The 72,089-nt window shown below is 44.4% G+C and overlaps 1 long non-coding RNA gene across 1 annotated transcript; it reads right to left on the bottom strand.

Moving 5' to 3' along the window:
- Positions 1–32,094: 32,094 nt before the first annotated feature.
- LOC102379269 lies at positions 32,095–59,527 on the bottom strand. Its single transcript, XR_323529.1, has 3 exons — positions 59,475–59,527; positions 32,414–32,503; positions 32,095–32,280 (listed from the first exon to the last, which is right to left on the bottom strand). It is a non-coding gene; the product is annotated as an uncharacterized LOC102379269 (long non-coding RNA).
- Between the last annotated feature and the right edge of the window lie 12,562 nt (positions 59,528–72,089).

Genomic DNA, 72,089 nt, shown 5'->3' with positions numbered 1-72,089 from the left:
GCAGGCAAAGCTGCTGGAGTGGGAAAGGAGAAGGAAAAGTTTCAAGGGCAGGGTGAGAGGCATGTTCAGTGCTAATGGAGAAACAGGTGGGAATGGAAGGGTTGCCCTGTGCTGAGAATACTGGTGGTAAGGTGCTGGTGTTTCTCCCAGAACAGGGAGAAACTGCCAAGTGATAGTAACCTTAATTATGGGTCATTCAGATTAGATGTGCTGGAATTTGTGTACATCTCATATATGACTAGAACAGTAATCACATGTGTAGTATAGGGTAGAGGAAGTAGAGGATTTTGACTGGAAATAGTATGAATATCATGGTATTGGCAATGCTGTTAACACAATAGGGAGGATTCCAACAATATCTCTGACTCAGCCTTAGCTGGAAACAGATATGGAGCAGCCCTTGAGCAGTCCATGAGAATATTCAGACTCTAGATCAATAATTGAGCCTAGTTATGTCAACTTGCCGTTATCAGGGAGCTGTATATAGCTATGAAGAAACATGCTGCCTTGTGCTTTTACCTTCAACTACATCATTTTGTATGAGAAGTATGCTTGAAGACAGGACAATGATATACAAAATCACCATGGTATTCACACCCCAAAGGTCAGACCAATTTGCAGCTCTCTTGATGCACACTTTGGTGACAGCTGTACAATTATTCTGGGCAGACAGAAAGACACCAATTTAGCCCCTTTAGCAACATGCCTCACTTCCTAATACCAGCTAGGAACATATTTAGAGCAATTGAATGACAGCTTTGGATGCTATTCTTGCAGCTTCTATAGGCTTGCTATGCACCTCTGGTCAGATAAGCAGATCTTCAAAATAGCTCAGCCCTCATGTAGGCACTTCCAAGGCTGCAGACAGATTTCTAATACTAAGGACCCAGCAGCTCCCGTTTTCCCCAATTTATTGAAGACAATAGCAGCTCTGGGGTGTTCTCCACTTTGGAATACTAGGCCACTTACTAAAATTTCTTAGAGCTCCCAACACAGTTCTTCAAGATGCATTTTTTAAAAATCTTGCCATCCCATTGTAGAATCAAGGCCCAAACACAAAATGTTACAGCCCCCAAACTCTGAAAACATGCTTTCAAAACACCATGATTCAGGTTTTTTCTTTGGAAGGGAAAAAAGTACTGTTTGCCTCATGTATGCGCTGTCACTAATTGCTGGTCCGAAGAACAATGAGAAAGAGAGACAGAAAGGTGAGAAAATCATCAGTACTGAATCGATTTTAAATATTTTGTTGGTTTGAACATGTTTCTTTTCATTTCTTTTCAGCCAGATCACAAGCAAGTGCTTGCATTATACAGCAGCCAAGAGAAATGATGCTCTTGCCACCAAGGTTCAGGTCTGGGGGTCAGAAGAATTGGTTTCTCCATCTTGTTCTGCCTTGGGCCTCAGTGGCCTTGGGCAGGTCATTTTTTGTCTGTGCCTGAGCTGCCCATCTTTCCAAGAAAAAATGAGGCTTTCTTTGCATATTCATATTCCCAGGATCCAGGATATTAAGATCATCACTTCAAGTGCAAAATATTATTATATATCAAAATATTATCATCATCACACCTAGGTGCCTAAATCCTTATTTAACTGATATAAATGGCCTGCTGAGCACTTCACAAGTCCCACTGATCCCAAGTCAACCCTTGGGAATACAGACTACATGTACCAGTGTCCAAGTTTGAAAATGCCAGTCCTGGGGTAAAATTATGAAAAGCATCCTAGTGACTCAGGAACCCAATTCATATTTTCAAAAATGAATTAAGCACATGGGAGCTTCAGAATCACTGAAAGACAAAAGAGACCTGGGCTCCCAGCCATTTATACACATGGTCTGGGTGGTGGGGGAGTGGAGGGGAATGCTTTAATTAGAGTGGCTCCAAGAGCTACTCTAATTAAAGCACCCAGAGTATCACGTATATCAGCAGACCCACACTAAAAAATGGCAGCAGGGGCACTTTGACTAAAGCTTATCAAATGAGCTTTAGTTAAAGAGCCCCTGCTGCCATTTTTCAACATGAGGACACTGATACACATGACACTCAAGTCTGCTGGAGCACAGTAATTACCACACTCCAACAGACTCAATTATTACAGCCTGTTGGAGCAGCCTCGATGCACATGTATAGGCACCCCCAAAGTCTATATCACTTTTGAAAAGAGAATTAGGCTACTGAATCATTTAGGTGTTGTTGTAAAATTTACTCAGCCTTTGTCAGACAATTGGAAGGCAGAGCCCAGCTGCCCTGTGGCCAAAACACAGGCATATTTGGAAGTGACTGGGTTGGATCAGGAATAGCACAAGCTCTACTTACTCTGTAAATATCCCATGTAAATCAATAAAACAACTCATGCAGCAAGATACTACTTAGCACATTGCACACTGGCCCACAGAAGTGGTGCCAAATGTTGGATTTAGGGCCTATATATAACCTTTTTGGCCTCATTGGTTCATACCTCTAAGTAGTTAATACACCAAAAACTTTCAGCTTGATTCAGGAACATACTCAAGTCCCTCTCTATTGAGGGCAGTATTTATGCACCTGTTTACGTGCTTTCCCAAGTCAGACTTATATCCTGCATCAGAGCCTCGAGAGCTGCTACGGGCAGTTTTATTTACTAATTCTTATAAATTTGAAGCAGTAGCATAAAATTTAGCCAATTTTTTTCATGGTTTCCACTTAGACCACACTACAAAGTTCAACTTTACAAAACACTTGCAGAACTCAGCAACCTTTACCTAAGGTTTTCAAAATGATTTATCTTGTAGAGGAAAAAAACCTCACATAAAATTATTCAGACAAGATTTTTGACATACAAACTATTTTAAAATACATTTTAAAGAGCCTCTCCACAAATCACTAGACAGACAGAAAGGAAAGAGAATTAAACATCTAGAAGTTGATTAGTAAAAGATATATGAGGGATGATGTATATGGTAAAAATCTGCATTTTAAGCATAAAAGCATCACTTTAATTTCAGGTGATTTATTTTAATATCTAGCAGCAGTTCAAGCTGCAGCTTGAATCATCTTTACTATTTTAAAAACCATTTGGATTTTTTTATTGCCTTGTATAAATTATTTGCATCAGAATATCTACATCAGCACAGACCTACACTTTGACTAGTATAAGCAACCGCCACTTGTGTTGTGCATATAGAGGAAAATATAATTCTTTGAAACCTTGTTCATCTCTCTGAAAATAATTTCTTTGCCAATGTAACTGGATTAAGCACAGAGATGATGATGATGACGACGATGAATTCTCAAAAATCATAGCAGGTATGGAGTTTATTTTATCTTTAGGAGGAGGCAGTTTAGCAAGAAATAGAATATAGACCTTAAAAATTCACTTGATGGATCAATGACTTCTTTCTCTGAGCTTCAATAACTTGTTAGAGACAGAAATATAGACTAGATAAGTTTTAGTCAAACAGAAGTTACTGAGCTCAATACAGGGGTAACTGTCTGAAATTTCATGGCCTGTAATAATTAGAAAATCAAACTAGGTGATCTGGTGATCCCTTTTTGTCTCACTCCCTATGGATCTTTTTGTTCATCGAAAGAAAGTATTTCCCTTTCTTTGCCAAGGTGCTATCAGAACTCTCTCTGACCCATACTGATACAAATCTTTCTAGTATTACAGTAAGAGTTAATTACATGCTATTTCCTTGGAATCTGATTTTAACTGTGAAGACAAAAGAGCTATTATATCTAAAAGGGAATGTTCAAATGTCTGAGTTAAAAATCAATAGGATATTACAGTATCTTTAAAAAATATTCTTTTCAGAAATCTCTGGGAAACCCAGCCCCCTCAACACTACTCAAGAGGTAGAGGAGGGTGGGAAACCCCAAATAAAACAAAGATAAAGTGGGGAGCAGGGATGAAAAGGAAAGGGGGAAGAGAGAGAGAGAGATGGGCTGTTAACAGAATTCCCTAATATTCTATTTTTTTCTGAAAGCTTTTAATAAGTGTTCTGCATTTTTTCCTTGAATCCATAAAACTTGCATACATTATCTTTAGATCAATTTTTGTTTATTTATTAAATGTATATGCCACCCTTCTCCCAGAAAGGCTCAGGACAGCTCACAATAGAAGACAACATAATGTATAATAGTGTTGGAATCCAAATGGTTGATATTTCTAGTAGCAAAGTTTGCATTTAACTGTGTCGTCTGTTTCCAAAGGACCTAATCACAAGCAACTACATATAGATGTCTTCTTTAGTTAATCATCAGGGATCCGAATTTTCTGTTTAAAGGAGGATTTTCTCGTTTAAAGGAGAAAAACACAGGAAACCACAGGTTTCCCCTTGCAGGTTGGCAGAGTTCAAGCCTACAAGGGGCTGCTTGGTGTTGGGGGGAGCAGAAGGTGGGCAATCACAGGCCCATGGCAGCCAGGCAGCGTGGTGAAGAGCAGCACCCACAGGTCCCCACAGGTAATTCGGGGGGGCACAGTCAAGGTGTGGGGGATTGGGACAGGGCAGCATAGACAATGCAGTGGGAGGGTATGGAGGGAATGTGATACCCCAGATTCGTGTGCCTACAAGGGGAAGGGGCTGCAGCTTGGCTAGACCAGCAGGGGGTGGGGGCCCTCACCTCCTCCCACTGCCAACCACTCACATGCCAGGCTGCAGCTTTACCGCGGAGGGGAGGCATGTGGGGCAGTGTGGACAATCTAAGGGGAACAGCAGTGGCAGCCGGGCCATGGCAGCATGAGGAAGTGAGGGCAGTGTGGGGGTCTCAGCCGCAGCAGCAGCAATGAGTCTTGCTGCCCCACTCTGCCCTCCCATGCTGGTCCTACTCACTGGGCCATGAAGACAGCTCCTACCCCTGCTGGTCTGGCCAGGCTGCAGCTCTGTGCCCTGCGGTAAGTGCACAAATTTGGGGTGGGCATGTGGTCCCCCCACCAATGCATTGCCTATAGTGAGGAACCCCCTTGCCCCACACATCCCTGCCCTGCCCCACACACTGTGGGGGCTGGGGCTTGGGGGTGAAGAGTGAGGGACAGTGGTGGGAATAGAGGGTAGCAGGTCGGAAGTGAGGGGTACCAGCAGGGCTGGCAGGGGGTGGAGGGCTGTGGTTCAGGAATGAGGGGCAATAGCTTGGGCAGAGGCAGGGCACCAACATAGCAGTGCTGCTCAGCACCATAAAGCAGCAGGGGAACCCAAGTCCTAGTGAACAAAGGAGACAGAGGGATCTCTGATTTTCCATGATAAACAAAATCAAAATCAAATGCCAAAATATATAGGTATTTAGAATTTATTTTTTAATCATAATGATTGGAAGACTTCCAAATTGTTTTAAAATTGTAAAAATATCAATAAAATATTGTGTTCAATTGAAATTTATATTTATAAATCTAAAGAGAGAGAGAGGCATTTCATTTTAATTGTGGAAAAGTGCAGATTTTGAGGTTTTAAAATCAGAGAATTGTGGATTTTTGAACAGAGAAAACCAGGATCCCGATCATATATTGCTACTTCCATCTTTTCCCAGCTGTACTCTGTAGTCAACATTCTCCTCCATACTTCAGCATAAACCTAATGAATTCAGTGGCATTTATATTGTGCATCTCTCTCTCTCTCTCTCTCTCTCATTTTTTACCAATATCCCTTAGTTCCTATTTAAGTTCTATGGACTTCTCTTACCCAAATATGCTCTTCTTTATTTAACAGTTGCTCTCGTTAGACTGGTTGCTTTCTGTTTTGTTGTTAAAATGTTCCATGTCATTAAAAAATATCAAAGACATTCTGTTTTGATAGATTAAAAAAGGACCATTTTCCCCAAAAATTAATACATAAAACTTTTGCATAATACTTTTCTCTCTGCACAGTGACTGAATCATCCAAACAATTCATTGTCAGTGAATAAATGTTGTTGACAGTTTCAACATGTTCAGCAAAAGGTCACAATTTGTTTCATTTTAAAATCAACAATTTTAAAAGAAAACTTGTTGGAAAATGTTTGCCAACTCTAGTCTCTGTTTAAATAGGGTTTTATAAAAACTGACTGCTCCTCAGTGGGAAGAAGTGGATATGCCCTTTCAGAGATCATTTTCCTGCTCTCTGCTTAACAGGAATAGGATCTCAGTAATACAAGTGTCACATACTTGTTATGTTCCTCTCTACCCACTCAGGACTTTCCAGTCAATGGCAACATTAAAAGTATGCCTACGCTGCACATTTAGCCTGATGATTAGCTCCATAATCCACTCAAATTAATCTAACCTTACTATGAATATTGCCACAGCAAAGCCCAGATGTATTACTGCATCCTGCAGGGGTTTAGGTTGTAGCCGTGTTGGTCTAAGGATATAGGCAGACAAGGTTCCTTGGGGGAATTTGATATCTTTTATTAGACCAACCCAAATGGTTGGAGAATAGTTATTAAGCAAGCTTTCGGGTTCAAAAACCCTTCGTCAGGCTAAGGAAGCTGCAGCAGTTGGTGTGTGCTCTTCCTGGATGGAATGAAAAGTAAAGAAGCCAGGGGCTGGGCTGGGGAGTCAGTTGCCAGGCAGATTATAATGTATCAAAAATCCAATGTCTATGTTTAGTCCATGATCTCTAGTATCCAGCAGGTTGATGGAATGGAGTTCATAGGCTCATCTCTGGGAAGTGTTGTGTAAATTTCCCTTGAGGATCAGGACTGAGAGATTGGAGAGAGAGTGGCCCTCCTGTGAGAAATGTGCCCCCACCAGTAATTGGGTGTTTCTGTCTTTGATGGATTTCCAGTGTGAGTTCATTCTGGTGCGCAGTTGTTGTCTGGTCTCTCCTACATATCTCCCATCAGGGCATTTGGTGCATTGGATGAGGTATACTACATTCCTGGAGGTGCAGCTGTAAGATCCTGGGATGCTGATGGCTCTGTTGTGGGGTGTAGTAATTGTGGGGGTGGTGGAGATGTGGGGGCAGGTTTTGCATTTCTTGTCATGGCACAGTCTGGATCCTTTTGGTGTGTTCTGGGCTTGAGGAAGTTTGCTTCTGGTGATGAGGTTGGCGAGGTTCGGTGCTTGTCTGAAGGCTAGGATGGGTGGCTCTGGGAAGATCTTTTTAAGAATAGGGTCTTTTTCTAATATGGGTTGCAATTTTTTGAGGATTTTCCGTACAGGTTCAAGGGATGGGTGATAGGTCATAACCAGCGGTGTGCGATTTGTGGGTGTTTTTCTTCTGTACTGCAGCAGTTCTTCACGTGGTATCCAGGTGGCTCTTTCAAACGTGCGATCTACCTCTCTGGAGGAGTGTCCTTGCTGGGTGAAAGCCTTTTTAAGATTGGTGAGGTGGCAATCCCGGGTGTTCTCTTCAGTACAGATGCGGTGGTATCTGAGGGCTTGGCTGTATATCACTGCTTTTTTGGTGTGTTTCGGGTGATTGCTGGTTCTGTGCAGATATGTATGTTGGTCTGTGGGTTTCTTGTATACTGTGGTCTGTGTTTTACCCTTCTGGATACTGATCCTTGTGTCTAAAAAGGGGATGTTGGTGTTGGAGTATTCTAAAGAAAGTCGGATGGAGGGATGGTGACTGTTGAATTTCTGGTGGAACTCAATCAGAGATTGCAGGTTCTCACTCCAAATGATGAAGATGTCATCGATATATCGTAAGTACAGCAAGGGTTTGATGGTGCAGTTCTTGAGGAAGTCTTCTTCCAGGTGGCTCATAAAAAGGTTGGCATACTGTGGGGCCATTTTAGTGCCCATAGCTGTTCCCATCATCTGGAGGAAGTGTTGATTATTAAAAGTGAAATTGTTGTGTGTGAGGATGAAGTGTATAAGCTCAGTGATATCTTTGGGTCTGTATTCTGGGTTGTAATCTTGTTTCTGTAGATATGTAAGGCAGGCATGGATGCCATCCTGGTGTGGGATGTCGGTGTATAGGCTGGTAACATCCATGGTGGCTAGGAGTGTGTTGTTGGGAAGGTGGTCTATGTTTTTAAGTTTCTGTAGCAAGTCTGTGGTGTCTTGGACAAAACTTGCTCTGTGGGTGACAAGCGGTTTTAGGATGGATTCAACAAAACCTGATATTTCCTCAGTTAGGGTCCCATGGTTGGATATGATAGGTCTGCCAGGGTTCCCTTGTTTGTGGATTTTAGGGAGCATGTAAAAAGTCCCTGGGTTAGGTAGCAGGGGGATCAAGGCTGGGGTCAAGTAACCCCAGCCAGGTGCTTGTCTAATCTCCCTTTAAACAACTCCAAGGTATGGGAGAGCACCACCTCCCTTGGAAGCCCATTCCATATTTTGGCAACCCTCACCGAAAAGAATTTCTTCTTGATGTCCATTCTAAATCTACTCTCCTTCAGTTTATGGCCACTGTTTCTAGTAACCCTGAGGAGCGCCCTGGTAAACAGAGTCTCCCCTATTGCCTGCTGGCCCCCCAACGAGTGTGCAGACAGCCACAAGATCACCTCTCAGCCTTCTCTTGCGGAGGCTGAAGAGAATTGTTTGCAACTATTTAGTTGGTAGAGTTGGGTGGAGGTGACATCTAATAAAAGATCTCACCTGTGCCCAAAGAGTCGCCTCTATCACCTTAACCCATACTTCCCCAGGGCAGCAGAGGCTACAAAAAAGGGAAAATGAGGCAGGGAACATGTGAAAACCCCACAATGAACCCCACAGATATTATAACCAACCCCTATTCTGGTCCCAGGCCCAGAGACCCAGGGATGTTTAACAGATTTCATAGACATTAGGGCTGGAACAGACCTCAAAGATCATCAAGTCTAGGCCCCTGCTCCAGGGGCAGGAAGCCAGCTATGTTACCTCTGCTTGGCACAGCAGGACCTTTCTGCCCACATGCTTCTTGAGCCCAGGTGCATATCACCTTCCCTACATCAGTCTGGTGCAATCTTGGGGCCCTTCCCCAGGAGCCGAGCTGCCCCCACTTTTAAACCGGAAAGCAGACGGTGCACAGGGACCTGGGCGCTGCACCAGGAGCTGGCATTGTGGGCACTGGGGAGCAAGGGACAGGCAGCAGTGCTCTGGGGACCCCAAAGCAGGTCAGCTGCTCCCACACAGCTTGGATACCCCCCTGCTCCCCACCTGGTGCCTCATGGACACACCCAGCCCAGACTCACCTAGTGGTAGTGGCTCCTGGCCCCTCCTGAGCCAGGATCGTGACCCCAGCCAGGCCTGCTCCTGGCTCGAAAAGAGCCAGAGGTCACAGAGTTTCTGCCAAAACCATGTGGCACCCGGGCAGCGCCAGGAAGTGATGCCCTGCAAGAGGCACTGGGAAGCTGTACCTCGGTGGGGTGTCAGGACCCTCTCCCGGGGCTCCTCCCCACCCTGCACCCACCGTCCCAGTATGCCTCTACTTCGCACCCCATGACCCTGCTGGTGCCCCTCACTCCTGATGCACCCCTATGGTGCCCTCATTACCAACCCGCAGCTCGCCTCCCACCCCCCAGCCCTGCTGGTGCCCCTCAGTCCCATTCCACAGCCCAGTAGCTCTGCCAGTGCCCCTGCACTCCCAACCCACAGTGCCCTGCACCCTGCCCCCCTCACTCCAGACCCACAGCCCCCTGCCCCCACCAGCCCTGCAGCCTTCCCTGTCCTGACCAGGCCAGAGCACGGTGCCTCCGAGTCATGCAGGAGGTGGTGGGGTGTGTGTCTGACCCCAGCGCGGGCTGGAGGGAAAAGGAGGGGAGGCTTGCGACATCCCCCACTTCCTCCCCTACTCCCGCAGGGTCCCCTGGCTGCTCGGCCCTGCGAGCACAGAGCACAGGCACCGGCCCCTGTGCAACACAGCAAGCAGTCCCCATCTCCTCCCCTGACCTCTATCCCAGCCCCATCCCCCGTTCCCCCTGGCCCTACCAAATGTCCAGGATTTAGCTTGGCAGCAGGAGGAGCTGGGATCTATGGAGAGGACTGGGATGAAGCTGGAGGGGCGGGGGGGCACAGCTGGGGTGGAGGCACAACCCCCAAACCCTGCCAGGCCCTGCACAGCTGGGGGGAGGCCCGGCCTGCAGCCTGCCACCTCCACCACAGCTGCAGCAGTGCAGCCCCCTCCTCCCAGGGACACTGAGCCCAACCTGGACCCCCAGCCTGGGCACAGCACTGGCTGCAACCACTAGGCCATGCAACCCCCAGGAAGGGGTTGGGGGCAGGAGCCCCAAAACCTGCATCCCTCCCTGCCTGTGGGGTGCAGGAGCCTAGACACGGGTTCTCTCCTGAAAGCAGGGGGATAAATTCCCCAGTTCTTTGTATGGAAATCCTTTCAGAAAGCCTTTCTCAGCCAGTTTTGTCAAAATGAATCAGCTCCCTCGAATGGGAATTATGGGAAGGCCACTGGAGGACTGTCAATACTCAAGGGAATTTGCCTTCAGCCTCACGCTAAAGTGGGTAGATTCCAACCTGAAGTACAGCATAGTGCAGGCATTAGCTTTAACTGGTGCCTCCAGCTGAATAGGCAAACTGATTCAAAGTGTAAGAAAGCTATGCTCAAGGTTTCAGGTGAGGTGTGACCTAAGAATACATCATAAACACACTTTAAGTGAAAGAGACTGTCACTAAATATTTGAGAAAGCATGGGCACTGACAGATGTTCAGGCCTCCACTCTAAATAATGGCACTTTCCACATAGCGCCATGAGTTACAGCACCCCTCCTTCCTCCCCCAACCCAACACACGTTCGTCTGTTGGGGCGGGGGGGAATGAATCTGCCTGCAGGTGAGGAGCGAGCCAAGCAGCCACCCTTCTTCCCAGCCAAGGAGCTCTCCCTCTCCCCATCCCCATCCCCATCCCCCCCTCCCAGCTGTGGGGCTGTCAGCAGTGAGGGAGAGGGGAGGAGGGAGAAAGAAGCCAGCAGCAGCAAGCTGCCAGTTGGATTTTGCCCAGCCTGAGTTAGATAGGGAGGGGTGGATCAGAGACCCCCTGCCTCCACATCTGGGATACTGGGGGGGAAGCCAAGCCAGGCTCCTGGGGCAAGGGTAGGGGGGACTCCTATCTATCCCTCCCTACCCTAGCTCAGACTGGGTGAAGCAGAGAGGGAGAAAGGGGTGGAGCAGGATGGGAAGCCCAGCCCCCAATGTACAAAAAATGGAAACACAAGTTTCCTAAGGCACTGTAAAGCAGAGCACCTTCATCTAATATCTCATTTGAGGAGAGTTAATTTTTTACATGATTGGCCCCTTTAAAAATGCTCTGCAGCTGCACACATGTGTCATGACATGGCTGTGGAGTGCTTTCAGGGGCCCAACCACAGGAAAAATGTAACTTCCATCGTGCCTGAGGTTTACAAAGTCATACAAAGTCATACAAAGTATAAACTTTATTTATAAAAGGTTATTTAGAGAGACAGATACCATACCTTTTTGCCTCGCTCTCCAGAACTGATTAACTATTTGATGGCTTAAGGGAAGAAAATACGAAAATGAAGAAGTCATCTCTGGTGGGATCTGAATTCTTGTTATTGATGGTGCCAAGCCTTAGACTTTGGGATACCTCCAGTCTATTTTGCCAATACTGGTCGAGTAGTCAGTGGGGGTGTGCTTGCTATTCTTTAGAATTTTTAAAGTTAGAGAAGGAGGATTTTCCTCAGATTCACAATTTCATATTTAGTTAAAATCTCAAGCACAGGTTTTTCTGTGTAAAACACAAGTTTAAAAGAGGTTTTGGTACAGTTCTAATTGTCAGAGACTAAATGCCCTCTTACTATGAGAGAAGTCCTCATCTTCACAATTCAAGTCCAAGTATAAACCAGGAAAGCCATCATTAGGGAGCACTATCTGTGTTACCATTCTTGCATCAAATAAATACAATATTTCTCTTTTCCAGTATTATTCAGCATTTCTTACAAAGAATCTGTGAAGGGATGACATGCAAAAAATACAAGCATAAAAGTCCCTGAACTCTTTTACTACAGAAAGAACAGAGAAAGAATAGTTCATCTACTCAAAAGAGAAGGTTTCAGCTATAGAAGAGCAGTGCCGGTCTTCAAAGCACAGAGACTCCAACACTCCCTAGCTGCATCCAAACCCAAGGGTGAGGATGACAGGGCATCTCCTCTTGCATTTTCCTCTTCACAGGGCTGAAGTGGGCCCTTGCAAGTTGTCTCCTTTTCAAAATATTGGCTCTTTAACTAGAAGTTTAAAATTCCTCTTGCCAAAGAAGGTAGAGCTAATAAGTTGTATTTGAGGATTTCTGCTGGGAGGGTGGGGAAATTTCCTTCAGTAAAAGGAACATGCTGTAACAAAATACATGGCTCCCAATTGTACTGATTGGATTTATTTAGTCCTGGCTCCTGACATTAAGGAAAGCCAGCCACAAGTCATTATCTGCTGTTAATACTATCACATAGTCAGTCTATAACAGCTGCCTCGCTGTGCTCCCACACCTGCGCTGTGATTTTGTAGTGCTCACAGGGAAGAAGTTCCAGTCTTGAACCCAATCTAATTCCCACTGGAATCAATGGAAAGGCTCCTGTTGACTCCAGTGAACATGGATTGAGTCCCTGGCAAGGAGCAGAAAGGGACGTTGCAGCAGCTATGTTACTCCTTCTCTACTTGTAAAAGGCCCATAAAGTATGTATTACATTTTTATAACTATTTCAGGAGGGGTACTTAAAACAATTCCTTTAAAATCATTAATCACTTTTCCAACACAGATGTTGTAGGGGTACTACATCAAATGCCACAAAGCAGGTATATGTAATAGTCAGAAACTTACTAAAGGTAGAAAAAAAAAATCAAAGTGCACAATTCAAATAGGAATCATTTTCTTCTGCCAAGGAGTCGTATTGATCTTTTAAACAAAAAGCATTAGTGTGACCTTTCAGTAGTGTGGAAGCTAGTTCCGCCCCTATAAACTCACAATGATAAAGTCATTATTCAGGAATCATCTTTAAATGGGAACTTAATGCAGCCCAGAACAGATGGTTCACAGTTAATGCTTCCTGTATCTAAAATAATTTATTCAACATCACAAAACAGCAACTTTCAACAGCTGCTGAAAACAAATACTAATTATAGCATGAAGACATTACCATTCATTGTGTCCCAAAATCATTAATAAGTCAACATGAACATTTAGAGGATGCTAGCAGCAGACACAGTAAATGATGCCCTGTTTTGTGTGTGCTTTTAAACCTGGCAGACTTCATCATCTGTACTTAATTGTTCTCAGATAGCTGCCATTATTTTATTCAAGTTTTGTTATCTGGTTTTAATAAATTAATGAGGTGTTAAGACTTATTTGAAAGAATAATGAACATTTAGAGGATGCTAGCAGCAGACACAGTAAATGATGCCCTGTTTTGTGTGTGCTTTTAAACCTGGCAGACTTCATCATCTGTACTTAATTGTTCTCAGATAGCTGCCATTATTTTATTCAAGTTTTGTTATCTGGTTTTAATAAATTAATGAGGTGTTAAGACTTATTTGAAAGAAAAGAATATATGCACTACTGTTTCTACAGCTATGCAATAATCATGCTATTCTTCCCTGTAAACTATTGTTCTTCTCTTTAGGATGTTTTATGTTATATCCACTAATTGAAAAAATAGAGGGAGTCAGATTTTCAAAGATATTTAGACTCCTAAAGATTTCACTTATTTCACTTAAACTTATGCACCCAATACGCTAGGGTGCTTTTAAAAATCCCACTAAACCCTATCTGCAGGTTTAGTCACCTAAATACCTTTGAGAATCTGATTCGTAGGTATTTTTTACCATAACATTTCCCCACAGTGCAGTTACCTTCAATAACAGTGAAAGAACTAATTGAGACAAGTCCAAATTTACTTCCCAGTTATAAGGATTTTCTTCTTTTTTTTTTTTTCTTTTCTGAAGGCTAATACTCTTCTCTTTTTAAGAAGTTTGCAAATTATGGTTATGGCCTGTGTAATCCATGATGAAAGAGAATGAACTGTTTGCCACTTTGAATAATAATTTGAGGTCTCAGAGGCTATTTACTTAGTTCTTTCACATTAGAATTAATGTATTTATTTTTGTGCAAACTGCAAAAAAGAATAAGTGCCTCAAATTTATCTTCTGTTCAGGCCTTGCATTGAAAAAATGGGTGATAAACTTTACAATTTAGTTATTAGCTGCCCAAAGCCTTTTGCAGTCTTATGTCTGGGGTGAGGGGGTGTGATTTTCATTTAGAGAAAACACAGTGCATGGTTTGTATTTGTCAGTGCAACTTTTTCAGACCAAATTCTGCTTGTTTAAGTTATGCAAATGGTAGGGTTAGAGTCCTGTTGTAGCAATAATGATCATGGTAATGTTGAGAGGTATTGAAAGTAGTCAAACTGAAGATACAGTGCCCTGAGCAGTCACCTATTTCACCCACCCCTAAGTCTGGCTCTGGCTGAGAGTATCCATGACAGAAAAAGTATAACTGAAGTTCATGGCTGGAGGCGGACAGCTCAGTTGTTCTATGGGGATGGCACATGTGCAATCTGGTTCTTCTGCAAAATAAGTGTGCAATCACATAATTAAGGACAACTGTAATGCATGCAAACAAGGGGGACAAATTATTGCTGTGGAGGAAACCTGAATTTGGACTCTCCTAAGTTTAAGGGCTATACCTTACAAGCTTAATTGTGTTATTTTTATGTAGTTTTCCATGTATAAATATACACTATTTATACATAAGGTAAACATAGAGACAATCTACCTTCCCATGAAAATTTAAGCAGTAATGATTGCAACCAGTGGCACTTCCTGGAGTTTAATGGCTGGCTGGGAGTTGTTGATGGCCCAAGGCAAAGCCAAGGGCTATTAACATTAGTGAAGCATTAATTACTGGAGAAATGCCATGGGATGAGGTTGTCATCTCTGTGGTAGAAAAATGTATGAACTGTTAATGGCTGATTTTGCTGTCATGAGGTACGTTGCCTGAACAGAGAAAAAATAGACTGACTCAGTTCATTTTAATATTTTACCTAGATGTGAATAAGCCTTGAGCACAAAGTAAAAAAAAAAAAAAAAAAGTAGCAACAAAAATGAGATGTTTTTGTCTAGAAATGATTAGTTAGGCATTCAGTTGAATGAGATAAATAATCACTAAGCAAAGCTGAGCATCCTTATTGAAGTGCCTGTTCAAAAACCTTGACTCAGGCTGTCTTAATTTGATATAATCCCCTGAATGTATTAAGTCAAGAGCAGCTGTCAGACATTTTTCACTGTTTTCTTTTCTCTGCTTGTTGTTTTCAAGTCTGCATCTAAACAGTAAAGCTCTTTGGTTTCAAGATTTTTTTTTCTCCTACATTAAATGTATCTGAGATGCAAATGCAAAACTAATTCAAATGTTTTGTTTAGAAATCATGGAGTTTTTCTTCATTTGCACTATAGAAATCATTTTTCCAAACTTAGCATTTAAGAGTTAACCTAAATTCATATTATAGGTTTTATGACTCCTGATTAATGAAACAGTTAATACAAAGCTCTGAGGGTAAGCACTGCATTCCATGCGTAGTAGGGTTGGAGTGTTGTTGTAGCCATGATGATCCATGCAACATCTAGAGGCAAGGCTTTTCTGTGATATCTTTTATTGGAATAGCTGTATAGTTGGGAGAGCTGTTGGACAAGCTTTTGGGCATCTAGTGCCCTTTTTCAAGTCTCTGAAGAAGAACATGTGATGCCAAAAGCTTGGCTAACAGCTTTCCCAACTGTACAGCTGGACCAATAAAAAGATACCGCAATAAATCATATTCTATATAAAGAAACACGACAGTCACAAAAGATAAGTAAGAATCAGAAATAGCAGACCTTTTTTATATACATATAATGCAAGTGCTTCTGAGGTAGAGCGATGACATGAGCTGTGGGTATGCACCATCCATTTTTCCTTTCAAACAGATAGTAGGGGTGAAATGTTGACTCCACTGAAGTCCATGGGAGTTTTAACACTGAATTTGCTGTGGTCAGGATGCTATCCAAAACAAGAGCCACACAGAAATGTGAGAAGGGCTGGTATTCCCATTATGTCTCAGTATGGGCAAAGACAAATTAATAATCTGCACCTGACACTAAACTCTTCTGCTGGCTTTATGTGTTCTCACAAGTGCCCCACACACCTAATTAGTATTACAAAAGGAACAATAACACATACTGCAACTCTGATGAGAGGGTCCTTGGGTTCCCCATCCCAGTCCTTTGGCTCATCACAAGGAAAATATGCAATGTTGTGATTCCTATATTATTCTCTAGCAACATCTCTCAAGATGTTTACACTCTTTGCTTCTTCACAGCAGCAGTGCTGTGACCAGTTTTGTGATCCCAGAACAGACACTGTTGTTAAAAAGGAAAGCCCTATTTTATACTCCCAGGATCTTTACAGACAGCATGCTGAATGCCAGGCCTGTTACTGTTCTATCCAAAACTATCACTCATTCCAATATTACGTTCTCTCCATTAAGAAAGTGTAGGTGGCTTAAGTGACAAATTGCTTGCTTCTGCAACAGGCATTTTTTTTCTTTCAATAAACAAATATAAAATCCACTTCAAAATTTCTTGCAAATTCAATCATACTAAACAAGGAAGCAGGCAGAAATAGGTTGTAGTTCAATAGATTGTAGTTCATCTCCTTTTTCCCTTTAAAATCACATCTTATATAAAAGTTAACTAATTCCACAAAATTGCTGAGATAGATAACTAACTCTCCCTTATTCTTACTCATAAGTACATGTACAAAAACACTTACATACCCCGATGGCAGAGAAGACATATTATTTCTCTTGTAGTGACAGAACCAGAATCCAGAAATTAGTGCCTGAGATGTGACAGCAAATTATGGCTTCAATCTATGGCTAGGGATAGACATTTAAAAAGACTGAGCCTGAGTTGATTCAATCTATGCAGGTTAGTCTAACCTGCAAAACTTGAACCAATTTAGAGATAGATAGACATTCCATTTTCATTCCAGAAATGCAGCCACATGCCTGCAGTGGCTCAGGCACTCTAGAGCAGCCCTCCCTTCACTTCCAGAGTGCTGACCTGAGGGGGCATGGCCATGCCCCAGCAGGACACTCTGATTAGGGAGGGGTGTAAATCCAAACCCTGCCTGCACAGTACCAGGCTTTTCCCTGCTCACTTTTCAAAGTGCAAGCGATGTTGCTAGACCCTGCATCTGTTAATGATACCGAGCTTTTCAATCTCCCTTTCCCTGCTTCTTCATACTGTCTGCAAACCAGGTCATTTCTAACACCTTTCTCTGTCTCCTCTTGAAGACTGACAGATTGCAGCCAGCAGGTTCCTTATCAGCCCATCAGCCCATCAAGCCCTACAAAAGAAAACATCTCTCACATTAGTTTCAAGCTTTTCTTATCTGCAGGATGCATTTTCATTTGCAAGCCACTAGCTGTTTACCCTTTTTTCCAGTGAGATTGCAGACCCACACAGATACCTCTCAGCACTAGCTAGCATGGGGAGGCATGACCAGATACCAGGTCCCTGTGCTGGGGTCCCTGCCATGGGAGAGGGGCAGGAGGGGGGATCCCTGCTTGAGCAGCCGAGGAAGGGGTGGGGCAGGGGGAAGCCTGGCAGCCACTGCAGTCCCTCATCCAGCCGGAGCAGTGATAGCACTCTGACTAGAAAGAAGAGGAGCAGGGCCAACCCTGCTCTGCTCCAGCAGACAGCACAGCCCAGGGCTTCAAAGCATCTGGGATGCCGGAGGACTCCGATTTAACTTCAACCAGAAAAGGGCCTGGACAGACATTGCATATACTGGTTTGACCCAAATCAATTAAATCTGACACTACATTCAACCAGATTTATCTTAAACCAGTTTCAGCCATTTTGAAACTGGTTTATGTGAGCTGATCTTATGTTCTGTTACAGGGTTAAACCAGTTTCTGATCACTTAAAATGGTTTATGTGTGATTTCTGTCTCTTGCCTATGAGCCTATTTACAAGCTTAAACTTTGATAGATTCATAGACATTAGGACTGGATGGGACCTCAGAAGATCATAAGAGTCCAGCCCCCTTCCCCAGGGGCAGGAAGTCAACAGGGGTCATAGGATCCAAGCAAGATAAACATCCAAATTTCTCTTGAAGGTGTTCAAAGTAGGTGCTTGAACCACCTCCGCCGGCAGTTTATTCCAGACCTTGGGGGCTCGGACAGTAAAGAAGTTCTTCCTTATGTCCAGCCTGAAGTGGTCATGGAGGAGTTTGTGACCATTCAACCTTGTCATCCCTTGGGGCGCTCTGATGAACAGACGTTCCCCCAGATACTGGTGGTCACCCCTGATAAACTTATAGGCAGCCACCAGATCACCTCTGAGCCAGTGCTTTTCCAAGCTAAAGAGTCCCATGGCTCTCAGCCTCTCATCATAAGGTCTGTTTTCCTGACCGCTGATCATGCGCATGGCTCTTCTCTGGACTCTCTCAAGCTTCTCCACATCCTTTTTGAATTGTGGAGCCCAAAACTGGACTCACTACTCCAGCTGCAGCCTCACCAAGGCCAAGTACAGCAGGAGAAAGACGTCCTGGGATTTGCTTGAGAGTCATCTATGGATGCAAGCCAGTGTTTTCCTTGCTTTCCTAGCCAAGCATCACATTGAAAGCTCATGTTCATCATGTGGTCAATCATGACCCCCAAGTCCTTTTCGTCCGTAGTGCTAGCCAGCGTAGCACTGCCAAGCCTATAAGCATGCTGCGGGTTTTTCTTCCCAAGGTGGAGAACCTTGCATTTTTCGGTGTTAAACACCATCAGGTTCTCATCCACCCATTTCCTGAGCCTGTCAAGGTCAGCCTGGATCGCCCTCCTGTCCTCAGATGTGGATACTTTACCCCAAAGTTTGGTGTCATCCGTGAACTTGGCCAGTCCACTTCTAATACCAATGTCCACATCATTAATGAAGATGTTGAAAAGTGGTGGCCCAAGGACAGAGCCTTGAGGGACCCCACTGGTCACAGGGCACCAAGACGATTGACTTCCATCTACCACCACCCTCTGGGTCTGACCACGGAGCCAGTTCCCCAGCCAGTAGATCGTGGTGAAGCCGAGGCTGCAGTTAGCCAGTTTTGCCAAGAGGTGATCATGGGATAGCAGACCGAAGGCTTTTTTAAAGTCAAGATATACGACATCAATCTCTTCTCCCTTGTCCAGGTGATAGGTCACCTGGTCATAAAAGGAAATAAGATTGGTCAAGCAAGATCCTGGATGCTGCAATCCCTCAGGATGCTGCCATCAGCCAGTCTGTTAAGAATGGTCTCTTTGATAATCTTTTCTAAGACCTTCCCTGGGATAGAGGTCAGGCTGATGGGCTCACAATTTGCCAGATCCACTTTCCTCCCTTTCTTGAAGATGGGCACCACATTGGCCTTCTTCCAATCTTCGGGCACTTCACCAGAGCGCCAGGAGTTCTCGAAGATCCATGCCAGGGCTGAGCTATGGTGCTTGTCAGCTCCTTGAGTACCCTGAGGTGTAAACTGTCAGGGACTTGAAGGTCCAGCCTTTCAAGGTGTTCCTTCACGAAGTCAGCATTGTTGGAGGGTAAGAAATATCCCTCACCCAGGAGTTCCCATCCTGTAATGGGCAGAGGCATCCCTTGGGACTGGTGAAAAACTGACACAAAGTACCTATTTAGCAAGTTGGCTTTTTCCTGGGCATTGGTTGTCAATTGTCCCATGTGGTTTAGCAGGGGTCCAATGTTACCCTTGCTTTTTCTTCAACTCCCCACATATCTAAAAAAAAATGACTTTTTATTGTCCTTGATATTTATAGCTAGTTGGAGTTCAGTCACAGACTTGGCTTTCCTGGTTTGCTCCCTGCAGGTCTGGACCAGTGCAGAATATTCCTCCTTGGAGGTGGATCCAGCCCTCCATCCTTTGTAGGTCTTTCTTTTTAGATGCAGGAGGTCTGCTAGTTCCCTGCAGAGCCAAGGGGGCTGCTGTGCCCTTTTGCTGCCTCTCCTCCAAGATGGAATAGACTTTACTTGTGCATCCACAAGGAGCAACCACTCATCCTGAACTCCCCTCCCCTTTGGGTCATGGTCCCTTAGGTCCTCACCTACAAGCCTCCTGTGCTTGTCGAAGTCAGCTTTCCTGAAGTCTAGGACTTCTGTATTGCTGACTGACTTGCCAGCTTTACAGCGGATGGTGAAGGTGATCAGCTCGTTGTCACTGTCACCCAGCTTCCCCACTGTTACGTTGGTTCAAATGTACATGGGCTTAAACATGCATCTGCACATATTAAATAATTAATTATATGTCTATTGGCTATTTGAAAAAGAATAGTTTATAGGAACCGAAAAGGAATGAAAAAGAGACCTAAGAAGCAAATAAAGCTATGTTTCATAAGTCAAGAGCTGGAGGGATAGAACAAGATCTGCCAAAAATTAAGCTGAGTGAGACATTATGTAGGAAATTAAACAGTTCCTTAGCTGTAACTAAAAAGATAACAAGAAAAAAAAGTGTGAGGCCATTATTCAGTGAGGATGGACTATTCAAGACGGCCTAGGTACAGCCCAAAAACGTAGTGAATACTTTGTCTCATTTTTCACAAAGGATGGTGTTGAACACAGGCAAAGGCAGAATGGTTAATGGGAATCAGGCAATAAATAAAGGAAGTGGGAAAGTCTATGCCAAACCTGGAAACAAAACTCAAATAGTTCACTGAGCTCAAGATGGGAGAAGCAGAAAACATCCAGCCCAGAATGCTGAAAAAAACTGGAATGGTAAAAACAAGCAGTCTGGTAACAAAGATTTTCAAGAAGTGTGGTATAATATGACTGGAGAATAGGAAATTTAGTAACTCTATTTAAGAGAGCAGGGGAGGGGATGTGTGACCTAGGCGATACCAGACCTGTTTGTCTGACCTCAAGAGTACACAAGGCTTTGGAGCACATTTTGAAGGGAGTAATGATCAAATACAGAGGAAATTGGAAAAATCAGATAAAATGCACCATGGCTTTACCACAAGTAAATCATGACAAACTGACCAGATCACTCAATTTCTTGACAAAGGAAATGCCAGAGATCTCATCTATCTCCATTTCAGTAATTGATATGGTGTCACATGGAAAATGATTTCTATACCTCATAGTTAAGATGGAGAAGACAAGGATTAATTAAGGAATTGGAAGGTTTATAAGGAACTGGCTAAAGATAAAGGAACTAGAAGATGACAGCCAGCCATGCCTAAAGGGGAACCATCTCCCTGAAGGAGCTCCTAGCAGAATTCCTTAGGGATCAGACTTGGAACTTATCTCTTTTTTATGAATAATCTTGGCACAAAAAGCAGATATTTGCCAATGAAATTTGTTGTTGACACACACATTGTCTTGCTTAGACATTATCAATATAAAGGAGAAGTGGATATCCTACAGGGAGAACTGAATAATTTGAACGGAAGAATTTTTGGAATATACTTTTCTCTTTAAGTTGAAGGAGCTCATTGCTGACATTAATCTCCTCCATGCACAGAGACGAGACAGTGGCCCAGATTTATTCCATTGTGTCCACAGGAGCAGCTACATCACAGCTGCATTCATCTCAGATAGCTGCCCCTGGTCTCCCATGGTTGCTCTGTCTGGAGAGAGCAGATACAAAATCTATCCATTCTCAGTAGCAAAGTGAGTCCACTCTTTGGCTGCTTTATATTACCAGAGCATCAAAAAACAGTCAAGGTGTAAATCATCAATAGTTTACTGATTCTTTCCACATAAGTGGCAGTGTTTCCTTTACTGTATTTTCTTTTTGTCCTGGGTCTGACATCAAGGACACTACCACCAATCAATAACAAGGAAATCCCATAACCAGGCATCTACAGAACTTTATATGTATTGTTTTTTTTTCTGAAAGTAATATTGAGTCGTCTTTTCTGCATTTCTATTCATGGTGAGATTTCCATTACAAGAAGACTGAAGTTCTGATAGGGTAATATACACTGCATCAGGGGTTGGCAACAGTTTTGGGCAGTGTCAAAAACACGTGCAGCCTCAACTTGTAAGTTGTTGGCGTGCCAAGGGCAGTCAGCAGGGGAGCCACAAGGGGCCCAATCCTTGTTGTGGCAGTGCAGTTCCAGCCCCTTCCCACCCATCTGCCTCGAAGCACGTGTGCCAAGGAAATGCCTTCTCATGCCATGCTCTGGCACCCATGCCAGAGGTTGTCTACCCCTGCACTATATGTTAGGGCTGTTTAGAAAAGTCAAGGAGGAGTAGCACTCTAAAAGTAGTCTTTTCATGTGAATCTCAATGGAAATAGCTGGCATCTTTCACAAAAAAAAAAGTAACTTCTCTCTAACTATACTGAAATGTCTTAATCCTTTTCAATTCCCTTAATGGACTTGCTTGCTTCTTTTTTCTTCTCTTCTTGTTTGTGAAGCATAATACATGCAAATTGACCTATTGTTCTCAAAAATATCTAAACATTGGCTGAAACCCAAGGGATTTAATTAAACTGAATTGACGCCTAGGAACTAGAATACTTGGATAGGCCATCTGCCTGTGCAGTATTGTTTCTTCAGATCTGCTTCCTGTATAGTTCTATCAACTGTCTTTCATAATTTCTTTGTTTTTCATGATATCTGAAATCACCATTTTTAAATTAGAGAAGCTAAAGAACAATAGCTACAGTCACAGACACAAACATGTTTCCAAATAGCTCACCTTCCAGTTTTGTCTCCTTTTGTTGGCAGCCTGCCTGGAACTCTGTGGAACACAGAAACTTCAGCCAAGGTAGATATTTCAAATAAACTTTATATTGTTTAAAAGACCATTGGGAAACATATTTAATACTGTCTAACTCTAGGCCCACCTACACCAACATGCTTCCTCCAGCTTAATTTAATGTTTTCAAGGAAATGCACTCAACCAATTTTTAAAAAATCATCTTTTCAATAAAAAAAATCCTCCTAAGAATAAGAGAGGTTATTTTGCTTCCAAGATAAAATGCCCAGTATTGCTTATTCTACAGGTTACTCTCACTCCAGACTGTGGCACTGATGCCTGCACAGTTGGATGGGTAAAAAATTGGCTGATGGGGTGCACCCAGAGGGTAGTGGTGGATGGGTTGTACTTAACCTGGCGAGATGTGAGCAGTGGGGTACCCTAGGGCTCAGTCCTCGGGCCCGCACTGTTTAACATCTTCATCAACAACTTGGACGAGGGGGTGGAAAGCACACTGTCCAAGTTTGCAGATGATACTAAGATGTGGGGTGAGGTGGACACACTTGAAGGGAAAGAAAGTTTGTCTAAATCTATTTGCAGCCTACAAAAGTGTGCAGATGAAAATAGGATGGGGTTCAACGTAGATAAATGCAGGGTGCTGCAACTTGGGAGAAGGAATCCACAGCATACATACAGGCTGGGGAGTTCCCCTCTTGAAAGCACAGAGGCTCAACGGGATCTTGGTGGAGTACTGCATCCAGTACTGGGCGCTGCACTTCAAAAGGGATGTGGCCAGCCTGGAGAGGGTTCAGAGGAGGGACACCCACTTGGTGAGAGGGCAGCAGGACAGGCCCTACGAGGAGAGACTGAGGGACCTGAACATGTTCAGCCTCAGCAAGAGGAGGCTGAGGGGGGACCTGGTGGCTGCCTACAAACTCATCAGGGGAGATCAACAGCAAATAGGTAGAGCCCTTTTCTCCCCAGCACCACCTGGGGTGACGAGGAACAATGGTAATAAGCCGATGGAGAATAGATTTAGGTTAGAGATCAGAAGGCAATATTTTACAGTTAGGGTGGCCAAAATCTGGAACCAACTTCCCAGGGAAGTGGTCCTTGCCCCTACCTTGGGCAAATTCAAGAGGAGGTTGGACAATCACCTGTCTGGGGTCTTGTGAACCCAGCATTCATTCCTGCCTGTGGCAGGGGGTCAGGCTAGATGATCTGTTCAGGTCCCTCCTGAGCCTAGCTACTATGAAACTATGTCATGCCACTGCAGCAGTTCATTAGCACCTGCTCTCTGCAGGTTGGGCGGGGCACAGAAAGTGATGTCACACAGCTGCAACCTGGGACCACTAGAAAAGCAGAAGAGGAACAGGCTGGGAGCGAAAGGAGCATACTGGGCAGTGCAACCTCAGGAATACCAGAGCCAAACCAGAGAAGGATTGTCTCCGCAGCCTGGAGGCCCAGAGGGGTCACCAGCCAACCTCCAGCCCCAGATTATGGGAGTAGGAATTCTCCATGGACCATAGCACCCAAGCCCCAGGAAGAGAGATTGTAAAGGGGTAGCAGCCAAAACCTGGGGACTAGGTTAGGAAAAAGGGGCCCTTCAATTTTTTTTTCTTCTCCTTTTTTTTTTTTTTTCTTCTCAGTGTTTCTTTTCTTTGTTTTTCCTGAGAGTTGGCTCAAGGGAAATTACCCCGGCCAAGGGGAATTGAATTTGTGCCTCGGACACTAGTAATACCCCTTATAATCACCAGAAGAGGGGAATAAATTGATGCTTTTGTTGCTTTATTGTGACTGATCAACTGATTATGAATTATTTAAATGTGGCATGAATTGAAGTCCACTCCACTCTGGGAGGGGAAAGACATCAATTTAACTTAACTGGAAAACTTATTCTCCTTTAGTGTGAGGCATACTAGAATCTCACGGCTGTGGCCCTAGTCAACCCAACAACACAGCAGTGACACCTGGGCTGTGATTCGAAGCCATCAGAAACTGGTCTTGGAGCTCCAGGCAGCCAAGCATAGCAGTCACAGTTCCAGCCTGACATCATCCTTATACCGTTGGATGGTGTATCAATGAGGTGTAGGGGAGAAGGAACCCCAAGGAGAACCCACCGCAACATGAGTACACTCATGGAGGTACCAGTGCCGTCATTGGACCCTCCTTTCCTTTTTTTTAAACCTAAGTGTGGAAGGAAAGTTGAGGGTGGTGCCCCAGGCACTCGTTGCATCAGCATCTACCCCATCCAGTTGAAGATGTGACAATGAGGAAGCAGGATCATCAAGAGTTCAGGCTGTTAAATCTCGACTTGGGAAACCCTAGTTCAATTCATTGTTCTGTCACTTTAGGCAAGTCTCTTGGGGTATCATCTACACCAGTAGGAGCCAACAGCTTTGATAGTTGTACTGGAAATTAGCGCCCCACCTTCTGAGTGAACTTCCAGTCCCATTTTCCTATGTAATCTTCTGTTCTGTTTCTTGCCCTGTACTTCCTGCTTGATCTGCTGATGTGCTTTCTGCTTCCCACCCTGTCTGTTGCTGTGCAGCCTGTCATAGGATCATAAGAAAGTAGGGCAGGAAAAGACTTCACAAAGTCATGTAGTCCAATCCCCTGCTCAAGGCAGGATTATCCCTGACTAAATCATCCTAGCCAAGTGTCTATCCAACCTACTCTTGAAGATTTCCAGGCATGGTACCCTGTTCCAACGCTTGACTACCTTCATAGTGACAAAGTTCTTCCTAATGTCCAGCCTAAATTTCCCGTGCTTCAACTTCAAGTCATTGCTACTAGTCCTATCCTTATGGACACAGAGAAAAGCCCATCTCCATCTTCTCTATAATCACTCTGTAGGTATCTGAAGCCTTATCAAATCCCCCTCTCAGTTTTCTCTTCTCCATATTAAAAATTCTTAACTTTTCCAGCCCTTCCTTGCAAGTCATGCTTCCCAGGCCTCCAGTCATTTTTGTTGCTCTCCGCTGGACTCCTTCCAGCCTATACACATACTTCTTAAAGTGTGGGGCCCAAAACTGGACAGAGTACTAGAGGGTAGGCCAATCAGTGCTGAATAGAGTGAAAGAATCATTTCCTTTGATTTCCAAGTGACACCTGTTAGTACAACCCAGTATACTGTTGGCCTTTTTTTGCAACAAAAGCACACTGTTGGCTCAAATTCAGCTTATGGTCCACTGCAACCCCCAGGTCCTTCTGTACAATCCTGAAGCCCAGCCAATCATTCCTCAGTCTGTATTTGCACACACAATTATTCCATCTCAAGTGCGAGACTGCATTGTCTGGGTTGATTCATTCATCTGGTGAATTGCAGACCATTTTTTCAGTCTGTCCAGGCCATTTGGGATCCTAGCTCTACCCTCCAGAATGTCTGCAACTCCACCCCACTGGGTATCATCCAAAAATTTGTAAAGAGTGAACTCAATCACATTTTCAAAGTCATTAATGAAGACATTAAACAATACCAGACCCAGGGAAGACCTTAAGGAATCCACTTGTTACCTCTTCCCAACTAGACACTGAGTCACTGACTACTCATTGATGTCCGGGATGTGTCTGCTCCTGGCCAGGCATCTACCCTCGATTGGAAGTATTGATGAGAACACAACCTGCACCCAGAGCCATGTAGTCGCACTTGATCTGTTCAAGCTCACCTCTGTCAGTGTCATTAGCGCTCACATTAATGAGCAGCATGGAATAGCAGTTAGAGGGTCAGAAAGGTTGCCAAGACCCATCTGTGATGTCCCCGAACTGCCACGTGCCACACACAGAGGCTGCCCGTGCCACTTTTCACATGTGTGTCACAGGCTGTCCACCCCTGGTCAATGCCATGTCCCTACCTCTGCTCTCAATTCTGCCCTACCCTTTCCCCCCTAGCCTGAAAATGCAGGCCACTCAGGTGTCTGTCCTTCAACTACCATAGAACATGCCAGAAAAACAGAGGTCCTAAGAATAATCCACAAGGGATTGCCCCCAAAGCAGCCTCACTGCCACATTTCCAGAGTTTGTGCAAATGGGCAGAGCATGAATCCCCAGTGATAGGGATGCATTACAGACACACCACAGTTTCCTGCTGGTAAAATAAAGATAGAAGTACTTTCTACCTTTAGGAGCATTGGAAAGATTAATGTATTATACATGGAGGAGGGGAAAAAAACTGCAGTACATAGGTATTATTGTTCATTAAGAACAGTAGTATCTGCATGTCTATTCATACTGCTGCAGTAAGAGTGTTAAAGAAGCAAATAGCCTGATCTGTCTGAATAAAACTGCTCTTAGCTGAGCTCTCCTCTATACCTTCTACCATAACATTACCTCTTCTGATTTACAATACAGAGTATTCAATTATCATTAGCTGCAGCCTCATAGCACTATGTCTTCCCTTGTCTGTAGTGGCCCATTTAAAAAAAAAAAAAAAAGCACTTGCACATAAAATCTCTCTTCTTCCAAGTATTCTTCTAGTCTACCAATAATCTGTCATTTGACTATTTGTTCTCATGCTATTATTCTATATTCTGAAATAAAATGTATTTGAAATTGATTACCCTAGTGACCTACAGTACCTGTCAGTATGGCATCTCCTCAGAGCTGAACTCTAATTCTCTTTCATAAACAAATGAAAAACTGGTAGAATTAGTAAAATTAGGCACATTGGGAACACAGTCATTAAAAGGCTTCAGAATTAATATCCAGCTGAAAATTATCTATGACTTAAATGCCGTATATAGAATAGTAATCCTAATGGTACATTAGAGTCTGTAGTGTTCCAGCATTTTAAATTAATTGAAGGCAAACAAAAGCATCCAACTGATAGTAATGCACAGAATCGTACTTTCTTTTCTGTGGCTTTGATCTTACAAATCCTTAAGTAATGTAATTAATTTCATTTAGATGAGTAATTCTGTTGATGTTAATGGAGATAGAGTTAATCAAGTCTTGCAAGATCAGGGTCCATATCAGCCCTCAGAACCACTAAAAATAGCCCTCAGCAGCAGAATCTGTGTTAAACCCTTAGTTTTACTCTACCAAAGCGAGAGAGAGAGAGAAACAAACACTCTCTAGTAGAAAGGATCACAATAGATGCCAGCGCTTCAGAGCTCCCAGGGGCTCACAGAAATGTAAATTTCAAGAATGTTCTTACATGTCCTACTTTGAAAAGTGATCCCATTAAAAAAAAGAGGCATTGATTATGGGTTTGTCTTCCTTTTCTCTCTGCAGCTCCCTCAGATTTGCTCAGCTTAAATAAAGATAATTCTTCTCTTCCTCCATGAGCCCTGCAGTCAATGGATTCATTTCTTACATCCAACCTACCTTAAAAATTCCCTTTAGAGCTTCCATTCATTGTAATATTTTTCTTCGTTTCCCATAATAAATCAAAGCATAATGTGTCTGTTGAATATTAACAGCTGCTCTGTACTACCCTAGATGCATGTGTACATGGAAAGTACTTAGTCCCGTGTGTGCAGTTCCAATGAAGTCAAACAGAAGTTAAAGACTCTGCTTATGAGTTTAAAGTTGCATATGTGCTTAACAGAATGAAGAACACTGGCTGTAAAGTGCTTTGGGATCATTTTAGTGTGAAAGAAACATAGGCATTTTATTATAATAAAATGCTTTAAATAAAACAACAAATGTAGTAAAATTAACCATAGGAAGTAGGCTTACACATATATTATTTAAACCAAATGATTTACCCATTAGATCTAAAGCCTTTAATTGTCTTAAGAGTAGATATGTTAAGTGCTTATGTTGGCTGTTTTCTGATAATTAACCTGTCAAGAATTGAGTCATTTCCAAACCTACACATGTATTTGTTCTCCTAAGAAAACCATTATTTTGATTTTGTAAACTATTGTTTTGAGATTACTGATCAATGGGAATTGGATGGAAAAAAAACAGAAGCTTCGGAGATGGTTTGCTAAGATACCACATGAGATTTGAATGTTGAAATGAACAGGCTAGCCTGGCTTCCATTTAGGCTAAAATATTTGTAATTGATTGTATAATAAAGAATGCAGGAAACTTCAGGGATTCTCACATTTTCTTGCACCTGTTCTACCTACTCTTCAGCAAAAGGTGTATATAGTACAAAGTCTATATTGGTATCTTTAGCCATTACAGGAGATCATCAGTTAAGATTAAGTATCCTTACTGATTCATCATAGGAAACAGGGCTGGAAGGAGCCTTGTGGGCCAGCGGATCCAGTTTCCTGCATTTGCAGGTACCTGTTTCTCCAAAGATTCCCCCAAATTGCAGTTCAGATAGTCAGACATAGCTACAAGGCGCTATCTGCCTGATGACTGCAACTTCTGTGTAGCAATTTTCTGCCTGTGTTCTAAGACCTCACTTGCTTCCATTTTTGGTCCGGGCGCCACATACAGATTTCAAGAAAATACAGGCCTTTAACTGTGAGAAGTGGGGGGGATAAGATATCAAGAGATGCCATACTTCACTTTGAGGTATCATGAAAAGCAGGTCAGAGAGCAACAGGATGAAACAGTGATCCAAACCAAGTCAATGGCAAAATTCCCATTATGATGCAATCATTAACAACATGATGAAGCACATACTGTTTTTCATCACAGAACTTTTGCCTCATTAAGGGGACAAGATGGAAAATGATCACTTATGAGCAACTATTTAACATACTGTTTTTTCATGGAACAGTGTGCGCCCTATGCCTTATTTACTTGACACTATTCACACTAGCTCACAAAACAGAACTATTAGCTTCATTCTAGCTTTTGTACAGCATTCATCACTACAGTATCTAAATGCTTCTGAAGCATCAACGAATTTATTTTTAAAACACCCATGAGAGGGTGTATTGTCCCCATTCTACCATTAGGTTGGTGACCCACAGAGAGGTAAAAGTCAGAAGCATCTGTTAATTCTCAATGCCCAACCTGAGATGCTCACAACACTTTCAGAGTATTCAGCATTTAGTTCTTTACATGTTGAAAGCATGACTCCTATAGACACAAACTATGGGTACTTGGGACTTGTATAAAACAGACTCCAGTGTCTCAAGTCAAGCATTCAGAAAAGGAGACATGCTTAATTGGAGATCGCTGGCAAAATATTTAATACAAGTTATTTGCTTTCAATCACACAGTATCTCTGGCCACAGGTAGAATGGAATCCAGTTCTCCCTGGCGACATTCCAGTGCTTTAATCCAAAACTTTTTTTCCTTTTTATCCCTGAAGCACCACCCTCTTTCACTACACACCTTTCATCGCCAACGCCTGCAACCAACGAAGTACAGTTCTTACCAACCACAGTGGCCCTTGCTCCTACTCAGGCAGCATGGAGGAAGTAAAGAAAAATGGATGACAAGAATGCAGAGGGAATGAAGCCAGACCAGGATGAGGATGGCATAAATCTGTATAATGATTCTGGACTACTTGTCAGAGTCTTCTGCAGCCATGCTTATTACAGGCCTTCAACAGCTGCAACAGATAAAACAAGAGTCCTCTAGGGCGTGTGTAGATGACACAGGTGTTAATGTAGGGTGCCTGAAAATTTTAACATGGATTTTTGGGGGGGCAGTGCATTTTTGTTTGTACAACACAGCATTCGTGTTCACACAAACAGCGCTTTCGAGCGAGTTAAGCCTCACATGTCATTCCCCGCAGATTTCAGTAGGGGGAGTCAAATACCAACTTACCCCCTAGAATGTCTTTCCTAATGTATTACAGCAGGAGGCGCACGTAAACCACCCGGCCTCCCCAGTCCCCACCCCCCAGACTCTCACTGGGCAGTCCTGACCTTCACTGGGAGTCTCCCCTGGGCATGGTCACCCCAAAATCCTTGTCACTTACACCCGCCTACGCTCAGTTGGTCTGGTCTCTCTCCATCAGTACGTGACCCCAAAGACCCCATCCCAATCCCAATAACAAGCCACATGAATCCTCCCCTCCTTTTCCTTTCCCTTCCCATCCCACCATGTTACAAATATATGTGGGTTCTTTTTCCATTTACTATAGCTGCTATATCTGCTATGATATCCTAGAGTAGCAGGTGGGTGAGTAGGTGGGTGGGTGTTTGTTGCCACTGTTGATGTTGGTGGTGGTGATGTTGGTGGTGGGCTTTTTTTTTTTTTTTGGACTTGAGTTTCCCAGCATTCCCGAGCTCATTGATCTTCGTAGTTTCCAATGGGAGCTCCCACTGGAACCCTCCCATTCCCTGCCTAGGTACACCATCAATCTGTTTGTGTAGTGCCACATACGGCTTTTGGAGCCGTGTTGTGAATTGTTTTACAAATGTTTTTGGAATGTTTTTCAAAATGTGGGTTGCTGTTTGGCTTGGTCCCCGACCTGTCTAGCCCACCAAGAGCTATAATATAGTTATCCTTCCTTCTCACTCATGTGCAGGGGGGGCTCATTCAGATGTGGGCGACAGTGTGAAATGCCCCCTTCCCCCAAACCACTCACAGTCTGAAAGCAGCAAACCCCTAGCCCAGTCCAGATTTCCTCCCCCTTCCCCTGACCATCCTCCCTTCCACCTCCTGTCCACAACACCGCATGCCCTTGTAGACAGACACAGATTTAAAGTGTAAAAAAAAATGAATTTATTTTACAACAAAGCACTAGGTGGTGTTGTCAGCAATATATCCTGCTAGACAATCACACACAAGGGCCACCAACCAGCCTCTCCTTGATATCTCCTCAGTCTCTGTGCTGCTGCTGCTGCCCCACGTCTCTGTTGTCTGGCCACTGCCTGCTGTGCTTCTTCTTCCCATGACTCCTTGAAAACCTCTGTGGCTCTCACATATATTGTATTGGAGGGAGTACCCTCCATCATCCTTTCAGTCAGCCAAATGCACATTCCATGGCCATCCTGCAACTGCTCAGGCGGTAGTTAAAAACCAGCTTCTGCAGGTTGATGATACTCCCTCCATAAGGCTTTATGAGCCAGGGCTTTAGGGGGTAGGTAGCATCCGCTAATATAACTGTGGGGAATGGTGATACTGAGGATCACTGTTTGCTCCGTGCTAAAAGGTGTTACATGAAGGATAAAGAAACCATTGCATTGCAAAGAAAGCATTAAAAAAATCATTTTTGCATCACACCTCCCATAACAGTACAGCCTGCAAAGGAAAAAAAAAGCTGTTTTGAAGTTGCGGCAGCAGGCGTTAACTCAAACCCCCCTCCCCTCGGCGACCATGCATATGAAATGCATTATAATGCAGACTTACTGAAGTCCTTAAAGACTTGCTAAAGGCTAAGGGCCCTGGGAGGTCCATGCATGGAGAAGTTTTGCTGACTGCCTGCTTGCCGCTGGGGGGTGGGTGGGCTTGAATAGTCTTTTTTCTTACAAGACGTGCTGGCTGCACCACACCCTAGCTAGCACTCATCAAGCATTCCACCTCCCTCCTTCTAATAACAGTTCACCCTGCAACTCTGCAATTCTTTCCAGTAATGCCATGACTCCATAAACCCCCCAAGCACAGCATCCCTACCATGCTGAGGCGGGCGCGGTCTCTGAAAACCAACCCAGCCACCCACCTACACCAAAGAGCAAAAATATATAGAGCAAAAATAAAACTTTACTGAAAATGCTGCAGCTCAGAAGCTTAACTTAACAATATAAAACATATATACAAATGTAAAAAAAAAAAAGGGGGGTAGGTATTTTCAGTGCACTTCTCTATTCCTCATCACTGGGCTGTGGGCTGGTTGCTGTCCCTAGCGAGTTCCGTCCGCAGAAGTTTTCTGTGAGGAGGGGGGAAAAAGGAAGCAGAGGAAGAGGAGGGGGGTTAGCGCACAGTCAAAAAATGGACTTTTGCCCTCCCCCCCACCCCATCCACACAAAACACATGCACACAAAGTCAGTGGGACATATTACCTAAATATCACCCAGGACACTGCATATTCTGTCATTGTTGTCATGTCTGGCAGGCAGTGTCCTGCAGCCCTTGGACTTTTGGTCATGGCTCTGAAATGGAATGCGATGAAGTTCAGAAGGTTTGCAATATTGCAGTATTGAAGGAAGTCATGTAACCACTCACTCCAAAGTTTCAAACTACTTGCAAAAAACTTACCATTATGGGGATGCTGCAGCTGTTGCTGGGAGCTATGACCACTGCAGTGGCAGCATACGATGTGGGGCACAGGGGTCGCAGGTGGAGGGTACATGCAGGGGGGAAGGAGGACAAGAGGTACATAGGTGGGGGGGGAGGACATACACTATAGGTGGTGGGGGCACCAAATAATTAAGGTGTGTTAGAAAATTAAAGGATTACTTCTCTCCCTTACTTTAAAATACTAATAATAAGTCTAAGCAGACCCATCACGACCTGCCTGAATTGCGTGCTGTGAGGGAGGAGGGAGGAATGAAGGAGGCTAAAAAAGAACACACAGTGGCACCTACTGGCTAGAGGCCGGAGCACAGCGCCCCCTCGTGGCAAAGGGGATTAATTGGGAGTCTTTGGAGTCTGGCTGTTTGCACAAACAAAATCCACAGTTGGAGCGGTGTACCTGGAAAGCTACGCAAATTAAAACATCTCCAAGTAGTGTTAGTTTAAGGCACTAAATGGACTTTAAAGCCGTGGGAGACCCCAGGTTGTGCAAACACAAATGCAGTTGCATTGATGTAAACGGGAAAATTTGTTTTGTCTACACACACCCCGAGACACCAGCTGCATTTTCTACACAACCCTAATTCATCCCTAAAGCAGGTTTATCCCATGCACTAAATGAAGCACATGTGATCAAGTAATTAAAGGACATATCAAAATGGAAGCAATCCACAGAGTTCTGCCATTTGAGTGCAGAGAATAATTTATAGTAGTAGTGAGATTAAAACCCTTGACATGGGCCAGCAGTAGAGGAGAAGTCACCTTATATTTGCGTTAGGTATCACCAGGGGCTGAACCCAGGGGTGCAGCAGCTCAGCACTCCATGTATACCGCGAGGTCTCTGAGCTCACTAGCAAAGCACAGCAGCTCCTGCCAGAGTTTTATGTGTTGTGACCTCTGAGCTCAACAGCAGACTGGAGATCAGGCCAGAGTTTGTTTTCACACAACTCTGGCGCACAGGGGTTGAACACCACTGTCATTTGCTCTCCCTGCTTCCACCTCATCCTCTCCCAACTTCTCCACTGAAGTCAGCAGCAGGAGAGGAGTGGATGAGCAGCAGAGCTCAGCTCTTGGGATCCAAAGCTATGTGAAAACACAGGGCTGGAACTGCTCACCTCCTCTCTCTTCCTGGCTTCTAATGGTCCCATTCTCAATGCCTACCCAATCTCCATCTCTTAGCCTTATCATCCCAAGCCCTTGTTCCTTGCCCAGGCAGTCCTAGTCTCCCCATCCAGCATGCTATTTGGAGGTCAAATTTTCCATCCATGCACCCTCAGTTTCCCAGCCTCATTCTCAGAAACAACTGGACTGTTTTGCTCATCTTTTCCCACAAAATAACACACCAAGACAACATCCAGCATGTAAGATTTCAGCCCAGGATTAACATTTAGCAACAGTATAAGCAGCTGAAAACAATGTATAAGGGGAAGTATCAGGCAATCGTAATATTTATTTTACTGTCAGAGAATGGGGGGGAAACAGACTTCCTGTCTTCCCCCAACCATATAGGGGATTCTTTTTCTTTCCTATTATTTTTCCATACTCCTATTTCACTCTGCCTTCAGTTCTTTTTGTTTCTTCCTGTTCTTTTGGTCTTTTGTGTTCCTAACCAGCGTTTTACTATTGGTTTTGGGTGCATTTTACAAACATGTCATGCTTCAAAACAGCAAAAAACTAAGAGTCTGACACTTCTCCTCAGCAGAGAAGAAAGTCTTTGTGGCATTGTAAGAGTAAGTTCAATTATTCATGCAATATCTATTACTTGTGGTGTGTAATGGCAGTGATCCTATTTATTATTATTTTAAGGAAATAAATTAGCTTATGTTTTGACAGCTAAAATTAGCAGATACCCAAAGATTGTCAGAGACTATTTACTTTATCAGTAATATAGACTCCAGGGATATCTGGGGCCACTGCTTAAATTAATCTGCAGGCAACCTTAGAACCGGGAATATTTAAGTGACTAGAAATCCAGTTGCTTTTGAGGCTGGGAGGTTGCCACTGGGAAGGGATATTGGTCAGACAGGATTAGCAGAGGAGGCAATGGGTAGCCAGTTTTATTGCTACTGATAAGAACCGTAACATCCTGAGTTCAGAGCAAGAAAGGAAGGTAAAGGAACTTAAAAACATAGAAAAATAGGGCTTGAGGTGACCTCAGGAGGTCATCTAATCTAGCCTGCTCTCCCTCTCTCTAACTGCTCTTAAAAACTTCCACAACCTCTGTGGGTCACTGTTCCAACGCTTAAACACCCTCATAGGGAGAAAGTTCTTCCCAATATTCATCCTAGATTTTCCTTCCTGCAATTTGACACTATTACTCCTTGCCTCATCCCCTGAAGTCACAGAGAAGAGAATTGCTATTCTCTTGAAAACCACCCTTCAGGTATTTAATGACTGTTTATCCCACCCCTCATCCACCCCAGCCTTCTCTTTTCCAGCCTTTCCTTGTAAGTCATGTTTCCCAGGCCTCTAATCATTTTTACTGCTCTTTCCTAGATTCTAATGTATCTACAATCGTTCTCAAATTGCATGGCCCAAAAACTGGACACAGTACTCCAAGCGAAGCCTCACTACTGCTAAACAGAGGAGAGAATCACTTCCTTTAACTTGCAATTGACACTCCCATGAATACAAACCAATGTTACTGGCTTTTTTGTTTTTGCACAATAAGAGCATACTGTTGGCTCTCATTCAGCTTATAGTCCACTATAACCCCAGGTCCTTTTCTACAGTACTGCAGCCTAGCTAGTCATCAGAGATCTGGGGCAGAACATTTTCCAGTGCTTTATTTTTCCATGGGAAATTCTTCATTTCTAAAAATTCATTGTTTCATAAAATTCATTAGTAACAACAGATGCCAATACAATATTAGGCAAGCTTGGCAGTTTCAAAGTTGTAATTAATGTTTTTCAGGTGATTATCCCTAGGAAGTGTGTGAGAAAGTACATATATATGTTTTATTGATTTCTGAACAGGAGGGTAAATACACTCACATAATAATCCAAACCAAAAATCAAGTTATGAACTCACCTAATTGGCAATGCAGGTCAAATCAAAACCAAAGCTAAGATTCTTATTTCATCTCAGTGCCTTCATTTTTTTTCCTTAAATTTAAACAATGTAAGGGAAGTACATGCTATTGGGTATTATCTTTACATCTTTACAAGTGTTCCAATGAAAATAATTTCTTTCCACATAAAGCTTTGAATTTGTTTGAATATAACATTTAAACCACATTGTGTTGTATTTAATATTTTTCCTAATCAAATATTTCAGCTCAAATATTTGTGGCTATTGGGACACAGAATTAACATGGGGTACTTTTTCATTTTGTTTACTAAAGAAGTTAAATAAACATGCTAAATCAGATCGCGCTCTATTTAGGGCATTGGAAAATTTTCCAATTCAAAATTTTCTGAAAAACTCATATCTCTGCCAGTCGTTCCATCTTAAATGCAGGACTTTGAACTTATCCTTGTTGATTTCATTTGATTAATTTTGGTCTGTTTTTCCAGTTTATCCTAGTCATTCAGAGTTCTGAACTGTCTAGTATGTCAGTTCTACCCAAATCCATGTCATCTGCAAATTTCCTAAGTGTTCATTCAATTCCATCTTCCAAATCATTAATGAAACTATTAAACAATAACAGACCCAGGATAGATCTCTAGAGAACTCCACTCAGTACCTCATCCCAGATAGACGCTAAGCTATTGATGACTAGTCTTGATCTAACCAGTTTTTTATCCAATTCACTGTATTTCTATCTAGACGGTTCTTCTTTAGTTTACAAATGAAAATGTCAGAGGAGACAGTATCCAAAGCCTTGCTAAAGTCAAGATGTTATGAGGACTGTAGCCTTGAACACAGGGCCTTGACCTAAACAGCATAGCCATCCAACCCAATGCATCACCATGATGGTGCTCCCAAATGTTGGAGGCAGCCTGCCTAAAGCCTCCATCAGTACCTGAATCTCCACAGCTACTTCCTGTCACATGACCCTATACTTCTCTTACAAGTCCAGGGAGAGAAACAGGACGCATCTACTCATGCACTTTATTGAAGAGTAGACGGTCCACAGTAAAGTGTCACCATCTATATGTGCACCAATAGTAGGGCACAGTAAATTAACTAACTCCACTGTAAAACAGTGCTAGTGGGGACAGTACTATCTTACAGTGGAGTATTTACATGTGCTGAAATGCATGTGTAGATAGTGACAGAGGGTGGCTGAGGTGCTAAAGTACAAGGGGCTGCCTGCTGCCTAGTGCCACAGTTTAGCATCCTCATGCCTCAGCTACCCTCTCCACCACCCGACACACCACCCAGAGCCCGGGGCTGGCTGCTCCCTGAACCGCCTGCCAGCCCAGGCTGCTCCACCCCAGTTCAAAGTGCTGCAGTCCTGGGTGCACGTGTGGATGCTACAATCAGGAGCAATTGACTCTGGTACAAATGGTGCCAGAGTTTATGGCTCTGCCTTAATTGCACATGCAGATACACCCGGGAAGTGTCTGAGTAACAGAGCTTTTCCTGACCTCAAACTATGCCTCTGGTGACTTTGCCTGATGCCCTGGTTTTCTGACTCAGCTTGCTTGTGGACTCTGGGCTCAGACAGAAGAGCATTTCCCTGCTGTAACTCATAGCACTTTTCAGGAAGTGTTCCGAATTACAACAATCCCCCGGACCAAACAAAAAGTTCAAGATTAGGTCTAGGGAGGAGAGAGGGTTGGGAAATCCAGCTGCTGGCTGCAAGCCTGCAGCCAGTTTCTCCCATCAATGGCCCCTCCTTCTTCCCAGTCCAGACATTGTTTTCAGAATGGGAGGGGGGAAAGGGAGCAGAGGGAGCTCATTCTAGGAGTTCCCCAGTTGGTGCTGGACTGTGGAGCAGGTGGATGGTGCCCCTCCCACCTTAGGCAGGGCTCCAATCCACCCACCCCATCCTCTAGCACCAGGTAAAAAATCCCCAGACCACTCCCTGTTCCCTTTCTCTCCTCCCATTCTGAAAACAGCTCTGAGGCTGGGATGCAGGCAGACAAGTTACTGAAGATGCTGTTTTAAAATGTATTCATCTAAACCCTCATGCAATGGTGGTTCATATTTTCATAGGATTAGGCCCATTTAAAGTGCTTTGCAGCTGTGCACTTCTGTTTGGTCATTGCTGTAGAGTACTTTCAAGAGGCCACATCAGGCAAAAACTGTAACTTTTATCTGCACCTTATGTTCTTGGTTGATCTCCTGGTTTTCTGACCTGGCTTGTCCCCTTACCCTCTGACTCTGGTTTGTACTCCCACCCAGAAACCCTGACCCCAGGTTGACCCCCCCACCCCTGCAAGTTCTAGCTGCCCACACCCCAAACTGACAGGTATTCACCATCCACTGCTTTTCCCCTGAGCCAGAAAGCCTATCACTTCTTCATAGAAGGAAATCAGGTTGGTCAGGTATGGCTTGTTCTTGATGAATCCATGTTGGCAGTTTCTGATAACCTAGTTCTCCTCCACAGAAAGAGATTTGGAAATCAAAATAGGTTCCTTGAAGAACTGCTCCACGATCTTTCCAGATACTGAGGTCAGACTAACTGGTCTAATTGCTCAGATCCTCCTTCTTCCCCTTTTCTTAAAGATGGGTACTATCACTGTCATTTTCTAGTCATCTGGGTCCTCATCTGACTTCCAAAAGTTCTCAAAGATAATAACAAGTGGCTCTGAACATCATCCCCAATTCCTTGAGTACTCTAGGATGCATCCCATGGAGGCCTCCTACCTTGAAAACATCAGGTTCTTTGAGTAAGCCCTGACCAATTCTTCTACTCCTCTAAGCTGCTTATCTCCTCCTCTATACTTTCTGCCAACTGAACTCATAAACATTTAGTTTTCACACATAAAGTCAGCTATAAGTTTAAAGTGGCATTAAATACTTCAGCTTGCTTCATATAATCCTTTATCAGATTGCTGTCTACATTCGGTAAGGCACATCCACTTTCCTTGGTCTTCTGACACCAGTAGAAAGCTTTTGCCTTTTACAAACCATGCTAACGTCACCTTAATTTGTGTCCTGGACCCTAATTTTCTCCCTGCATCTCCATGTGATACTCTTATCCTCCTCCCTAGTAATATGGCCAAGTTTCTATTTTTCGTAGGATTCCTTTTTGCATTTCAGCTTACTGAAGAGTTCACTGTTTGGTCAGCTGAGTCTCCTACTGCACTTCCTATCCTTTCTGTGTTGACTGGATCAACATGGAAGAAAGGATCACATGACTATTTCTTTCAAACAAAAGAAACAGAATCCCAGAAAATTTGAACTTGATGACCATTAAAAAGAATAAAAAATAAAAAAAATAAAAGAAACATGCCAGAATCCAAATGGACTGAATCCTTTCAATGCTAAGAGTCCTCTGTTGCTCCCATTAAGATGCATTCAGTACTTTCCACATTCAGACTCTTAGTTGTTATTGTTGGGGTCTTACAATAGCATGCAAAGGCACTTGCAACAGAAATTAGAGCCTCATTCTTCTAGGCACTGTACATTCATAAAGCAAGAAAAAGTCCCTAAATAGACAAATGTCTACAAGCAAAAGCCTAGACAAATGCTTAGAAATGAGAAGTAACTTGTTCAAGGTCACTGTGCTGGTAAGTGGCAGCAATGAGATTAGGAACCAGGTTTCTTGATTCCCAGCCACATAACATACCCTGTCCACTAAAACACAAAGCCTGCAACCATCTGGCAAACAACCATAACATCACAGATGAAGTCAGAACCATGAGAGTCACTCTATTGTCTGACGAGGACTAAGCGATCATTAAAACACTTTTCCCCAGGAATATTACCATTAAAACAAAAATGATTATGGGTTTAGGAGGCAAGACTTATGAGGAAAGACTGAAAGAACTAGGGTTATTCAATCTGAAGAAGAGAAAACTGAGGGGGGATTTGATAGCAGCCTTCAAATACCTGAAGGATGATTACTGAGAGAATGGAAATGGGCTTTTTGCCATGACTATAGGGAACAGAACTAGGAGCAATGACCTCAAACTGCAGCAGGGGAAATTTAGGTTGGAGATCAGAAGGAACTTTCCGCTTATGAGAGTGGTTAAGCATTACAACAGGTGATCTAGAGAAGTTGTACAATCTCCATCCTTGGAAGTATTCAAAAGCAGGTTGGACAGACACTTGCCTGGGATGGTTTAGTCAAGGATAATCCTGCCACCCTAGATGACCTTGTGAGGTCCCTTCCAACCCTACTTTCCTATGATCCTACTGCATACCATGTAGCACAGCTTGTGTTCTGGTTTTAGTCATGAGACAAGACAGCCCAAGTCACAGTAAACCTTAAAACTATTAAAACTATAATACTTACTAAAAGATATCCCTGAGGGTGAGAGAGAAATAATGACTATTCTGGGCTAACAGCTGTTATCCAATATAATTTAAAAGGTGCCTAGTCATGCTCTGATAAATTTGCAGACCAGGGAACTTTACTGCAGACATATTAGGTACTCACATAATTTCCCTATTCTGACAGATTTTTCTACTGAAATGGTGTTAAAGTTGTATTTGAAATAGACACCCTGGTGCTTCTAGAATCAAGATCACCCTAATAGCTTCAGGAACTGGGTCAGAGACTCCAATTACAAACGGCTGAGAAATTTCAGGATCTTGACATGTCGTGTATTATTTCCATACTGTGGACATGTAAACAAAAATGTTAACCCTATAACTTATTTATAGGGTTAATGTTAACCCTATAACTTACTCCCTATGTTTGGGAACTAGGAGGATGAGGCTTTCAGATTATCCATAACACATGACACACTGCTTCTGCTCATATATCACTGAAGTGAGGGATTTTGGCTTTGTATGCAGTGCCTCTAGACTGCTACTCACCTACCACTGTCATGCAAGTACCAACATGGCTGCAAGGCACTGCCCGTCACCCCAAGCTCATCCCTTTTAGAAGAGAAATTACACACACTTCTGATCCACAGTTTTACCCCCAAATTTGCCTAGGGAAATAGCAGGTTAGTTGAAAGGATTTTCAAACTGCTGTACCCAAAGCTATATGCAGCTGTGTACAGTCCATTTCTGCGCCTACCCTGTACATAACTGCCTTGAATCTGATAATACTTGTGCAGAGCACAACAGAATATGCATGGCTCTTCCATTCCAGAATGCTGCATCACTAGCTCCTAAAGGCTAAGTCCTTTAGTGTATCTGCTCTGCTTAACAGATATTAGGTTAGGCAGGGAGGACATTGGTTTTCTGCCAGCACCCTTGATCCTGGGAGCAGCAGAGGATCAGTGAAGCACCTGGTACAAATTAAAAGTATCTGCCATACTTTGTGGTCACTTCTGTTTTCTCCAGCAGAGGATCATTGGAGCACAGAGTGCTGGATTGACCTAGCAGGTTCAGTGTGCCAGAGTCAAGAGTATGCAGAATATGCCCAGCTACACTAACATGTGTTGTACCAGTGGACTTCCCAGTGGGAAATCACCACCTTCCATTTGTTACCTTTACAAGGCAGAACATAGGACCAAAAACACAGTAGGCAAGCACCAGTAAAATAAACTCTAAATCAGGGTCGGGCAATTATTTCAGGCAGAGGGCCACTTATCAAGTTTTGGCAAGCTGTCAAGGGCCGCATGTGTAGCCCCACCCCTTAACATGGGTAGCCCCTCCCCCTGGAGCCATTTTGCCATCTTGTGACCAGAAGTCCCAGTCCCTAACCCCTGACCTTTGCCACCTTTACCCCTTGCCCCTGGAAGTACTCCTTTCAGCAAGGGGTTTTGCCATCTCAGAACCAGAAAAATACCAAATTATATTCAAAAATGTGAACATCTACAACATTAATTAATTTGATTTCAAAAAAGATTTTTGTCTTGATTGACATGCGTTTGTGTAGTATACATAGAAGTGATTACACAATAGCTTAAAATGAAGTCTTATTCTTGTATATTGTGGAGGGTGGGTATAGGTTTGTAGGGGGCCATGGGTATGTGGGTATCTGGAGTGAGGGAGCATGTGGATGTGGGTGGGTACAGGGAGGAGGGTGGCTGGGGCTTGTGTATGGCAGTGTGAGGAGATGTGTGGGTGCATATGTATGATGGGGTGTGCGTGAGGGATTCACCCTATGAACACAAACACACACACACACACACACACACACACACACCCCCCCCTCCTCCCTGTACCTGCAGTCTGGTGATGCAGCCAGGAGCAGCAGCCACGTGGTGCTGGAGCAGGGCAGCATCAGGAAAGCAGGGAACTGGCTGGGGGTGGGTAGGGCTGAGTTGCTAAAACCTTCAAGCCTACTGAGGGCTCCTTCTGGGTCCTACTGCCCCTGGCTCCTCCCAGCTTTGACAGGCAACTAGGAGCAAATAAATATTAATTTAGTAAATTTTTTAGGGGTCCCATGGGCCAGATAGAATGGCCTGGCAGGCCAGATCCAGCCCACAGGCTGTATTTTGCCCACTCCTGCACTAGATGTTGCCCTCTGCACAGAGCAGCAGATGTCTCCAGAGTCTGGTGTGCATACTTGCTTGAGGTGGAAGTAGAGGAAGAGGAAATGCGCGGGCGCGAGCGCACGCGCGCACACACACACACACACACACACACAGAAATTCTTAACTAAGCATTCCCACTTATCACCTCACTTTGCTCCCACGCAAAGTGGAATTTTGCAGCCAAACTATTCTTCTTTGACAATCCCTCACAGCTGAGGCCAATTGTTTTCCATAATTATCTTATCACTAGGTCTGAAGATGGCTGACAAGGCCAACCTGGGATTGAGACTCCGTTGCAAGTTGGGCACATGTTTCTGTGTAGAGTGGGTGCTCTGGATTATTTGGTTCACAACATGCTGCTTCTGCCACACCCGCTTTTCCATCTCCTATTATCGTTGTAAGGTTTCAAAGTACTAAGATTCTTGCAGCAAACTTTTTCCATTTGGGCAGTCCTGGGTGATAGTCTCCCATGAGCTGATGTTGGATTTTTTCAAGTTGGCCTTGATTTAGCTGGGACAACAAAACTTGCTTTGAGAGTCTGGAGTTGGACATCCAGATGATGTGGCCAGCCCAGTGAAGGTGATATTGGATGATCATCGCCTCAATGCTCATGGCATTTGCTTGTGAGAAGATCCTAATGTTGATGCATCTGTCTCCCATTCTATTAGAAGGATCTTCCACAAGCAGTGCTGATGATACTTCTCCACAATTTGAGGGGTGTCTCCTGCATATTGTCCATGTGTCACCTCTATCCAGTAAGGGGACGAACACCACTGCTTGATAAGCCATGAGCTTGGTTTCAGATCTGAAGTTGCAATCTTTGAACACTGGTTTCCTCAGGCATCCATAGGCTGCACTTGCACATATGAGGCGAGGCTGGATTTCATCATCAATTTCAGCCTTGTGCAAGAAGTGGCTTCCAAGTTGTCAATGCATAAGGTGACAAGGCTCCCAGGTACCCCGTGAGCAGGGGGGATTCCCTGCCCTCCCCCCACCGCCAACAGTCCCCGACCGGCAGGGGATCATGGCCTGGAAAGGGCTGAGGGTTGGCTTCCCTTACCTTAAGTGAGCCAGGCCCCGGAAGCATGTGGCACTCCGGCACCATTTTAAGAGCAGACGCTCCCTGAGTATGGGGAGGCACATGGCTAATGACACCATAAAAAGGCATCCAGAGCTCCAGCACGGGGCAGCTGATGACAACAAAGCAGTGGCATTCCCAATTGCAAGGAGCTTCCCCACTGACCCCACGAAATTCAACAAGGATGCCACGGAGCTGCCAGAGAGCCAGACCAAAGGAGACCTGAAGGGTTCTCTGCCCCTGAAGACAGAGCGGAGGACGGGCATTCAAATGGTGGGACCTGCCCATGGACTGAGTCTGGGTATTGGACTCTGGATGTGTGAGTCCAACTCCCCATGCAGTGTCATTTGGGGAAGCTCCAGGGTTTTCTTTGGTCTTCAGTTTCTTCTTTTGGAGGGGGTCCTTGTTCTTTGGAAACGAGAGTCAACAGGAGAATCCCGGCATGGCCAACAGAGGTCCGGCAAGGGAATCTAGGGGGCCTAAGCATATTTTAGGGAGAGAGCCAAAGCAGGGAAGACCCACCAGACTATCCTGACTGCTACTTGGGGAGCAGGTGGCTACCAAGACACCTAAGGGTCACACCCCGGCATCACAGGCTATGCAAACACGTTAACAGTAACATCATCCCACACAGTAGGGGACAATGAGGGAGTCTGCCTCATGTGGCAGGCCAGTACATTATCATCACCATGACTCCATCAGTTGGCTAGTGGACAGAGTGTAGGGGAGGTGGAGCCCCAAGTCACTCGATATAGCACCGAGCTGGCTTGAGGGTAGAAGGTCACCCCACTTCTGGAGGAACCTCCTTTTCCATTGATGAGTTCCTAACTTACAAGACACAGTGGGCAAGTAGAAGGGAGACCCACCTCAGGTCAGGAAGCTCCAAGAGCCCCGTGGGGGTGCAAAACCAGTGGGCTACAGGGAGGCAATTGGCACAGGGACTGTAATATTCAGGCCTGTGACCTTTCCTCTGGCCCACCCCCAGAGACAAAGTGGTACATTGGCTGGAAACCAACCTTCGGTTTTGGGGGGAATCTAACAACCCAGGCTTCAGGATCCATGGACAACACTGCTCTAGGATCTGATGAGTAAGTGGTTGCAGTTGGCAATACATGACCATGATGGCCTTGCCAACCAAGTGCTGTTGGAACAATTTTCAAGTGGACCTCACCCAACGCTGGGGGAGGTGCCACCTCCCCCAAAACTGCAAGGAGGCGTTGTGTTTCACCAAGGCTTTTGCAGTTTCTGAAGGGGAATACAGTACAGAAAAGCTACCCCTTGGCCCATGGAGCAGAAGGATTGGCGATGGTGAGAAGAGATGGCCCTTAAGCAAGGGGGGAGCAAGAGAAGTGATATGCTTCCAGAGTGGCAAGGGGGGGGGGCAGGGCACATGTTTAAGGGCTGCTGTTGTAATATGTGGGACTGCTGGAAGCCAGAAAGGATGCCAGAAAGGTGCTGCAGGATAGAGCCAGACCATCGGATAACCCAGAGGCCATGGATTGCAGCTATGGAGGAGTGGATGCGAATGTGGGTTGGAGCTTCCCTGTTGTAATAGCCTGGATCAGGGGTTGACAAGTCAAGGCCACGTTAGACACGGGATGCTCTCAGTTCCTAATCAGAGCCAATGTAGTACCTTGGGAACAGCTATGGAAGTCCACCACCAAGATGACCTGCATACATGGCGAGGCGATGCAGTATGAGAGGAAATTCATACCCATAAGGGTAATGGAACATCAGGGAGAACTGAAAATGGGAATTGCCCCAAAACTAGCATGCGAGGTGGTACCAGGGTGCAATTGGCCACCCATCTATCAAGTGATCAAGCATGTAAGAGAGGCTAAGGCTGAGTACAGATGATTACAGAGTGAAGGCGGGTGGCTCAGAGAGGCCAAGTCAGATCAAGAGGAGGCTTACAGGGAAGGCAAGCTGATTAGGCTGGAAGATGTGGCTAGTGTGGCACAATTCAGAGAAGCCCACAACAGATCTGTGAGAAAGAGGTCCTGATAGCAGGGGCTTTACCTGAGCTGCCAGGGTAAGAGTTCTGCTGTGAGGAGAGACAAAACCTTTTATATCGGATAATGGCAAAGAGGGACGTGGGGACTGAGATTGCCCAGCTGGTGGTCCCAAAACCATTTTGGTGGGTGGTATGGCACATAGGCCTGAAGAAACATTGGGTTTTTCTAGTGATGGTCTTATGCCCCAGATGACCTCCTGTAGGAGCTGAATGGACTAAGTTGCATGACAAAGTCACCCAGATATGCACAGCCTGCCTGGAATGTCAAAAGGCTAGAGAGGTAAGGCTCCTGCGAGCCCCTTTACAGCCAATGCATACTGTTGATGTTCCCTTTTCCTGGGTGGCATTGGACACAGTGGGACTCCTACCCAAAAGTAGTGTGGGTAATCCGTAAGTTCTAGTATTTATACACATCATACTACCCTGATACCATGCCACTCATTGACTGCCCCCTGCATTGCAGAGGAACTGATCAAGTGGATCTCTTGAATGGGCATTCCACAGGAGAGCTTGACTGACCAGGGCCAGAATTTTATGCCAGGTGTGTTGCAAGCCATATGCCAGACCCTCAGAGTCACCCACTTCTGTACATCAGTGTACCACCCGCAGACCAATGGATTGGTTGAATGACTTAATGGTACCTTGAAGAGGATGTTAAAGCAGTGTACTCAGGCCAACCCACAGAAGTGGAATCTGATGATATCACCCATACTATTCACAATATAGGATATACCGCAAAACTCACTGAAATGTTCCCCGTTCGAGTTAGTACTTGGCCATACACCGCAAGGCCCCTTGCAGGTGATAAGAGAAGGATGAGAACAGCTGGGCAGAGTGAAGAGGATGGATGAGGGATACAAGAAAGAGTTTCAAGAATGTATCCGTATCGCACAATGGGTGGCCAGCAAATGACAGTTCATGGTGGGGCAAAAGGTGTTAGTCTTGCTGCCAACGTTCACCAGCAAGTTCCTGACTAAATGGCTAGGCCCACTGAGATCCTTAGGTGTATGGGCCCAGATGACTATGAGGTATTTAGACTGGGCCATAAAAGAGAGAGGCACAGATTTTTCAAGTCAACTTGATCCGGAAGTGGTGGGCACCACAAAGATTGCTGGTGACCCTAAGAAAAGAACAGGATGAGCTCAGTCCTGAACTTTCTCTGGAGAGGAGTGGAAACCCTAAGCACCTGCTACCACAGACTGGGGAAGAACTGACGGCTGACTAGAAACAGGAGCTCCGAACATTCACCTCTAGGTTCCAAGACGTTTTTAGGGATGAGTCAGGATGGGTCTGCCACACCGAACATCATATCTACACCCCGGGCAGGGTGGTGCGGGAGCACTGGCACCCAGTGCCTCATCATCCTCATAAAAAAATACTCCAAGAGTTATGCAAGATGATCCATCAAGGGGTTATCAGGCCCTCCAGAAGTCCATGGAGAAGCCCACTAGTCCTGGTCCCTAAAAGCAATGGATCACTACAACCTGTGTGTGGCTTACAGGAAATTAATTGCCATCATCACCTTCAATGCTTTGCCTATGCCCAACATTATGGAATTGGTAGAGCACACTGGTATGGCAGAAAGCCCTCCAATTACTATCCCATGGTCCTCATCCATGTGCGCATGAATGGTGCAGCCAGGAGTAGTCCAGACCACATCATGAGTGACTTTGATGGGGGCACAGGTGGTCTTCTCATCAATCCTCCCAGTCAGCGGTCACTATCAACACCAAGACCCCTGTGTCAGAGAAGTCAACCTGAAGCTACAGAGCAGCTATCCACATCCATGTGGGTTTTGACTTCTACAACCACAATCTGCACTTCCATGAGAGAGGTATCATGGGATCAGATGTTCTTCATCTTTCTTCTAAAGGTAGGAGTCTGTTCTCTTACAGGCTGGCTGATCTTCTCTGAAGGGCTTTAAATTAGATTCGTCGGGTGAGGGGGATGCAGTGGACAATGAGAACCTAGGTTCAGAGAACCATGAGCCATGTGATGGATCAGCCCAGGTAAGCACTAAGGGGCCTGATAGACATCAGGACAGAGGGGTACCAAGGGCACCCATCGGGGGGCTTAAATGTCTCTACACTAATGCTAGGAGCATGGTGAACAAGCAGAAGTAATTTGCACTCCAGCTTGCAGGCAACAACTTTGACCCCTACTCAGGATTGGGCAGTAAGCATTGAAGGTTATGGGTTGCACAGATGGGATAGAGTGGGTAAAAATGGGGGGTGGAGGTTGCTCTCTATGTTAAGGAGCAACATACATCTTCTATAATCAAGATGGAATCAGAGGAGGGCCAAATTGAGGTACTATGGTTTAGGATACAAAGGGGTCAAGGGAAAAAGGACTTGGTAGTGGGGGTCATCTGCCACACCAGGAGGATAAGCTAGACCTGGAATTCTCCGGGCAGCTCTCAGAGGCCATACAGTCAAGAGATATGGTTGTCATGGGTAACCTAAACTACCCTGACATCTGCTGGGAGGATCAGTCAGCCAGAACTAATCACTTACAAAGGTTCTTAACCTGCATACAGGACCTCCACCTAATGCAGGAGGTATACAATCCCACTAGGGAAAATGCCTTGCTGGACTTGGTGCTGGCTACAGGGGACAACCTGGTGGGGGATCTGCAGGTACAAGACAACCTAGGGGATAGTGACCATCAATTGACTGAATTCACTATCTGGCGAAGGGTGGAAAAAGTAACCAGCAGGGCAGAAGTGCTAGACTTCAGAAAGGCTGACTTCAGTGTGCTTAGGAGATTAGTTAGTGAGGCATTAAAGCTCAGGAGCATTGACAAAATAGGGGTCCAGGAAGGGTGGTCGTTCCTCAAGGAAGCAATCCGTCGGGCACAGAAGGAGGCAATCTCAGTGCATAGAAAAGGGGGCAAAGGGGCCAAGAAACCCTCCTGGCTAAACAGGGAAATCCAGGCAAGCCTAAGGGCAAAGACAGGGGCGCACAGGCTGTGGAAGCATGGGGTAGCTACCAAAGAGGAGTATACCTGCTTGGCTCACACTTGCAGGGAATCAGGAAGGCCAAAGCAGCATTAGAACTCAGGCTGGCAACAAAAATTAAGGACAACAAAAAGTCCTTCTTCAGGTATATAGGGAGCAAAAAAGAAGGCGCAGGGCAGCATAGAACCCCTACAGGACAGACATGGGCAATTAGTGACAGATAGGAGGGACAAAGCAGAGTTCTTCAATTAGTTTTTTGCCTCTGAATTCTTGAACTCAGATTTAGACATAGGCATTACTGACAGAAGCAGGAGAAACACCAGCCTACCAACTGTCACCACTGACCTAGTAAAAAGACATTTGGAGGGGCTTTAAATCACGGATGTGTTTAGATCAGAGGGACCAGATACTAACCTTGTTTCTTTCTATGACCAGGTCACCAGGGGCAACATGTAGGGGGTGCACGCAGGTGCACATGCACCCCGTGAGCATGGCAGTGCACCCCTTGCAAAAAGGCGCTGCTCACCACCCCACTGCCGACACCACTGGCAGCATCTGCGGGCAGTCTGCAATTTATGTGATGCTGCTGGCAGTGACTGTGGGTGGTCGCCAACCCTTGGTTAGTGCTCAACACTCCCTTCCAACCCCCCACCCCCGACAGCACCGGCGGCATCTGTGGGAGCTCCCCTGCTTACTGCCGCCACGCTCCCGCTGCTACCATTGCCGTGCCCCTCCCAGTCACTGGGGGCACATTCTGTTCATGCAGGTCACTAAAAGCTTAGATGCAGGAGTCAAGGTAGATGCCATCTACTTGGACTATAAGAAGGCCTTCAACAAAGTATCCCATCCCATCCTTATAAACAAATTGAACAGCTGTGCCATAGACGATTACACAGTCATGTGGGTGGCAAATTGGCTTAAGGGTCATACCCAGAGAGTGGTGATGGACAGGTTGGTATTGACCTGGAAAGATGTGGGCAGTGGGGTCCCCCAAGGCTCAGTCTTTGGGCCGATGCTGTTCAGTATCTCTATCAGCGACCTGGATAAAGGCACGGAAAGCACTTTGTCCAAATTCACAGATGACATCAAACTATGGGGCAAAGCAAACACGTTGATGTGAAGAAACCAAATCCAGGTGGACCTGGACAGGTTAGAGAAGTGGGTAGAGAACAACAGGATGCATCTCAACAAGGACAAGTGCAAGGTGCTGCACCTAGAGAGAGAGGGAGAGGGAATCGCCAGCACACCTATAGGCTGGAGGATGATCTTCTCAGCAACACAGTGGTGGAGAGAGCTCTCGGAGTCATTGTCAACTCCAAGATGAATATGAGTCATCAATGCAATGAAGTAATTAGCAGAGCTAACCACACTGTCAGGCACTAGTAGGTGCATCATGAACAGGTCCAGGGGGGTGATGCTCCCCCTGTAGGCGGCCCTGGTCAGGCCACAGCTAGAGTACTGCATCCAATTCTGGATGCCACAATTCAAGAAGAATGTGGACAACCTTGAGAGGGTCCAGAGAAGGGCCACTTGTATGGTTAGTAGCCTGCAGGAAAGGCCTTATAAGGAAAGGCTGAAGGACCTAGACCTTTTCAGCCTCCACAAGAGAAGGCTGAGGGGGGGGGATCTTGTGGCAGTATACAAATTCACCGGGGGGCAGGGGGGCAGCAGGGAATAGGAGAAGCTGTTTACCAGAGCACCGCTTGGAATAACCAGAAACAATGGCCACAAGCTCATAGACAGCAGATTTAGGTTAGACATCAGAAAGAACTTCTTCATGGTTAGGGTCTCCAGAATCTGGAGCAGGCTTCCAAGGGAGGTGGTGCTCTCCCCTACGTTGGGGGTCTTCAAGAAGAGATTGGACAAGCACCTGGCTGGGGTCACATGACCCCAGCAGTTTTTCCTGCCACTGGCAGGGGGTCAAATTTAATGATCCTTTGAGGTCCTTTCCAACCCTAGCATCTATCAATCTATAAAGACATGTCTAATATGGATATGTATAAGTGGTACTGGCAGATTTCCATGGCCAGCTGCAATCAGGCCAAAACAGCACTTGGAATCCCTCGGGGGCTTTACGAATTCATCCAAATGCCTTCAGCTTACATGGCACGGTGGCTACAGTCCAAAGATTCATGGATTGCATGCTGGCGCCCCACACTAAACATGCAGCGGCATATATCAATGACATGGTCATATTCACAAAGACATGGGACCTACACCTACAGGCAGTGAGGGCCATAGTGAGGGAACTATAGGAGCTAGGAATGATGGCAAACCCCAAAAAGTGGATACTGGAGAAACACGAGACCAAATACTTGGGTTTCCAGGTAGGTCATGGGGTCATTAAACCCTTGGTAGTCAAGATAGCAGCCATCCAAGGATTCCCACCCCACAAAAAATGCAAACAGATGCAGTCATTCCTGGGACTGGAAAATTATTATAAGTGTTTTGTGTCTCATTTTGCTGACCCACCCGCTCCATTATCTGACACCCTAAAGAGAGGCAACTCCAAGATCCTGTGATGGACATCAAATACGGCACGTGGCTTTGACCGATTGAAGGCCGCCATATGTCAAGACGCGATAATACATGCCTCTGATTTTAATAGTCCCTTTATTTTGCAGACAGATGCCTCTAACACTGCTGTCAGAGTGGTGTTAACTCAACATGACCAAGGCATCGAAAGACTCATGGCCTACACAAGTCATAAACTGCTGCCCACAAAGACTGGGCATGTAACCATAATGAGGGAATGTCTGGCCATCAGGTGGGCCACTGGATATTTTCATTGCTATCTAATGGAGCGTGAGTTCCAGCTGGTGATGAATCATGCCTCCCTGCGATGGCTCAGCCACACACAGACTGACAATGCCTATACTACCCATTGGGGCTTAGCATTAAAGCCATGTAAATTTATTGTGGTACATAGACCAGGAGGAGACAATGCCATGGCTGATCTTCTATCTAGGTGCAGGGATATGAAAGTCAACTCGAATAGGGATTCACAGATACTGGAAGAAGACATAGATGCAGGTAATGAAGAGAACCACAGACAAGGAGCTTGCCTAAGATGTTTAAGGGAAGAGTGGATGTTGGTGATCAGTCCAGTAAATATCAGTTCCTAGCATACACTCTGACCTTTGGAAGGTCTGCAAAGAAACTGGGCTGACCACCATGATGCCCTAATAAAATTAGAGCCCCCTTTTCCCCCCAAGTTATGATTTTCAATTTTTACAGGTGGCTCTTGTCTCTTATGGGGGGAGGGTCAGTCCCCCTGAACTCCCCCCATATTCGAACCCTGAGCCTGAGTGATGTGGACATCTTTGTGATCCTGGGCACAAAGAATATTGCAGTCAATCAGGTGCCAATGCTCAGATTGTGGATATTGCCATCATGTCTGAAGGATCAGGGTATTGGTAATGGTGAACCCATGTTCCATGCATTTGGTAAAAGGAGTGTGCTTTTGGAGTTGACCTTTCCTATCCTTCCTTGCCAATGGTTCTATTCCACAGGCTCAAGTCCCTTCTGACTCTGGTGTTGAAATCACTGAGAAGAATAAGTCTGTCTCCCTCTAGAACATCAGAAAGGACTTGGTCAAGGTTGGCATAACATTCTTCCTTGGTTTCATCAGCAGTGTCAAGAGTCGGAGTATATGCACTGATGACAGCTGCATATTGGCTCCCAGCCAAACAAAAGCATACTCATTAGCACAGGGGCAGGCAATTATTTCGGGTGGAGGGTCACTTACCCAATTTTGGAAAGTTATCAAGGGCCACATGGGTAGCCCTACCCCTTGACTGGTCCCAAGATGGTGACCAGGGGGTAGAGCACCTATGTCCCAGGGCCAGCACCAGTGGGGCCCAGAGCAGGGTGCAGGCTGGCAGGGGCCTGTGGAGCTGGGCTGGGCTGCACCAGCAGGGAGAGGGGAGAGCTGGCCCGGCTCCATAGAGCCCCTGCCGGCCAAGACCATGTACCCCTGCCATCCTGCTTTGGGCCCTGCTGGCACTGGCCCTGGGACACCAGTGCAGGCCCTGTGCTCCCCCACCTGCTCACTCCCAGTGCTCCCCAGTACAGGCAGGGGGCAGTGCACAGCCCCAACCCCCTGCTCACCGGCAGGGAAGGAGCTGGTGTGGAGCGCAGGGAAAAGTGGCCCCTTGCCCACCCTGTGGCCAATGCTCCATGCTGCAGCCACTCGCAGCCCCCATGGGGCTGTCCTCAGCAGGCATAGGCAACCCCACATGGGCTGCGAGCGGCTGCAGTGCAGGGCACCGGCCATGTGGTGGGTGAGGGGACACTTTTCCCTGTGCTCAACAGCAGCTTGTAACCCACCCCCTGCTGCCAGCCTGGGCCCCGCAGCAGCTCTGGGCTTACCTGTCAGGACTGTGCCACAGTGGCAGCAGCTGCAGCCCCCGCTTGCCGCACTGGGCAGTGTTTGCTGCTGCTCCTGCCCACCCATAGCTTGTGCACTGGGCAGCCCAGAGGCAGTGGTGGCAGCCTCACCATGGCATGAGCTCCGGGCAGTAAACACTGCCTGGTACAGCAAGCAGGGGGGGCCGCAGCTGCTGCTGCCATGTGCAGCCCCAATGGGAAAGACCAGAGCTGGCACAGGGCCCAGGCTGGCAGCAGAGGCAGGTTACAAGCTGATGCTGAGTACACAGGAAAAGCGGCTCCTTGCCCGCCCCATGGCCGGCACCCCGCACTGCAGCTGCCCACAGCCCACATGGGGCTGCCTGTGCCTGCTCAGGACAGCCCCGTGTGGGCAGCGAGTGGCTGTAGCAGGGAGTGCTGGCCACGGGGCGGGCAAGGGGCCGCTGTTCCCTGCGCTCTGCACTAGTTCCTCCCCTGCCCTTCCCTGAGCTTTCTGCGCTGGGGCAGCCACGTGGTCCCAGGTCAGAAGACCCTGCTGCAGCTTCCGGCTGGGGGGGTGCGGCCGGGTGGGCCCTGCTGTTGCGGGAGCCCACTGTGGGCCATATTTTGCCCACCCCTGCATTAGCACTACATCAGATTCCTTAAGATCAAGCATAAAGACTTGGGCTCAATGCAGATGGCAAGTCCCAGTATTGCATTACACTTGCCCGCGAGCATACCAAATCCCACACAAAAGGTAAGGCATGGGTTTACAGGGTTGCTGAGTGATCAATTCCATCAGCTACCAGAGTCAATATGTTTTGGAGTACTGACATAAATGGAAAATTACTGGAAAAAAAAGATAAACCAAGGGTGAACAAGCAAACAATTTAGCAAATGTGGAAGTTCTCTGGGAGTGGCAGAGTCCAACAAGCATTTCCAGAGCTGGAATGAGCTCACATATGGGCTTTCCCCCCCATCTTCAGCTAAATGCATCAGTAGATGTTACAGTTTGTCCTGATCCATCCTTTGATGTAGTGCCCCCAAGACTGCTTTCTACATACATCCTGTTTGCATAAACTGCACAGAGATCTGACTTATCTGGAGGAAGGGGGTGCATCTAATAAGTTTTGGTAAATAGTTTTTCAGTGTTTCTTGCATAATATTTAAAAAGTCTGATTCAGACCAATTAGGTCATACTAGTGAAAGATAAAGCAGAAGTGGTTAGATCAGAGCGGTACCCCTGTCTCAGGGTGCGAGACACAGTAAGAATGCTTTATTTCTGTCAAACCACACAATTTCCAAAACATAAGTTTTCTCTGTGTGTATTATATTTCCTCAGAGTTCCAGGTTGTGCTGGTGAATCATTAAATGCCACAGTTTTGTCTCCTGACAGCTGGAAGGATCTTGGAAAATGTCAGATTTGGAGCTCATGATTTGTTAAAACCTGTATATATGAGGTTAAAAAGGCAAAACAAGCCAAGTTTGACAGAGTTTGTTTGCCCCTGTGAGTTTGTTTGTACCTTAATTCCCCAACTAGCAGTGATGAGCAGGAAGTATATTCACACAAGGATGGGAGGAGAGCATGTGGTGTTCTTAAATAGATCCCTTTATCGGCCCAGGAGAGGGTTTGATGAAGGCTGAATGGTACTGCATCTGAAGCTTCCCAGGCAGGAGAAGTCACTCCAATACCAGAGTATTTCTGATCAGAAGTCAAAAGGAGGGGAATGCAGGAATTTTAGAGACAACTCTTACAGAAACAACTGAGGAAATCTTGTGCACTTATTCTCCTGCTTCTGTTTCCCACTATCTGCATCATATGAAGGAAGGAAGTAACACAAACATAATGGAAGTACCTGTGATTGCTGGTTTGCAAAGGTAAAGATAAGAGAATAAGGGATAAAGATGAGAGGTAAAAATAAGAGAAGAAGAACAATAAGGAAGGCACCTCAGGAGCTGTTGCAACATGCACTATTTACTCCAAAGCTGCTTTGCTATTTGCCTCTACAAAAGGAAAAACACAGGGAGCCAAAAATCAGATGATGAGAACCAAGAACAAATTTCACGCTGCTCAGCCTTCTGCCCCTAGTGAGTCAGGAAAATCTTCAGCAGGGCCTCTCCGACCTTCAAAATGGTTAGATTACCAGAAGATTAAAGTTATCAAACTCAAGACTGAACTCCTGTGAACAGTTAGCTTTTTATCAGCAGATTCACTTGACTGCTAACCATAACTGTTCACAGTCTGTGCAAACTTTAAGCAAAAGAGGTCAAATAAGGAACCCATCCAAAGAACATCTTTTGTTCTAACAAATGGCCAGAGCTTCATCTGCTAAAAGTCTGAGTTTACATCACACAGTTGCGTATAAACACTTAAACTGAAAAAACTACAATGGAACACGAAGCCTTAACAAAAGTGGGAGCTACTCCACTGCTGACATTACTGCTCTGCTGAGGGTAGTAAACAAACCTCAGTGTAGCATGCAGGCCACAAAGAAGCCAAAATGTTGCCAAAAGCACTTATTAAAAAAGCAAAAGGACTCATAAATGGGCTTCATTTAGAGAAAAAGGGAGAACCTCATTTTCAATGCATTTTAAAAGGCTAGATAGTTTGAACATCTCTCTCTCCTCCTTTAAATTTCTTTCTCTTACCCTAAACAAATGTAAATCCTGCCTGTTTATTTCTGTCCTTTGATAGCCTTGGAAGTATATGAGATGGTTTGCAATGGACATGCAGTAACAAGATTGCTCACAAAACAGATACGCACCTAAGCAGACTGATTTCTTCTCTCTCTCTCTCTCTTTTCTAAAAGGGCTTATGTAACAGAATCATTTACCGTATTTACTCAAATATAAAGTGACCTTGACTATAAAATGACCACCCCCCAATAATTAAGTTTATATATGGAAAACATATACATTTGTTATAATCTAATGATTGGAGGTTTGCCTGGAGTTTCCCCCCCTCCCACTGCTACAGCAGGGAAAATAAATCTGGAGGGTCAGATACCCACCTTGCCCTGTGCCCCCCTCCCCCCCCACCCCCAACTTCTTCCCCTGCTCTCCCTGAACACATGAAAGTGATGGGAAAATTTGAAAACACTGACTTTGAAATAAACATACCTGCAGTTATTTGCCTATAGGCAAATTACTACAGGTACCGATACACTTAGCTCATCCAAAATTGATGCATTTTACCCTTTTTGAAACATCTGCAAGTTTTAGCACAGGTACTCCATGAACACATTTTAAGCAATACTTTTATATCTACTTAAAAACTATGTATGATATTAGTCCAAAGCTCATGATTTGCCATATACGGGTTTCCCTCGCTTTATACTGTACATTCTTTCCTGGAAAACAGCACATAACTCAAATTCGCATAAAGGGAACCCATTTTACAATGTAAGAAACGGGGATACGTTCCAAGACCTCAACTGTACTGACCCCCAGACCTATTTCTACCACTTTTACAAGACAATTTTGGTACTCACCAACAGCAGACAGTACACACAAGCACAGGACACTATCGTAATGGAGATGGCAACTACAGAAACACGTGCTGCAGACAATGAGTGAGGAACACAGATCACACAGGAGACTATATTTTGGTGCATGTCCCACTCCCACAATGCACCGCACAATGCAGCTGACTGTGGGCTTCCACCACACTGATCACATAAGAGTGAATTTACCTCGCATATAAATTATTGGCATAAAAAGGGCCATGCATAAGAGTGAATGCACACATACAGAACCCACATAAAGTGAGGGAAACCTGTACTTCTTTGGGCTGGACTCCAGTAGAGTCAACTGTGTTTTAAGCCATAGTGATCAGACAGCTCAGCACTGCCTGTGTGTGTACTCCACGTACCCACCACAAAGGATTCACGTGCAAATTAACTCCTTCCCCCCTTGCCCACTCATGACTGGAACCAGATGTTCTTGTCACGAGTCCCAGGATCCTCCAAAGATTTATTTGTAGGTGAGGTGCACGGCAACCTGGTCCAGCTTCACCTCATGGAGGGTGGGGTCATAATAATCATATGCAACAGGCTGAGAGAGGGGGCAACAGAGGAATGCTGGGTGAAATGTTTGGGGCCTCATTTGGTGATGTTTGCCAGAGATTTAAGGCTAGTGAATAAACAGGAATCACTGGAAATGGGAAAGGAAGGCAGAGCTCAGCTGTGGGAGTGAAGAGGAAGTTGAAATGTATTTGATGTAGTGGCTCAGAGTGACTTGAAAAAATGTCACTGCTAAAGAGGACTGCATTTAATGGACATTACCATATATCTTATCCAGACAAGTTGTTCTAACTTATTCTTGTGGTAAGCTCCCATCAGTGTGTTTGCTCAATACAGACTATGTGTTTTATAGTTATGCTATGCATTGGCTGCATTTAATCAAACTTCATAGTTGGTTTTCATTACTGCACATGCTGCTTTTGGAAGCAATTTAATGATAGACAGTGTATGAATTAGGTTTCCTTTTATGTGAATGCAAGATGAGCTTTTTTCTACATGTTGGTTGCAGGATGGGGGGGACCTTGTCCTATATTTGAGTAAATACAGTAAATGTAATTGAATGCTGTGCTTCAGACCAGCATATTTCAGGTTTTCATGTCCAATTGTTTCCATTTCTTCCACTTCTGTGCTAAATTGGGGTAATATTCACTTCTATTTACTTTTTCACAAGAAACAAAATAGCATCAAGTAGTATCATTCTGGAAGGCCATTAAGACATAACTGCTCACTTGCTTTCTCATGGGAGTTATCTAACTTCAGCTTTTGAAACTGTTGTTGTGGCTTTTTGGTCAGCAGAGGATGAGAGTAACAGCAGAGAGAAAGGAGCTTTCTTCAGCAGCCATGTTAATGCAAGCGACACAGCAGCACAGGTGATCATTATATCTACCAAACTCCTTTTCTTCTCACAGGACAGGGAATTGTGGGACAAGATAAAGGAAAAGGTAGTCTAGTCAGCCTCATAGCCTTGGCTCCCGCCTCCCCACACACCCATAAAAAAAAATCCCTGGGTATGATCTTCACCCCAGCTCAAACAATTTGCTACATGAAAGGGCTAAAGAGGTTTAATAGAGTCCTAAAGGTTTCTAACACGGAAAGATTTTCTCAGTACACACCAGACATAAGGGGTATGGCTCACCCCATAGGCTAGGGACAGAAATTATACGTACACAGGTAGAAGTGATTGGAAACCGTTTCAAGTCTGTAACACAATATTCGTTCAATGCACATAAACCACTTTTAAAATGGCCAAAACTGGTTTAAGATACATCTGGATGGATGTAGTATCAGACTTAACTGATTTAGGTTAAATCAGTTTATTGAACTTGTCCCAGATCAAGTTAACTCACAGTCCACCAGCATCCCAGGATGGTGTGCACCTCTCCTGCAATTCTTTCCCTCCCCCCCAGGGTGGATGGGTGGGCTAGCCTTGGCCCATGCTGTCTGCTCCAGCCAAGCATGGAGGCATGCTGTAGTGCCCCCTAGCTTCTGGCCTGAGCCACTGCAGGCATGTGACTGCATTTGTAGAATCAGAAGTGAATGTCTGTTCACTTGATTCAGTCTCAGGCTTTTTGACTGTGTGTACTCAACCATAAGGGATATACCTGGGATGGCTACAGCACATAGCATTCCAGAGATTATAGGCAGTGCTGGTACCCATCAGGAACTGGGGAAAACAGGTTGGGCAGTATGTATGAAACTAGGAGACACAACAGTGCTCTTGATAACCAGCTTAAAGCTACCACAATCTCTTCTCCCTGGGCTGAGTTCTGTGCTTGTGTCTCAGGAAGGTGCAACATCAAATCTCACAGCTTTTCCCATATACCTTCATTTACAGGGTAAAATTATGGCCCCATTTAGCTTAGTGGTAGCCAAACTAGTGATCCTCATATTACTACAGCAGTTACCATGAGGTGGGATGCTGTCAGCTACATCCAAGGCAGCCTGCAGCTGCTCTCTGGCACTAGAAAAAGTTTTACCAGGCTAAAATCCCAAGGCAGTTTATTGATTCTCCTCTATATATATTTGAAAGTCTTACCAGGCCAGTAGAGCCTAGAGCCATAATTTCCCAACCTGAATTGAAGGCTCAAAAAGGAATAAGCTTCCCTCTCTCCTTTGGCATGCTCTTAATTTGTCTAACCTTTCTCCTTGCTGGTGCCAGAATTACTGAGGTTGCAGTTGGAGGAATATATAAGTTTTCTGTCCTTCTAGGTGGGTCCTGATGCTTTTTGTCTACCTTCTGTGCCTTGGTTTTGCCACACTATTCTGACTAGGTCCATTATGGTCTTATACATGGCACTTTTTCAGTTGACAATGATTGCAAAATATCCACCAACTTATGTTTACCCACTTTCACTCTTCCATAGGAATCTGGAGGTCAGACACCATCCATTGCATCAGATCCTGAAAACCTCTAAAGTCATTCAAACTGCTAGCAGGAGAAGGAAATCAAGTCAGGGTAGGGTCTCCAGTCTTCACTTAAGCCAAGGTTAGTAAAGCATCCTCTTGTTCTAGTTACAGGAGCTGAGAGCACTGTGGGGCAGCCTGCAAGGCCAGGCTGTTAAATGGGTCTGTAAGCTGATAAAATATGCCTTTATATGACCACTGCTCTTTGGCGCCCCTGGCCAATACACCCACATCAGCATAGCAAAAAAAAGGTATGGGAAGGCAGGAATCAGGCCCTTTGGAAGGGTCTCTTTCAACCCTGTGCCTGTCCCAAGATGTTCTCCTGGTTTTCCTATGAGATAGCAAAGAGTACTGTGGGACATGCCAAGGCATGCCTACAGTATTGTTCTAAAGAGTCATCTTCAAAGTATGACAAAGAAGTTAAGCAGAATGAACATAAAGATTCCATAGGTGACATGGAAGAGCTCAGGAATGATGAAGACAACACCACCCTGGCGCCTCCCTTCCTCACTCACCTTTAGGCTCCCATAATGTAATACAGCCATTGGACCCCAGAATGCACCACATCTACACACCAAAAAGGAAAAAGCAGTGCATCATGGGATATGTAGTCAGACCAGGAAGCCAGGCCTATATATTAGCATGGGAGCATAAGGCAGCCAAACTACAGCTCCCAAGATTTAACTTGGTTGCATTTCAGAACTGAAATGTTTATTTTTCAGTTTTTTTCCAGTCAAAAGTTGTCAAGGAAACATTGCAAAGATTTCCAGCCTACTCGCCACTGTTTCCTCTCCACTCTGAACCTCCTTTTTTGTTTTCCAAACAGGCAGATCAAATCTCTGCTAGCAAACCAAATTAAATACACTGTCTTGCCTTCAAAGTAGTGGCAGGGTACCTAGAACCCAGGATAAGCGACACCATCTATATTTTAGATCTAGTCAACAGTTGCAACAATTATTCCATATCAAGCAAGAAAGTATGATCTGAAAAGTGAGGTTCGGAAATGTCTGCCTCAGGCATTCAAAAACGCATGGGTGAGGCTCCCACAACATGTTAAGACACTGATAAAATGTTTAGGACATTAACGTCAGGTTCTTTTCAATTGCCCTTGGAGTTTGTTTTACAGGTTTTCACAACACTCGCAAGGTCTAGAAATGTACCCTAAAAGCATAAGGAAAACTTAGATTCATACATTCTCTCAGAACTCCAGGAACTCTGCTTTAAGTAATATATCAACTAGGCTGAGACTTGCTATAAAATCATAAAAAGCTGACAACACCGTAGTCCAAAGACAAGAGAATCACAAAAATAATGTTTACCCTCAGCTATTGTCCCCTCATTCAGAAACCTGAAAGGCTAACCCTTGTTTCCATTAAATGGAATGCAGGTGCAGCAATGGAGGAAAATAATGAGTAACCATTAGTCTTCCAGGAATGTGTTTCACAGTACGCATGGGGAGGAATAAAGGAGGCCAGGGAACTTAACTGGTGTTTCTCAACCTTTTGGATCCCACAGCCCACAATAAACAACTACAAAGTGATCCTCATGACCCCTGGAACTGGAAGCTGTCTAGCCAGAACCAGAAGCACTGTAATGTAGCCACCTTAAATGAGACACTATGTTGGTGAAAGACAGCACCACACAATTACCTGAGCTAGCTCTTCACACGCTACCTCCCTAACCAGAAGTAGCTACATTAGCATGGTACTGCAATTCAGTCTGCCTCTCAGAACGTGCCCAAAGGGTCCTGGCACCAGAGGACTCAAGATGGCCCTACTTGAACACCACTCATCCAAGTCCACAGAAATGCTCCACTCCCAGAAACATGTTGGTGAGGCTGCTCTGGTAACAACCCTCTGCATTTATTCTTGAGCCCTAGGTCTTTCCATGGCTTGAGACTATTTGAGGACTCTCCCTGAACCTCTCAGGGGCCTCTCTAGGGACTGGTCTTAGAGAAGCATAGATAGAGTATTCTTAGGCTCCGTGGTGCCGGGGCCAACTGCCACCCCAGTACAGGAAAAGACAAGTCTTCATGCCTCGAGGTTCAACAAAGCTTTCAAAGTCAGCTTGGATTGCTGCTGTAGATTGAACACAGTTGGGTTCCATATAGATAGTGGGCAGGTATGGACTTAAAGGAGGTTAACAAGGTCAGTCCTATCTAGCAATGTGCCCAGGGTTTCCAACTCTCACCATGTTGTTATCTCAACTTTTGCAATATTTATAGTTCTTCTTAAAGCCCTGGTTGCTGGAAGCAAGAGATTTCAAGAAAAAACTCAGCTTTTGTTTTTTTTAAAAAAAAAAGCAGTATATTTCTGGTCTTTGTGGTTATAGAAAAAAAGCTTAAAAACATGACTTGAATGTACCCTAAGAACTCAAAAAGTAGAAAAAGAACTGAAACATTATTTTTAGATACCATCATGATTTTAGGAGCCCACATTATGATTTTTGAACTCTTATGATTTAATACAGATGACCCACTAAGGGTCTCCATATCTTGTAGGCAGAAGCTAGCCCCTTGCTCCATGCCTGGTTAGAGAAGAAAGGAGTAAATCTCCCCAATATTGCTGTGAAACTCAGCAGGACATTTTGCTTCTGGGTTTCAAGTAAAGCCTAAACTGATGGGGGCCTTGCAAATGTTTCATTTTGTGCAAACCAAACTTCATAACCAGCAGCCACATGAATCATAAGCAGGAGGTTCTGCACAGCTCTCGTCAAAATTGTCTCAATAAGGAATATTCAGACCTGGTGCAAGTGGGTGGGACTGCTCTGCCTTCAGTAAAGTGGCATCCACTGACAGTGTAAACTGGAAACCATCACGTTGAAAAAAACTGATGCAACAGCCTAAATCCCAAGGTACACTTAAGACATGATTAACCAGTTAATTAGGTCTCAAGTTGCTACCCAATTAATGGCATAATAAAACAAGGAATAAGTCACAACGTTATTAAACAAATGGTGTATCTACATGTCTCTGTGCTTTAGTACTTCCTCTATGCAGCACGTGGTTAGTTTTTGCCATTATTTTGCCATAGTGGCGCACTAAAATGGGGGAGTGTGCCACTACAGCAAAGTAGCTGCTGATCACGTATAGACTCACATGATCACTATGTTGCCATAGCACTCTGTACAGTGACATAGCTCATTGCTACAGCGGCATAGGGTGATCTATAGATACACCCAAAAAGTCTCATAATTTTGTGGCTGGTTCCTATCATACCATTAATTGAACGTGCGGCCAGGTTGGGACTCAGTGTCTGTGTCTACATAAGTGATGGACTGCGCAGTTATTGCACAGTCATTTAGTACTTGTATAACCAAGTACTAAATGACTGAACAGTAATTGGTGTTACTGCACAACAGCATCCCCAGTTTTTTTCTGACACTGCTGTGCAGTAGCAACCAGTTACTGCACAGTAGCATTGCATCATGGTTAGCACCTTCCGACACTACCATGCAGTAGCATCTCATATAGATACGCCCAGTAAGCAGCAAGCTCCAGAGCTGAAAGGGCTCCCAGGTGTGGGAGCTTGCTACTTGTCAGTACAGGAGAAGCCTGGGATTGTGATCCCAGACTCCCCTGACATGAAAGATTAGGTATAATAGGAACTGATGCCAGATTCCACAATCATGCTTCCTGCCATGCACATGTAGCATGCGATTGTGGAGGTCCCACATCAGATCATGCCTTTACTTGCACATCTGCCAGGGGCCTAATTAAACAGCAACAAAGTATAAAACCTGTATGTATTGGTTAATAGCACTGCAGCTGAGGGTGCAGCATCCTGTTTATATTTAGTGCAATGAGATTAATTTATGATTCCCCAGAAGGGCATAGGCTATAATCACACAAAGGTCAGCTCTGTGCAGGCTCTCTTGTTTAGTTAGATAGTGTTTAGGTTAGACAATCTATTGTTGATATAATCCCGTTGGAGTAGTCTCAAACTTTCCTGGAAACAGAGAGTTTGACGTAGATGGGCCTGTTAATTCAAGGTAGGAAAACTTTCTATGCACCAGGATATAAATGGCTGGCTGTCTCCAAGATGCTGTTAGTTGTATGAAGTATATGCCCTGACAAGCAAACCCTGCTGGACTCATCATATTGCCTGACCATGTTTCCAAAAGACCAGATCCCACACTACCCACTAGATGCCTATGTATAATCCTATTCCACTCCGACTAAGTCACTGAAAAAATACTAATCCATCTGCTTTTGTAACACACAACCATCTTACCCCTTAACACAAAATTGCAGAAAGCAGCAAGTAGTGTGCAGACCCATCTACCTTTTGCATTAACTGTCTTTCATTGCTTCAAGCAGGGTGGAACAGGATCACACACAAGTGCCCAATAGGTACAGTAGGATCTTTTCTCAGTCTCTCACACAAGTCACACAAGACCATTGCCAAACTGGCAAAGTGATAACACTTTTGAACATTAGTGGCATCAGCTGTGAAATACAGCTAAAAACAATGCTCCTTCTAGACAATGTAAATTATATTCCCACTCCCTTTATCTAATCTGGAGACCTTTCTCTCAGTTTGTTGCAGAACTTCAATGTCATTGGACATAGTCTCACATAATTGCCAACAGGATACCTATATAAAATAACATCTGTTTGTCTGTAACTGGGGAAGCAAATGTCATGGGGTCACTTCCAACTCCTCTTCCGTCTTCTCTTAGGCCAGAGTATTTGAAAGGATACTCCCCTCTTTGGGGTTCAGTTTTGAAGGTCTTTATCAAACATAGGTCATCTGGTAGTGATGTTCTGGCAGTGATGGTCCAGGAATTTGCCAGAGGCAAGGATTTTTATGGGTTGTATCTTTTATTAGATCAACTGCATAGATATCAGACTTAGACAAGATTAGGTTACAAGGCACCTTGCACAGAGGGATGTCAGAGTAACAACCGGTACCATGAGGTGGCTACACTCCTGCTCCCAACTTCCTCCCCATTCCCTGCCAAGACAGGCAGAATACACCACAGGAGCAGGAGTCACTGGACTTTAAGCCCCACAGAAGGTAAGAATTCCCCACTTCCGCTCCCTACCCAGAAACACAGCCACTCTCCTCACCATCCTCTCCCCTGCCTGCCCCACTATCCCGGGGACAAGGGGAGATCCTTTCCTGCTTAAACTGGACTGCACAAGGTCCAGGCTCAGTCCAGGACAGCAGCGGTGATGATGGCAGTGGGTGGTAAAATCCCCCCCTTTCTGTGCCTGCTCATGGCCTGGCAGGATGAGGAACACCCAGGAAAAGCAGGCAAGGAGAGGAAACCTACTTGCCCACTGCAACTGTCCTGGGCTGAGCCCAGGCCCCATGCAACCCAGCATCTCCCCACTCCCAAGACAGTAGGAGCACCAGCAGCAGCAGGTGGGGGAAGGGAATGTGCCTCAGAGCATGGGGAGGAAGGGAGCAAGGATTGTAACCTTCTTTGAGACTTAAAAGGTCCCCAGCCATGGTTCCTGCCATGGCCAAAAAGTGGGGTGCAACCACATTACTGCACCTCCTATGGATCTGCCCCTGAAAACACCATTAACTTATGCTTGTCTAAACTTCTCCCAACCATGCAGTTGGTCCAATAAAATATATCACCCACAAAAATCCTTGCTTCTTACCAAGTGTAGTCCTCTAGCAATCCTTCAGGTTCAAGATTTTTCTAAGTCCTGTAATTTTAGCAACTTTCCCCCTGTGAGCTTCCTCCCAGGACTGTATAGCTTTCCCAGCCCCAATGTGGGTCATCCTTGCCCTGTTCACCCTCCAACATGTAAATTGTCCATGACTACTTCTCTGGTACTCTTATGTGTAGCCCTACCTGGGCTTGTGTCCTCACTGAGTGGTGACCGGTTCCTCAGTTTCCCATTTCCTTGTTAACCTTAAGTGAGAGCTATAGACCTTATCACAATAATGTGTGTGAGTAGAATATCTATTTAATATTAGCCTTGTAAATATACATACAGTCATATTTTGCTTGATGTGGTAATGAGGAAAAAGCAATGCATAGCACTGAAACATATGCATTCTCATCTGTGTACTAACAGTAACTATGTCAAGGTGTGTAGAGTAAAAATGTGAGTTAAATACATTTAGTATTAAAGGTATAGAATGGATTTTGGAAATGGAAGATTTAAGAGATGGAATTGGTTAATGACTGGAAATTATTACCAAAAAGAATAATCTCCACCTATGCTAAAAGAACAGGCCATTTATCAAATATAGTTACTTAGTAGATCGCAAAATATTTTTTTTTAAATGTGCCAGAGTACAGAGTGATGAAGTGCACCTTCAGCAAGTTTGTGCATGACAAAGCTGGGTGGAGTAGTAGATAGACTGGAGGGTAGGGCTAGGATTCAGAGTGACCTAGACAGATTGAAGGACTGGAGAAATCTCACACAGTTTAATAAGGACAAGTGGAAAGTCCTGCACTTAGGACTAGAACAGCCTAGGGACTGACTGCCTAAGCAGCAGCTCTGCAGAAAAAGCCCTGGGAGTTACAGTGGACAAGAAACTGAACCCGAGCCAACAGTGTGCCCTTGTTGCAAAGAAGGCTAACGGCATACTGGGCTGCATTAGAAGAAATGTTGCCAGCAGATCAAAGGAAGTGATTATTCCCTTCTATTCAGCACCAAGTACTATGTCCACTTTTTGAGCCCCCCACTAAAAAAGGATGTGGACAAATTGGAGAAAGTCCAGTGGAGGGCAACAAAAATGGTTCAGGGGCTGAGGCACAGGACTTCTGAGGAGAAGCTGAGGGAACTGGGCTTATTTAGTCAGGAGAAGAGAAGACTGAGAGGGTGTTTAATAGCAGCCTTCAGCTACCTGAAGGGTGATCCCCAAGAGGAAGGAGCTATGCTATTCTCAGTAGTGGCAGATGACAGATCCGCCGGCCGGATCCCATTTCCCAGCACCATGGCGCGCAGACAGCAGATCACAGCTCTGCCCCAGCTCCGGACCGTCTGTCACTGCCACAAGATCCCAGGTCTGGCCCCGGCATAGCGCCCTGCTAGGCCGCGTGCCCTGCCAGCGCTGCCAGGGCCAGTCTCCATGGAAACCCTGACCCTGCACTTTCAGGGTGCTGCAGCTGCTGAGGTCTCCATGGAAAGTGGCCACAGCAATGCAGGCAGGGGCTGCTGGGAAATGGGATACAGCCAGTGGCTGGATCTACCATTTTGCCCATCCCTGGCCTAGACACTGAATTAATTCTTTGCACTGGTTTTTAGTGCAGAAAATAGTTAGGAAATTTGCATGCCAGATTAATTACCTCACTCCACGCCTGCTCTCAGACAGACAGGGAACTCCTGGGGAGAGCAGGTAAGGGAGAGGGACTGCTGCTGCTGCTGCTGCAGCTGCAGTCTGGAGCTGAGCACAGCCCCTGTGCCGCCCAGCTGGAGCTCCTCTTCCTCCTCCACCATGGTGTCCCAGCAGCAGGCAGGGAAGGGAAGAATGGGAGGGGAGGAAAAGGAGAGAGGAGGTAATGTGCCTTTGAGCACAGAGAGGAAGGGAGGAACAAATGCTTACCTTCTTTGAGACTTACACAACGCACCCCCCCCCCCCCCCCGCACCCACCCCTGGAACCACCCGTGACAAAGTCTTTCTCATCCTTAAATACCATATTTTACTCACATACAAAAAACATGTCCTGGAATATAAACGCACCTTGTTTTTGAAAGGTGGAATAAAAGGCAAATATATTTTCCCTTAAAGTTTTGGCTGCATAGAACAAGGACAAAGCCTAATCTTCAGCTGACTCACCCTCCCTTTTCAAGCTGCTGCTGAAGACTGATCTCCATGGGTGGATCTGATTTTGAAAGGTATTAAAGACCTTCCAAGGCTGGGAAATTTGGAGAGAGGGAATAGGAACAGCCTGATGGCAGCAAAATTGCCCCCCAGAAAAGGTTAGTTTGGTTAGTGGAACATCAAGACCATTACAAATGAGAGGTGATCATTAACACCTCTGGAGTGAAGAACAAGGAAGTACTAAGGCAATTGACTCGTTCATCAGCTGCCTGCACAGTAAGGCAGGAGTTGCTGCACTGTGGAGCAGAAATCAAAGCACAATGTTTTTACCCTAAGCAGAAAAATCAGCTTTCCTCTTTATGTGCACAGCCCAATTTTAGGGAGCTAATGTCATAGGGGAGGGAAGGTGCATGTTGTATGACAAAGTATGATGGTTGCATAATGGAATTTCTACTTCTTTAATCAGGCAAAAAGTAAAGTTGAAGCGCTGCTAAAGCCATTTGAAAAAAATATGGGAGCTGTTTATGGGAAGAATTAGATGTGTCACTAACCAGTCTGAGTCAGGAATACAAATACAGCCAAGCTTTAAAAATAAATAAATACATACAATAAAAAAAAAATCACTCAATGACTTTCACAATTCTTATATAGAACAATCTATTAAATAATGTACTACCCAATAAGTATAAAGAAATCTTTGATGGAAGATTATTACTATCATCAGCATTTAGCCTAGGATTTACTTAAGCACTTGTTGGCTCTTTTGTATTATTTATGGCCATTGTGAAAATGTTAACGCTATTATGGCCTTTGCTCTGTAGTAGAACTGTATGAAATCAAATACAGACCTGGGTGTTCTAACTTTTATTTTTAGTATAAAGTTTTGGAAGTGCAAAGATCTCTTAGTGTTAACTTCTTAAATAAGGGTAGATTCAATACTATTGAATTCATTTTGTTTGGGGGCAGGGTAAACAGTAAATTAGAGTAAAAAAGATAAAGAACACCTGACTTGCCTGCAAACATTACAGGGCCAAAAAGAGGTTAAACTAGTTCAAAAAATTATTTGCTGCAATTTATTTGTTTCATTCCACTCCAAAATGCAACACCACTCTTTTACTCCAATATAAATGGTAACATGGCTCATAATGTTACTAGTGTATTAGGAATCACTCTTTTTTTCAAATTATGAAGGCGATTCGACATTTCAAGTATACAGCTTAACAAACAGGAGGAGCTGATCAAACTTTAAATTTACACTGTAAGACTGCAATAGTCCAATACAGCATTAGGGTGGTAAATAGCATTTCTGCAGCCATTTTTCAACATTACAAACCTGAGCTCTGTAATGAAGATACTACAGAAAAAATGGCAAATGTTCCATCCAAAACCAATGAACCCTAGACAAAACTGAAGCCTCACTTAAACAGAAGAGAACCATAGGACAAAGAAAAGCAAACTATTATATCTAGTAATATTCCCAAATTATCATTTAATCTGACCACAAACCTTTACACATGATGGATTCTCAATTAAAGCCAAATCCTAAAAGCCATGAGATAAGGAGACAGAACCTTATGTCTGACATTTCTTGCATAAGTGTGGTTTAGACACTGCCGCCCATGTTATCAAATGTATCTGATAATTTTGGCCATTCAGTTCTGTTTGAAACACCAAGGGTCTGCTTTTCATAGGTGATGAGCAGGGATCCTAGTTTTCTCTAGTAAAAAAAAAAATCCCTAATTTTCAAATTAAAAAAATTAACCCCAAATCCCCAAATTTTTCCACAATTAAAATGAAACACCACTATATATAGATTGAGAGAGAGAGAGCACGATATTCATGATGTTTTATTTTAATCACAGAAAAATGTGGATTTTGGGTTACTCTTTTAATCTGAAAATTGGGGATTCATTTTTTTTAGTCAGAGAAAACTAGGATCCCTAGTGATAAGTTATTTTAAATGGAGTTTAAGTAGTCTATGGGGAAAATTGGCCAGCCACATAGGAGAGCCTGTATAGTTTACAATCTTTACTGCAAGCCATGAGGGAAAGATGAAATTAATATATTATCATCACAGTTACCCTTATACCACATCTACACAGTAAACTTACTGTCCCTAACCATAGTGCCCTCAAGTGCCTGGTAGCCTGCTGCTTAAACCCTGTGGGCACACCAATTAATTTGGTGTAGACTTGGTACTATCATTCAGTAGTTCTAATTAGCCTGCCCCAAATGTTGAATGGAGGTAACTATATGGCTTCTGGTTCTAGAATAAGCCTGCCCAAAACAGTGCAGCATACCTGATGGAACTGCCACCAGTGGGAATGGTAAATTGGCTGCGTAGACAGCACCTTATAGTCCCTCCAACCAAAGGGCTATTACACCTGTCCATTGAATTTTGTTTTAATTTAGATCCCAAACCTACAAAAACTACATGCACACATGAACCCTCATAGTGACTTTAGTTCAGATCAACTTGCTCATGTGAGTAAATGTTTTCAGGATTGGGCCCTTAGCTTGAAGGCTCTTTGGAGCAGAGATTTGTTTTTAATACGTTTGAAGAGCTATTGACACAACAAGGCCCACCAGCACTACTGTCATTCAAATAAAAAAAAAGATTAGATCAGCAGGACAAGCTTTCTGTGTGCTGCTAACTTCAGTTATTCATAAACTTTTCCACAACCTGCAGTAGCTTTTTTAAACATGCACTTGTTCATTATTTATCTTGGCAAAGATCTCTGTGTTCTCAAATTAACCTTTCAGGAATCAGAAGAAATGTGATGGGTTTTCCTCTTTCTTTCCATTAACTTGTAGCGGCCTTTTCAGCTAATACCAACATTAAAAGGCTTCCCAAAATTATTTTTCCCCTCTTAGACGAATTCTCAGACTCTTAGCAGTGGAACATTGCTAGCCTCTTATACTACGAACAGACATATTATCTGTAAGAAGACCACCATCAAGGAAGACAAGAGCCAGGAATTTTATACCAATTTTTAAATTTTTCCCCACAAGCTGTTTTCTAAACAAGAAAAACATACTATTTGTACTTCTTTCTTAGCCAATTCATTTTTTTACTTATTTCACTTATTTTGCTTGTTTTATACTCCTTCATACTGGTAATTAAATTAAAACACCAGTGATAGACAGCAGTGAGTAAGTATGGTTCTTTGGTGTCAACAGTTATTTATCAACTAGTGCGGGCCAGCATTTCAGGATAAGAGCAATGGTACTGCCTCATGAGACAATTTTATAGTGAGTTATTAAGCCTGAAGACAACCCCCAGCACCACTGTAATTCTGCCAGGTCTATAATTTCAGTGACAATGTTAATGGAACCAATCCCTTTGACTCCAATGGAGTTTTACAATACTGCAGCAGTTTTGTTTCTAAATTAGCATAACCTCAGGGCCCGGTCCTTGGCTCCTACCCCATTGCCTTGTGCTATTCCCACAGTACAAACATTGTGACCCAGAGTTTCCCCCTCAATAGGGGGAAACTGCCCAGTATAGACTTGACATATCTGGCTATAAGTTAATTCTCTCCCATCATCTGCGCAGCACTGGTGCTATATTCGGGAAGGAGGAGCATGGGTAGAGCGCCTTGCAATCTACTAAGCCTAGTAGCCATTGATGACTATAGATCAGCGGTTCCCAATCTGTGGTACAGGCACCACCAGTGGTACACAGACAACCTGTCAGTGGTAAACATTAACAGATTTATTATAATTACTTTATATGACAAAAATTTGCTGGTAGTACTTAAGGTTGACCTGAAAAATTGGCTGGTGGGACTTGTGGTTGTATCATTTTAAACTGGTGGTGCACAATCTGTTAGAGTCTGAGAACTGCTGCTGTAGATGAGACAGGCTGCTCTAATGGTCACTAGTGAATGAGTAATGGCTGCTTCCAAGATCTTTTCTGCCACTGTGCTGATCCCTAATCCAAAGAATACATGTCTGGGCCTGGCCCTTGGTGATTCGTGATAAAAGCAAGGAGTTATAATTTATATTCATGATATTGCATTTAAAAATATATCAGTAAAGTGACTCATTTGAACCAGACACGATAGTGATGGGCATAGAATCTGAGCAAAATAGCAGGATTACACAAAGCAAAAATAAAATGTAGCATATGGGCTGTTTCATGTTTTCCACCACCTGCAGCAGCCTTTTAAATACTGTCAGCTAGTATGACGCCATACATTTTGTTTATAACATGGATTCAATAACAACAATGTATTTCTACAACCCAGTAGGAAGAGAAATGTTTTCTTGAGGCTTAGAAAAGAAAAACAATTTTGAAATCAAAACTCTCTCTACAACTGAGCAATATTATGCCAGTGCCTGAGAACTATATAGCAAAAGCCATGTTATCCAGCATTTTACCAACCGGAAAGCTCCGGTAACCGGCATCTGTCATATTGCCGAGGGACGTAGCAAAAGCGAAACCAGAAGTCCTACTTCTGGTTTCGCCGCCACAAGCAGAGTTCTTCTTCTTCACTTCTTCATTGTGGACCACAGCCCAAAGCAAAGAAGCCTATGCGGGGGCAGCCCTCCCTGTCCCCCAGCACACTGACACCAGGGAGTGCACCGGACGGTGCATATTTGATTAACCAGCATCCTCCATTCCCGGAGGATGTCGGATAACAGAGCTTTTTTATAATTATGGATGAGAGAAATACTAAACAGATTAAACCAGAACAGAAAATAAAACTGCTAAAAGGAGATAAATAAGAGAGAACCAGTTAATCTATTTTCACTTGCCAGTAAATGATGAACATAATTAGTGAAAGCTAATTAATGTAGATTTAGTAAATTATGGGGATATTAAGGAAGGACTTTCAGATGAAGTTCTGTCACTGTCCTCTTAAATAACTTCCTTGTCACCAATTCATCCTCTTTTGTGTCTTTATCTGCATTTAGAAATCACAGAACTGTTCAGGACCATACTTTTGTACCTTGGGACAATGTGATAAATAATGCAAGTTCATTGAACATGTGTTATAAAAGTCAACTGGCATTCTGTTTCTGAAGAGTCAGCCACATGAGAGCCAGAAGCTGTTTGAATGCTGCTTTTGTTACGCAAAAGGAAGCAAAGCACATCATCACATCTGTAGCACTAGTAAACAAACATGAGTGCATTTAACTTAGAGCTAACCTTAGCCCTAGAGTTTCATGGACAAGAGTCATTATGTGACAGGAGGTCTTTATTGGAGGATCATCATCATGGTTTTAGTATTTGCTGTACAAACTTTAATGAAAGCAGCGTCACTTATTTTCTCTTCACAGTAAGCTGATTCATTGCTGAGTCCAAAATTTCAAGGACATTGAAGGTTAAAACAGAAACACAAATGATATTCTTTATAGTGGGTACTAAAAAAACTAACAGGAAACTCTGGT

The sequence above is a fragment of the Alligator sinensis genome, unplaced genomic scaffold (assembly GCF_000455745.1).
Source record: "Alligator sinensis unplaced genomic scaffold, ASM45574v1 scaffold123_1, whole genome shotgun sequence".
In the NCBI taxonomy this organism is placed as follows: domain Eukaryota; kingdom Metazoa; phylum Chordata; order Crocodylia; family Alligatoridae; genus Alligator; species Alligator sinensis.
Note: the sequence above shows the minus strand (reverse complement) of the source record. Positions and strands in the feature narration are given on the sequence as shown.